Raw genomic sequence first — 72,089 nt, 5'->3', positions numbered from 1 at the left:
CCGTAGTTCCGAATTTAGTAATTCTTGTTCCCATGATCTCGTAGCGACGCGTAGATTATTAATACGCAGTTTATTCTTATGTTTGGTGTAATGTTAATTTTGCCTATACATGTATTGCTACGTTTAGCAGTGAGGACACGTGTCATCTGAAGAGCAAGTTGGTACCTGGAATCTCAAGTCCCAGGCAAGTTGTGCCCTTGATCACTTCTTTTTACCCACTCATGTTCTAATTAATCATAATGATCTGCATAGGTTAATTTTGATGGGACCCAATAGGTTACCCTAGTTTGATTATCTTTATACCTTGTTTACCACTGAACTTTTTGGGTAGTACTTGCTAGTGCTTTATGTGGTTTTGGGTATAAAGATACATTATTCATGATCACACTTTTATTATCTATTTATTATTACTGTTCATGATAAGATCATTATGTTAATTGGAACATGGAGCGACCACCCGGGAAAACAGTGCTACCACAAGGGTTTAATGGGACGCCCTTGGCTGATTAATTAGGAAAGCTAGTGGAAGACTACCTTACCCGAAAGGGGCAAGGGCAGTAGGGGAGTGGTCAGTGTAGGGAGGTCCTTGGGATGATTTTGCTGCGATGGCGATCATGCGAGGGATCCCTGCATTGGAGCTTCCTATAAACTGTAGCGGGTTTTCTGAAGCTAGTGGAACTTTGTAAAGGCCTCGTAGTGTTACCCTGCCTCGCCTCCTCGGTAGAGGTGTATGGGAAGTCGCGATCCCTTGGCAGATGGGTAACATGACTTGTGGGTAAAGATGCGCAACCTCTGCAGAGTGTAAAACTGGTATACTAGCCGTGCTCACGGTCATGAGCAGCTCGGACCCTCACATGATTAATTTATGGAACCAAATTCAATTTGTCATATGCATTGCATCGCAGGTGATGTTATTACTTTTCTTAATTGGGTTGGTATTTACTTATACTTAGTAATTGCTAATAAAATTTTGACCAACTTTAAAAGCAACGCTCAGCTCTAACCATCCTCTTTGGTAAGCCTTACACTTCACATGAACTCCCACCTTTGGCGAGTTCATTCACATTATTCCCCACAACTTGTTGAGCGATGAACGTATGTGAGCTCACTCTTGCTGTCTCACACCCCCCACAGGTCAAGAACAGGTACCGCAGGATGAGGCGCATGGAGGATGTTGTGCGAGTTCGTGAGAGGTCTAGGCCGTCGTCTCCCAGTCAACTTTGGGTTGCTGGACTGTTGTCTCCTTATAATGTATTTATTTATTTATTTTGTATAAAATTCCTATTATGTAGTAAAGATGTGACATTCGATCCTATGCCATGATTCATCATATGTGTGATACTTGGTCCCAGCACACCTGGTGATTATGTTCGCGCCCGGGCTTTGGACCCCTAAAACCCGGGTGTGACATTGATGACCATCACAACCTTATGGACTAACTAGTTTTCCTAGTTGATTGATTCACATGTGCATAAGTCCATCCATCTCAATTCTAAGCCAACTATTCAGAATAACATAGATTATTTTGGATAACAAAGCTTTTTGGAACAATCACCTGTGCTCAGACCATCTGGACCATTTTGACAGACTGTCTGCGACACCTCGTACAGGAACTGTGTAAATCTCAACACTTCTACTACGGACTGTCCGAAGGAGAGAAGAGAAACTTCAGTTCATCCATACTTAGCATCAAAGTCCTCTCCAAGTGCCATAATTGTGTTTCAAGATCATTAGTGATTAGTGCTTTGGAGAGACTTAAGAGACTATGACATTGCAATTTTGTTGTTGCTCTTTTGGCTTGGTTTCTTGATTGTGCTTTCTTCATCTCCTTCTAAATTCTCATTGTCTTGTAAAGCTAGCACGAGACACCAAATTGTGTGGTGATCCTTGTGGGGTCTAAGTGACCCTCGAGATGAAGAAGAGGTACTCAACCCGTCTACATGACAATTTGAAAGAGGAAAAGGGTTGAAAGAGACCTGGCCTACGTGGCCTCCTCAATGGGGAGTAGGTTCTTCAAAACCGAACCTTGGGAAACAAATCGCCGTGTTCATTTGTGTTGATCATTACTTTACAATTTGATTCTTCCTCTCCCCTCTCTCTAAAGTTCTCTTGCTTATCATTTTGAGTTAGCTCCCAAAGTTATCATCATTGACTGAACAACTCATGGAAAGAAGAACTCTCTTCCGCACTGCGATTATATTCATACTTGTTCTAATGCTAACCTCGGGTGAAGAATGTATTCAAAGTTAATATTTTTTAGGTTTCACCTATTCACCCTCCTCTAGGTGACTTTCAATTGGTATCGGAGTCCGACACTTCAATAGAGTCTAACAACTCGAAGTAATGTTGGGTGAACATGCCAAGAAAGAGATACCCACCGAGGATAAGCCTGAGACTTTGAGAATGAAGCATGAGGACAAGACTCCATCAAGGGAGATCAAGAAATCTGGCGACAAGCATAAGCATAAGGAAGAGTTCGCTGGTTCCTCGAAGTCATACAAGGAGAAAGGTGACAAGAAGAAGAGCATGAATAAAGTGGTCTACTATGAGACCGACTCCTCTCTGCCATTGACATCAGACGCCGAATCAACATCCTCCATCAACATCCCCCAAGCACCAAGAATGTGAAAAGAGTAGCAAAATTCTTTTTCGTTATCCTCGCATTTCTAGACACACTAATCTCATTTTGGTTCCTTTAGGCAAACCACCACATTTTGATGGTGAAGACTATTCTATATGGAGTGATAAAATGAGGAACCATCTAACCTCATTCCATGAAAATATTTGGGATATTGTTGAGTTTGGTGCACAGGGTCCACAGGTTGGAGAAGAAGACTATGATTCGGATGAAGTTGCCCAAATCCAGTGCTTCAACTCACAAGCAACCACCAACTTCTCGCTTCATTGTGTCGAGAAGAATTGAAAGGGAAATGTGCCCTTGGGCCATTTCTATAGTGATTTGGTGATTAGATGCACAACACATTATGTTTGAACTAACATGATGTTGAGCAAAAGCGTTTGAGGCAAAATGAGCTCGGAAGAGGACTTAGTGCAAATCTAGATGGATCAAGCAGAAAGGTATGCTCTAGACATTGAGTCAATTGATTTGTGTGCTAATCATGTTTGTCTAAGTGGCAGGGACTTAGCTAAGTCAAGCCCAAAAGAAGCAAAAGAAGACAAAGGAAGAAACATAAAAAGGTACTGGACTGCGCAACACCGGACGGTCCGGTGCACTGTCTGCCCAACTTGCTGCTCTCGGGGTTTTCAGCCTACATCGGCTAAAATTCACCGGACAGTCTGCACGAGGCGCCGGACAGTCCGGTGTACCAGCCGCGCAACGGCTAGCTGCCACGTCGGCCCCGGGCCAACGGTCATATGGTGCACCGGACGATCCGGTGCCCCACAGAAGAGGAAACCAATCAGGAGATTCTCTGTCGCGTCAAGTGCGCGTACTATTCGCTGTTCGGTGTGCACTGGACAGTCCGGTGCGCCAGCGCACAGAAGGCAACAATAGCCTTCCAAATGGAGCTCCAACGACTCCTAGCTCCCTTGGGGCTATAAAAGGGACCCTAGGCGCATGGAGCAGTACACCAAGCCTTCATTGAACATCCTAAGACTCCTAGACTCTACAATCACGCATTTGGTTCATTGCGATTGAGATTTGAGCACTTCTTTGAGCTGCGACTCCGCTGCGTTGTTTTGTGTGCTCAATTCTTGACTTGTGTGCGTGTTGTTGCTGCGACTCTAGCTCGTGTGTGTGTTTCTATTCTCTCCCTTACTCTTGTGGTTCTTGTGATCAACTTGTAAGGGTGAGAGGCTCCAACTTGTGGAGATTCCTCACAAAGGGAATACTTGATAAAAGGAAGAAAACCGTGGTACTCAAGATTGATCGTTGGAACTTGAGAGGGATTGAGTGCAATCCTTAACCGAAGCAGGTCACCACGACGTGGAGTAGGCATTGGCTGAACCACGGGATAAAATCACCGTGTCACTTGTGCATCTTTCTTTGTGATTGTTTTGTTCCATTGAGTTCTCATATATTCACTTGCACTATTGTTCCTAAGTTCAATACATATTCTAAAGGAACAATCAAGTGAAGAGTTCTCTACTCCTTATTCACATCACCTTGGTTTTGATCTCACTAACATTTATTATAGACCAAGTTTGTGTTGTCTAGACTTGATTTTTACAGGATCACCTATTCACCCTCCCCCTCTAGGTGCTCTCAATTGGTATCAGAACTGTACTCTTCATTCAGGGACTAACCGCCCGAAGAGATGGATCCTAAAGGCAAGGGGATGGTGATCAACGACAAGGAGAAGGAGACTCTATATGTTGATGAGCCAAAAGGTGACAAGCCCACTGACTCAGGATCAAACAACAAGAGAAAGGATGGAAAGAAGAAGAGACACATTAAGAAGATCATCTATTACGACAATGACGCCTCCTCTTCTTCACCAAGGGATGACAACGACGAAGACTCTTCGTCGAAAAAGAAAACGGTTAATCAGAACTACTCTTTTGATTATTCTCGCATCCCTTATAATTCGAATGCTCATTTATTATCTATTCCACTCTGTAAACCCCCTCACTTTGATGGAGAAGACTATTCTTTTTGGAGCCATAAAAATGCTAGGTTACAATCTGCTTTTTGTATCCCAATTATGTAAAATGGGCAACAACTATTTATTTACTAATGTTGATGTTACCGTCTTTAGAAGAAGTGATGATTCACTAGCTTTTAGGGGAGTGTTACATGGATTACTGTATTTTGTTGATTTCTCTGATGACAAAGTCGAGCTAGATAGCTGTCTGATTTCTAAGACTAATATGGGTTGGCTCTGGCACCGCCGACTTGCCCATATTTGGATGAAGAATCTTGACAAGCTTCTAAAGGGGAACATGTTTTAGGACTAACCAATGTTCATTATTGTGAAAGATAGGATTTGTAGAGCATGCCAAGCAGGGAAGCGGGTTGGAGTTCATCATCCACACGAGAACATCATGACAACCGAGAGGCCTCTTGAGTTACTACACATGGATCTATTCGACCCGATTACTCTTGTGGGATGACTATTCTCGCTTCACTTGGGTGTTCTTTTTGCAGGAAAAATCACAAACCTAAGAGATTCTGAAGAAGTTCTTGAGAATGGCTCAAAATGAGTTTGGATTGAGAATAATAAGATTATGAGCGATAATGGGACGAAGTTCAAGAAATCTCAGGTTGAAGGATTTCTTGAGGAGGAGGGCATCAAGCATGAGTTAGTTCTCTTCTCCATACACACCTTAGCAAAATGGTGTTGTAGAGAGAAAGAATAGAACTCTTATGGATATGGCGAGGACCATCAACCGACTTTACCTTCACCGAATCCTCTAGAAAACATCATATGAAGTCCTCACTAGTAAAAAGCCCAATGTTTCTTATTTTCGTGTTTTTCGAAGCAAATGCTTTATTTTTAAATTAGTAGAAGGCTTTTTACTTGGTTATGACTCAAACACAAGGGTGTATAGAGTCTTCAACAAGTCCATTGGATTAGTTGAAGTTTCTTGCGACGTTGTGTTTGATGAGACTAATGGCTCTCAAGTAGAGCATGCTGATCTTGATGAGTTAGATGACGAGGAGGCTCCGTGCATAGCGCTAAGGAACATGTCCATTGAAGATGTGTGTCCTCAAGTACCTGGGGAGCCTACACCAACACAAGATCAACCTTCATCCCCCATTCAAGCCTCTCCACCAACACAAGATGAGGAACAAGCTGAAGAAGTTGAAGACCAAGTTCAAGACAATGATCCACCTCAAGACGATGACTTTGGTCAAGGGGGAGATGAAGATGAACAAGACAAGGAGATGATCAAGAGATTCAGGATCAAAGACCACCACACCCAAGAGTCCATCAAGCAATTCAACGAGATCACCCCATCGACTCCATTCTCGGTGATATACAAAAGGGGATAACTACTCGCTCTCGAGCTGCTCATTTCTATGAACATTACTCTTTCGTGTCTTCTGTTCAGCCTCTCACTCTCAAGTTGTTCATTTCTATGAACATTACTGAAAGTCGCCTAGAGGGGGGTGAATAGGGCGAATCTGAAATTTAACAACTTAATCACAACTACAAGCCAGGTTAGCGTTAGAAATAATAATGAGTCCGAGAGAGAGGGCGCAAAACAAATCACACGTGAATAAAGAGTGTGACACGCGGATTTGTTTTACCGAGGTTCGGTTCTTGCAAACCTACTCCCCGTTGAGGTGGTCACAAAGATCGGGTCTCTTTCAACCCTTTCCCTCTCTCAAACGGTCCCTCGGACCGAGTGAGCTTCTCTTCTCAAATCAATTGGGAATCAAACTTCCCGCAAGGACCACCACACAATTGGTGTCTCTTGCCTTGCTTACAAATGAGATGATCGCAAGAAAGAACGAAAGAAAGAAGCAATCCAAGCGCAAGAGCTCAAAAGAACACAACTAATCTCTCTCACTTAACACTAAAGCTTTTGTGAAATTGGGAGAGGATTTGATCTCTTTGGTGTGTCTTGTATTGAATGCTTAGCTCTTGTAAGTGGTTGGAAGTTGGAAAACTTGGATGACTTGAATGTGGGGTGGTTGGGGGTATTTATAGCCCCAACCACCAAACTAGCCGTTTGGTGGAGGCTGCTGTCGCATGGCGCACCGGACAGTCCGGTGCGCCACCGGACACAGTCCGGTGCGCCAGCCACGTCACCAGGCCGTTGGGTTCCGACCGTTGGAGTTCTAACTTGTGGGCCCGCCTGGCTGTCCGGTGGTGCACCGGACAAGTCTTGTAGACTGTCCGGTGTGCCACCCGCGCGTGCTCTGCTCCTCTGTGCGCGCTGGCGCGCATTTAATGCGTTGCAGTCGACCGTTGGCGCGAAGTAGCCGTTGCTCCGCTGGCTCACCGGACAGTCCGGTGTGCACCGGACATGTCCGGTGAATTATAGCGGAGCGGAAATCCGAAGCTGGCGAGTTCAAAGCCGCTCTCCTCTGGAGCACCGGACACTGTCCGGTGGTACACCGGACAGTCCGGTGAATTATAGCGAAGCGCCTCTGAAAATTCCCGAAGGTGCGAAGTTTGGCTTGGAGTTCCCTGGTGCACTGGACACTGTCCGGTGGCACACCGGACAGTCTGGTGCGCCAGACCAGGGCAGCCTTCGGTTATCCCTTGCTCTCTTTGTTGAACCCATTTCTTGGTCTTTTTATTGGCTAAGTGTGAACCTTTGGCACCTGTATAACTTATAGACTAGAGCAAACTAGTTAGTCCAATTATTTGCGTTGGGCAATTCAACCACCAAAATCATTTAGGAAATAGGTGTAAGCCTAATTCCCTTTCAATCTCCCCCTTTTTGGTGATTGATGCCAACACAAACCAAAGCAAGTATGGAAGTGCATAATTGAACTAGTTTGCATAATGTAAGTGCAAAGGTTACTTAGAATTGAGCCAATATAAATACTTATAAAATATGCATGGATTGTTTCTTTAGTTTTTGACATTTTGGACCACGCTTGCACCACATGTTTTGTTTTTGCAAATTCTTTTGTAAATTCTTTTCAAAGTCCTTTTGCAAATAGTCAAAGGTAAATGAATAAGAGTTTTGAGAAGCATTTTCAAGATTTGAAATTTTCTCCCCCTATTTCAAATGCTTTTCCTTTGACTAAACAAAACTCCCCCTAAATGAAATCCTCCTCTTAGTGTTCAAGAGGGTTTTAAGATATCGATTTTGAAAATACTACTTTCTCTCCCTTTTGAACACAATAGGATACCAATTTGAAATTGACCAATTGAAAATCATTAGTTTTTAAAATTAGGTGGTGGTGCGGTCCTTTTGCTTTGGGCTAATACTTTCTCCCCCTTTGGCATGAATCGCCAAAAACGGATATTTGAGTGAGATATAAGCCCTTTTTATTACTTTCTCCCCCTTTGGTAAAAGACATAAGAGTGAAGATTATACCAAAGTCGGAGAGATGCTCGGAGCGACGGCGAAGGATGAGTTATGGAGCGGAGTGGAAGCCTTTGTCTTCGCCGAAGACTCCAATTCCCTTTCAATACACCTATGACTTGGTTTGAAATTCACTTGAAGATACATTAGTCATAGCACATGAAAGAGACATGATCAAGGGCATATGAATGAGCTATGTGTGCAAGTCAACAAAAGAAGTTCCTAGAATCAAGAATATTTAGCTCATGCCTAAGTTTGTTAAAAGTTTGTTCATCAAGTGGCTTGGTAAAGATATCAGCTAATTGATCTTTAGTATTAATGTATGCAATCTCGATATCTCCCTTTTGTTGGTGATCCCTTAAGAAGTGATACCGAATGACTATGTGTTTAGTGCGACTATGCTCAACGGGATTATCCGCCATGCGGATTGCACTTTCATTATCACATAGAAGAGGAACTTTGGTTAATTTGTAACCATAGTCCCTAAGGGTTTGCCTCATCCAAAGTAGTTGCGCGCAACAATGGCCTGCGGCAATATACTCGGCTTCGGCGGTAGAAAGAGTTACGGAATTTTGCTTCTTTGAAGCCCAAGACACCAAGGATCTTCCCAAGAACTGGTAAGTCCCGGATGTGCTCTTTCTATTAATCTTACACCCTGCCCAATCGGCATCCGAATAACCAATTAAATCAAATGTGGATCCCCTAGGATACCAAAGCCCAAACTTAGGAGTATAAGCCAAATATCTCAAGATTCATTTTACGACCGTAAGGTGAGCTTCCTTAGGGTCGGCTTGGAATCTTGCACACATGCATACGGAAAGCATAATATCCGGTCGAGATGCACATAAATAGAGTAAAGAGCCAATCATCGACCGGTATACCTTTTGATCGACGGATTTACCTTCCGTGTCGAGGTCGAGATGCCCATTGGTTCCCATGGGTGTCTTGATGGGTTTGGCATCCTTCATCCCAAATTTGCTTAGAATATCTTGAGTATACTTCGTTTGGCTTAGGAAGGTGCCCTCTTGGAGTTGCTTCACTTGAAATCCTAAGAAGTACTTCAACTCCCCCATCATAGACATCTCGAATTTTTGTGTCATGATCCTACTAAATTCTTCACATGTGGACTCGTTAGTAGACCCAAATATGATATCATCAACATAAATTTGGCATACAAACAAGTCATTTTCAAGAGTTTTAGTGAATAAAGTAGGATCGACCTTTCCGACTTTGAAGCCATTATCTATAAGGAAATCTCTAAGGCATTCATACCATGCTCTTGGGGCTTGCTTGAGCCCATAAAGCGCCTTAGAGAGTTTATAAACATGGTTAGGGTACTCACTATCTTCAAAGCCGGGAGGTTGCTCAACATAGACCTCTTCCTTGATTGGTCCATTGAGGAAGGCACTCTTCACGTCCATTTGATAAAGCATGAAGCCATGGTAAGTAGCATAGGCCAATAATATACGAATTGATTCAAGCCTAGCTACGGGTGCAAAGGTTTCACCGAAATCCAAACCTTCGACTTGGGAGTATCCCTTGGCCACAAGTCGGGCTTTGTTCCTTGTCACCACACCATGCTCATCTTGCTTGTTTCGGAAAACCCACTTGGTTCCTACAACATTTTGATTAGGACGTGGAACTAAATGCCATACCTCATTCCTAGTGAAGTTGTTGAGCTCCTCTTGCATCGCCACCACCCAATCCGAATCTTGTAGTGCTTCCTCTACCCTGTGTGGCTCAATAGAGGAAACAAAAGAGTAATGCTCACAAAAATGTGCAACACGAGATCTAGTGGTTACCCCCTTATGAATGTCGCCGAGGATGGTGTCGACGGGGTGATCTCGTTGGATTGCTTGGTGGACTCTTGGGTGTGGCGGCCTTGGCTCTTCATCCTCCTTGTCTTGATCATTTGCATCTCCCCCTTGATCATTGCCGTCATCTTGAGGTGGCTCATTTTCTTGATCTTCTCCTTCATCAACTTGAGCCTCATCCTCATTTTGAGTTGGTGGAGATGCTTGCATGGAGGAGGATGGTTGATCTTGTGCATTTGGAGGCTCTTCGGATTCCTTAGGACACACATCCCCAATGGACATGTTCCTTAGAGCGATGCACGGAGCCTCTTCATCACCTATCTCATCAAGATCAACTTGCTCTACTTGAGAGTCGTTAGTCTCATCAAACACAACATCACAAGAAACTTCAACTTGTCCAGTGGACTTGTTAAAGACTCTATATGCCCTTGTGTTTGAATCATATCCTAGTAAAAAGCCTTCTACAATCTTAGGAGCAAATTTAGATTTTCTACCTCTTTTAACAAGAATAAAGCATTTGCTACCAAAGACTCTAAAATATGAAATATTGGGCTTTTTACCGGTTAGGAGTTCATATGATGTCTTCTTGAGGATTCGGTGTAGATATAACCGGTTGATGGCGTAGCAAGCGGTGTTGACCGCCTCGGCCCAAAACCGATCTGAAGTCTTGTACTCATCAAGCATGGTTCTTGCCATGTCCAATAGAGTTCTATTCTTCCTCTCCACTACACCATCTTGTTGTGGGGTGTAGGGAGAAGAGAACTCATGCTTGATGCCCTCCTCCTCAAGGAAGCCTTCAATTTGAGAGTTCTTGAACTCCGTCCCGTTGTCGCTTCTAATCTTTTTGATCCTCAAGTCGAACTCATTTTGAGCCCGTATCAAGAATCCCTTTAAGGTCTCTTGGGTATGAGATTTTTCCTGCAAAAAGAATACCCAAGTGAAGCGGGAATAATCATCCACAATAACTAGACAGTACTTACTCCCGCCAAAGCTTATGTAAGCTATCGGGCCGAATAGGTCCATGTGTAGGAGCTCCAATGGCCTGTCAGTCGTCATGATGTTCTTGTGTGGATGATGAGCACCAACTTGCTTCCCTGCTTGGCATGCGCTACAAATCCTGTCTTTCTCAAAATGAATATTTGTTAATCCTAAAATGTGCTCTCCCTTTAGAAGCTTATGAAGATTCTTCATCCCAACATGGGCTAGTCGGCGGTGCCAGAGCCAACCCATGTTAGTCTTAGCAACTAAGCAAGTGTCGAGTTCAGCTCTATCAAAATCTACCAAGTATAGCTGACCCTCTAACACTCCCTTAAATTCTATTGAATCATCACTTCTTCTAAAGAAAATGACACCTACATCAGTAAATAGACAGTTGTAGCCCATTTGACATAATTGAGAAACGGAAAGCAAATTGTAATCTAAGGAATCTACAAGAAAAACATTGGAAATTGAATGGTCAGGTGATATAGCAATTTTACCCAATCCTTTGACCAAACCTTGATTTTCATCCCCGAATGTGATAGCTCGTTGGGGATCTTGATTTTTCTCATAGGAGGAGAACATCTTCTTCTCCCCTGTCATGTGGTTTGTGCACCCGCTATCAATGATCCAACTTGAGCCCCCGGATGCATAAACCTGCAAAACAAGTTTAGTTCTTGACTTTAGGTACCCAAATGGTTTTGGGTCCTTTGGCATTAGACACAAGAACTTTGGGTACCCAAACACAAGTTTTTGACCCCTTGTGCTTGCCCCCAACATACTTGGCAACTACCTTGCCGGATTTGTTAGTTAAAACATATGATGCATCAAAAGTTTTAAATGAAATATCATGATCATTTGATGCACTAGGAGTTTTCTTCTTAGGCAACTTAGCACGGGTTGGTTGCCTAGAACTAGATGCCTCACCCTTATATATAAAAGCATGGTTAGGGCCAGAGTGAGACTTCCTAGAATGAATTCTCCTAATTTTGTTCTCGGGATAACTGGCAGGGTATAAAATGTAACCCTCGTTATCCTGAGGCATGGGAGCCTTGCCCTTAACAAAGTTGGACAATTTCTTAGGAGGGGCATTAAGTTTGACGTTGCCTCCCTGTTAGAAGCCAATGCCATCCTTAATGCCAGGGCGTCTCCCTCTATAGAGCATGCTTCTAGCAAATTTAAATTTTTCGTTTTCTAAGTCATGCTCGACAATTTTAGCATCTAATTTTGCTATATGATAATTTTGTTGCTTAATTAATACCATATGATCATGAATAGCATCAATATCAACATCTCTACATCTAGTGCAAATAGTGACATGCTCAGTGGTGGATGTAGAGGGTTTGCAAGAATTAAGTTCAACAATCTTAGCACGTAATATATCATTTTTATCTCTAAGATTGGAAATTGTAACATTGCAAACATCTAGTTCTTTAGCCTTAGCAAGCAATTTTTCATTCTCAATCCTAAGGCTAGCAAGAGACATGTTCAATTCTTCAATCTTAGCAAGCAAATCAACATTATCATTTCTAGGATTGGGAATTGAAACATTACAAGCATTTGAATCAACCTTAGCAATTAAACTAGCATTTTCATTTCTAAGGTTGTCAATAGTTTCATGGCAAGTGCTTAGCTCACTAGATAGTTTTTCACATTTTTCTACTTCTAGAGCGTAAGCATTTTTAACCTTAACATGCTTCTTATTTTCTTTAATAAGGAAGTCCTCTTGGGTGTCCAAGAGATCATCCTTCTCATGGATAGCACTAATCAATTCATTTAACTTCTCCTTTTGTTGCATGTTTAAGTTGGCAAAAAGGGTACGCAAATTATCCTCCTCATCACTAGCAATATCATCACTAGAGGACTCATATTTAGTGGAGGATTTGGATTTAACCTTCTTATTTTTGCCGTCCTTTGCCATGAGGCACTTGTGGCCGACGTTGGGGAAGAGAAGTCCCTTGGTGACGGCGATGTTGGCGGCGTCCTCGTCGTCGGAGGAGTCACTAGAGCTTTCGTCGGAGTCCCACTTGCGACAAACATGGGCATCGCCGCCCTTCTTCTTGTAGTACCTCTTCTTCTCCTTTCTTCTTCCCTTCTTGTCGTCGCCCCTGTCACTGTCACTAGAAATAGGACATTTTGCTATAAAGTGACCGGGCTTACCACACTTGTAGCAAACCTTCTTGGAGCGGGGCTTGTAATCTTTCCCCTCCTTTGCTTGAGGATTTGGCGGAACCTCTTGATGACGAGCGCCATTTCCTCATTGTCGAGCTTTGAGGCGTCGATTGGTTGTCTATTTGATGTAGACTCCTCCTTCTTCTCCTCTGTTGCCTTGAATGCAACCGGTTGTGCTTCGGATGAGGAGGGACCATCTAGCTCATTGATTTTCTTTGAGCCCTTGATCATATACTCAAAGCTCACAAAATTCCCGATTACTTCATCGGGAGTCATTAGTGTATATCTAGGATTACCACGAATTAGTTGAACTTGAGTAGGGTTAAGAAAAATAAGTGATCTAAGAATAACCTTAACCATCTCGTGGTCATCCCACTTTTTGCTCCCAAGGTTGCGCACTTGGTTCACCAAGGTTTTGAGCCGGTTGTACATGTCTTGTGGCTTTCCCCTTTGCGAAGCCGGAAGCGACCGAGCTCCCCCTCGATCGTCTCCCGCTTGGTGATCTTGGTTAGCTCATCTCCCTCGTGCGCGGTCTTGAGCACGTCCCAAACTTCCTTGGCGCTTTTTAATCCTTGCACCTTGTTATACTCCTCTCGACTTAGAGAGGCGAGGAGTATAGTTGTGGCTTGGGAGTTGAAGTGCTCGATTTGGGCCACCTCGTCCTCATCATAATCCTAATCCCCTACGGATGGTACTTGTGCTCCAAACTCAACAACATTCCATATACTTTTGTGGAGTGAGGTTAGGTGAAATTTCATCATATCACTCCACCTAGCATAATCTTCACCGTCAAAGGTTGGCGGTTTGCCTAATGGAACGGAAAGTAATGGAGTATGTTTAGGAATGCGAGGGTAGCGTAGGGGGATCTTACTAAACTTCTTGCGCTCATGGCGCTTAGAAGTTACGGAGGGTGCGTCGGAGCCGGAGGTGGAAGGTGATGAAGTATCGGTCTCGTAGTAGACCACCTTCCTCATCTTCTTTTTCTTGTCGCCACTCCGATGCGACTTGTGGGAAGAGGCTTTCTTCTCCTTCCCTTTCCCTTTGTTGCGGGACTCTCCCGATGAGGCTTTCCCGTGGCTTGTAGTGGGCTTGTCGCCGGTCTCCATCTCCTTTTTGGCGTGATCTCCCGACATCACTTCGAGCGGTTAAGCTCTAATGAAGCACCGGGTTCTGATACCAATTGAAAGTCGCCTAGAGGGGGGGGTGAATAGGGCGAATCTGAAATTTAACAACTTAATCACAACTACAAGTCGGGTTAGCGTTAGAAATAATAATGAGTCCGAGAGAGAGGGCGCAAAACAAATCACAAGCGAATAAAGAGTGTGACACGCGGATTTGTTTTACCGAGGTTCGGTTCTTGCAAACCTACTCCCCGTTGAGGTGGTCACAAAGACCGGGTCTCTTTCAACCCTTTCCCTCTCTCAAACGGTCCCTCGGACCGAGTGAGCTTCTCTTCTCAAATCAATTGGGAATCAAACTTCCCGCAAGGACCACCACACAATTGGTGTCTCTTGCCTTGCTTACAAATGAGATGATTGCAAGAAAGAACGAAAGAAAGAAGCAATCCAAGCGCAAGAGCTCAAAAGAACACAACTAATCTCTCTCACTTAACACTAAAGCTTTTGTGAAATTGGGAGAGGATTTGATCTCTTTGGTGTGTCTTGTATTGAATGCTTAGCTCTTGTAAGTGGTTGGAAGTTGGAAAACTTGGATGACTTGAATGTGGGGTGGTTGGGAGTATTTATAGCCCCAACCACCAAACTAGTCGTTTGGTGGAGGCTGCTGTCGCATGGCGTTCCGACCGTTGGAGTTCTGACTTGTGGGCTCGCCTGGCTGTCCGGTGGTGCACCGGACAAGTCCTGTAGACTGTCCGGTGTGCCACCCGCGCGTGCTCTGCTCCTCTGCGCACGCTGGCGCGCATTTAATGCGTTGCAGTCGACCGTTGGCGCGAAGTAGCCGTTGCTCCGCTGGCTCACCGGACAGTCCGGTGTGCACCATACATGTCCGGTGAATTATAGTGAAGCGGAAATCCGAAGTTGGCGAGTTCAGAGCCGCTCTCCTCTGGAGCACCAGACACTGTCCGGTGGTACACCAGACAGTCCGGTGAATTATAGCGAAGCACCTCTGAAAATTCCCGAAGGTGCGAAGTTTGGCTTGGAGTTCCCTGGTGCACCGGACACTGTCCGGTGGCACACCGGACAGTCCGGTGCGCCAGACCAGGGCAGCCTTCGGTTATCCATTGCTCTCTTTGTTGAACCCATTTTTTGGTCTTTTTATTGGCTAAGTGTGAACCTTTGGCACCTGTATAACTTATAGACTAGAGCAAACTAGTTAGTCCAATTATTTGTGTTGGGCAATTCAACTACCAAAATCATTTAGGAAATAGGTGTAAGCCTAATTCCCTTTCAATTACTCTTTCGTGTCTTCTGTTTAGCCTTATAGAATTGAAGACGCACTTAGAGATCCGGACTGGGTGATGGCAACGCAGAGGAGCTCAATAACTTCACGAGGAATGAGGTCTGGCATTTTGTTCCATGTCCTAACCAAAATGTTGTAGGTACTAAGTGGGTATTCCACAACAAATAGGATGATCATGGTGCGATGACTAGGAACAAAGCTCGACTCATGGCCAAGGGGTATTCACAAGTCGAAATTTTGGATTTCGATGAAACTTATGCCCCCATAGCTAGACTTGAGTCAATTCACATATTACTTGCCTATGCTACTTACCATGGCTTTAAGTTATATCAAATGGATGTGAAAAGTTCCTTCTTCGATGGTCTTATCAAGGAATAGGTGTATGTTGAGCAACCTCTTGGCTTTGAATACTGTGAGTATCCTTCACGTGTTTATAAGCTCACAAAGGCGCTTTATTGGCTCAAACGAGCCCTAAGAGCATGGTATGAATGCTTGAGATACTTTCTTATTGCTAATGGTTTCTGTTGGGGGCCTACCTTGTCGAAGTTCCTCAAGACACCTCTTCTTCGGTGTAAAACTAATGTGTTTCAGGCATAAAGTGAAGAACAGGCGAAGCTGGCCTTCGGCCGAAGGAACGAAGGTAATGCTTCTTTCACATGCATACAAGCAGCGAAGGCACCATCCAAATCCATTAGCTTCGGTATGGAGAAGACTTTGGGCGAAAAGCGACAAAGGAAAAGGAGTCCAAGGCTTGTGTGCCGAGAGAGAATGAGAAAAGATAGTAATGCCCCTATATTACTTGTAAAGCATGTGTGTAAACTTTATGGGCATGATTGTAATTGCCTATGAAGTTGTTCAACTTCCCTATAAATAGGTGAACAATGCCCTGCATAAAGTATCTTTTTGAAGGGACCAAGCTTCATCTCGTTTAGCCTTCAAAGTACCTTCGAGCTATCTTATGTCAAGAAGCCAAAGGTATGTTTGCAAATTGTTGTAATATGATAAATGATGAAATGGATATGCTAAGGCGTATGAGATGAGTTCCATGCTTTGCTATTCATTGTCATTTTATTGAATATTATTTCATATAGAAACCTTCGTCCTTCAAGCTATCACTTCAGATAAGTGATAACTTAAGGATGAAGGTCCATATCCTTAACTTGTGTTGCCTTGATTCTCAATATCTTCAGGGGATTGAAATCAAGTATTCAACATTGGCGCCCACCTCAGGTGATTCCACGACCACATCAACCTACATCATGCCGCCAAAGAAGGCAACGACAACCAGTTTCGTCCCCAGGACCTTGGACACCAACCAAGGGTACGGAGCTCTCCTCAGGGAAGCAAGGAACCAAAAGAGGAAGGCTGTAAGAAAAATGGATCTCGACCCATTTGACTAAATGATTTTGGTGTTTGATGATCAACATAATCTGTGGACTAATGTGTTTGCTAGTATTTGTATTTATAGTTCACATGATGCAAAAATGACTTGGACTAAGGCATTGAGGAAGCAACACCTCAAAAGATGATATTATGAAGACTATAAGAGAAGGTCAACAAGTATCAAACAAAGTCCAAGGCATGAAGAAAATATAGCCACACATGGATCGTCTACCTGTGAGCAGCGGACTATCCAGTGCAACCCGGGAGACTGTCCGATGCGCCAGAGAACTGTAGCCCAATGGCTAGTTCTGGTGGCTTCACAGAGGAGAGCCATCGGACTATCCAGTGATCCAACAGACTGTCTGGTGTGATGCTGCACAGTGCCAATGGTCGAATCCAACGGTCAGATCTACAACAGCTAGTAGCACCGGACTGTTCAGTGCCTACCACCGGACTGGCCGGTGTATCATAGAGAGCAACAAATTTTCTCGAATGGCTATATTTGAGTTGGGACCTATATATACTTCACCCAACTGACCATTTTAGGGTGTGAGAGATCAAGCAACATACCAACACATGCTATACACATCTCCAAGTGCTCAAACACCCAAGTGCTTAATAGAATCACTCAGTGATTAGCGTAGGTGCTTTGCGAAGTGATTAAGTTAGTTAGATCGCTATTGTGCTTGCTCTAGGTGATCCCTAGTAATTTGAGTGAGTTTGGAAAAACCCACATAACCCCTCAGCTCTTGCGTGAGTTGTTGTAATTGTACCGAGTGGGGTGAGAGTCTTGCGAGACCGTATCAACCACATTTATGATATGGTCGCCACCATGTACTGAAGGGAACGAGGTTCGTGGCGTTTTGGTTGAAAGCTCGATAGTGAAGATGGCAGGGAGCGTCCGAGAGGAGCCAGAAGCGGAGCATCACTTGCACATGGAGAAGGATTGCGACTCTCTAGGGAGTTACTCATCCGTGGTGCTTGGCCCTCGCGTGGGCTACCCTTTTAGTAGGGGCACTAACGAGGATTAGTTAGGACCTTGCGTGGTTCTGGATACCTCGGTAAACATTTCGGCGTCATCCACGTGAGTTTGCATCTCTACCTTTGCTCTTTATCTTCCGCATTTACATTAAGTACTTAAGTGTCAATCTCTCCTTTCTAGTTAGAATTTTTAGGATTGGAACTTAGGTTGCAAAACTTTTTTGCGGTAGAGATAGCAACACTTAGTCAAAACCTAGTTTGCACAATATTATTTACATTTTTGGATAGGTTTTGTTCTAGGGATTTATTTGTGGCCTAGTTTAGAGCAAAGTTTTAGAAGTCCTAATTCACCCCCTCTTAGGTGTCACTACTTCCTACAAGTGGTATCTAAGCCTGGTTTGGCTCATTTGAAACGTTTTAGCTTCACCACTAATAGAGACGACGCTTTTTAGAGTAAGGGGCACCGGACCGGTCCATTCCACACGCAGACAAAAAATCTCCATCTTTTCTCCAACGGCTAGAATTGAGTTGGGGCACTATCAATACACACCTAGCTAGAATTTGAAGATGTGGGAGCTCAAGCAACATACCAAGGAAGGTAATACACATCTCCAAGTGCTCAAACACCCCAGTTGCTTAATAGAATCACTCTGTGATTAGCGTAGATGCTTTGCGAAGTGTTTAGGTTAGTTACACAGCTATTGCGCTTGCTCTAGGTGATCCCTAGTTAATTGAGTGAGTTTAGAAAAACCCACAAATCCCTCGGCTCTTGCGCAAGCCGTTGTAATTGTACTGAGTGGGGCAAGAGTCTTGCGAGACCATATCAACTACGTTTGTGGTACGTCCACCACCATGTACCAGAGGGAACAAGACCCACGGTGTTTCGGCCAGAAGCTCGATAGTGAAGATGGTGGAGAGCATCCCAAAGGAGCTAGAAGTGGAGCACCACTTGCGTGTGGAGACAACCCATAGCTCTCTACATAGTTACTCGTCAGTGGTGATTGGCCCTCGCATGAGCTACCCTTTGCGTAGGGGCACCAACGAGGATTAGTGGGGACCTTGCGCAGTTCTAGATACCTTGGTAAAAACACCTGTGTCGTCCACGAATGTTTGCATTCTACCTTTGCTCTTTAGCTTCCGCATTTACTTTAAGTACTTAAGTTTCAATCTCTATTCCTAGTTAGAATATTTAGGATTGGAACTTAAGTTGCACAACTCTTTTTGCGATAGAGATAGCAACACTTAGACAAAACCTAGCTTGCACATTTTAGTTTACTTATCTACATAGGTTTTGTTCTAGGGATTTATTTGTGGACAAGATTATCAAAGTTTTTAGAAGTCCTAATTCACCCCCTCTTAGGCGTCCATGTTCCTTTCAACATGGTTTAGGTGATTCTCTTTTGTGAAGCCTCAGAAGATGCAAATAACCATCTCCAACAGTTCATGGAGATTTGTACCATGTTCATCATCAAGGGTGACACAACAGTTGGAGTCCATCTGCAAAGAAAACATTGAAGCCCACCACTTCGCCCTATGGCACTGGTGTGGTCTCTGACCTGGGGGCATGTCTAGCCCTCCACCAAAACAACCCAATTCCTCCATCTTAACACGGCCCACCCCCGTCCGAGAACACCTGAATACATATGACTCCCTTCCCATGTCAGTGTGTCTCCCTAAAGAATCCCCACCTAGCGATACCATGGCAGACAACACTTCCTTTGAGGACGGCAACCCAATAGCCAAAACAGTGTCCACCAGCAGTGGAGCTACTATGTCACTACTGGTACTTGATGAGTAAGACGATGGCATTACATACCAGCAACGTGAATGAGTCGTCTGCTTAATACGCGCTAGTGTGGGCAACCCTTCAATCACAACTCAACAGTAACAATGCCGGTTGGCTCAAGAGGCGTGGGCAAGGAAGGCAATACTAGTGAAAGCGAAACACACGAATGAAACCCTAGTTGTTTGATACCCGTTTTATAAGCCTCAAAATAAAAATAAAATAATAATAAATGCAGTGATGATGAAATCCAATGAATTGAATCAATCATTCAGCCAACGGCCACAAAATATGTTGCCCCCCAAAATCGCTCAGTCGTCGATCAAGGGGAGCATTCGAACCATTCCCTAGACTTCGGGATCGGCTTATCATGTTGAGCCTTGCACTCGAGGGGGCTACTGTTGAGGAGAAGGCCAAATAGAGCCTCGACTATTGGACTAGTGGATTTCACTCCCATACACACATGATTTATCAAAGGTTGTATAGAATGTCAAAGAGACTTCGCTTCTCGAGAGCCAGACCCTTCAACATGGAAATACGTCTATGACTGCCATCGTCCCATGGAAGGCTATAAAGGCCTCAATGAGGGCCCCGCTAAGGACTACAGGAATAAACTTCGCCCCTCGCGAAGCCAAGGCCTTCGATTTAGGACCATCACCTCTATGACGAAGGCAGTAAATGCCATAGTGAATACTTTTCTATAGGCATAGTCTGCTCACCTATCAAGTAGGCATGGGCCCAAGCAAGGATCACAAGAGCACTACCGAAGACCACGTGTTGAGGGTGTCCGCCACTTAGGAATGAGGGGCAGTATCAATGTAGTATGGACATGATGGGCCCCCTATTGGCTACAGTCGTCCTAGTTGTCTGTATTTAGCATGTCGTTATTGTGGTGCAGGTACATAGTTAGGTGTGTGTAATACTGGGGTTGTAACATGTCCCATTTATATTGTTGTACAGTATATCCTTAGGATATAGCAAGTAACTAAAGGTAGAACTGTATTTTGGGGACTGTCCCTTGAATACCCTAATACCCCGAGCCAAGACAGGGTAACAAGACGGTTGATAAGACATTTGTAAGCCACTTTTTACATTTGTCTTAGTGTTGTGCCCTTATTGTTCCCTTTTTTGGGTCCCACCTGTCCAGACCAATAGACACAATATTAGTTCCTAAGTAAAAAACCAAACCAGGAAAGGGAAGTAATTCGGATGTAGCTTAGATCAATTGATCTCATCAGGATGTAGATATTGTTCTTGATAGAGACTAATGCTAGCTACAAACTAAGAGTAACTCCACTAGCTTGACTAAAGTCATTCCATTTCCCTATAACAAGCCACAAAAGAGATTTCAGCCAAAACTCTAGCTCCAACATATCTCTTTTTTTTAAAAAAAATGGTTCCTCAAAATCACCGCTATCTTAGAACAAACACTAGTTTTTTCAATCCCCATTCTTTCTTCCTCATTCACACATGTTCGAGCCTAATGGCACAAGCGTTGCGCTACCGGCATTAGGCTGTGCGCCACCATGCCTCGCCTGTGAGCCCCTCACCACCACGACCCTCTAGCATAGAGATGGTGGTTACCCAAAACCCGCTACCGGCATTAGGACACGAGTATGACGGATTTTGATGCCCACGTGTATTTTATTGCGCACTTTACTATACCCATCGAGTATGGTGGGCATGATATGTTCTATTTTGTCACATACGAGCAACCCGATAGGAAACTTATTAATCTAATATATGTCACGATTATTGGAAATGCTATATATAAAATTGGAAGAGAAAGAATGAAGGATGTCCTTAAACTCCGACAGCTTATATGCCTTTAATATTTAACTATTAAGTATTGTGTACTGGACAATTAAATAATTATCTTAATGTTGTATGGGATCGTTGAGAACTCTATTTTAGGTTGTGTGCTATATTTTGTGTGGTTTGACAACATATGCTATCATTTAATATTGAATGTTGTTGAACTCATGATAAAATTATACTGGCTTCAATAAATTTTTTTATATCTTTCATTATTGGTGAGATATGTGACTTCAATTTTTATATTTATAATTAGTTTTATAATTAAAATAATCATGTCTACTATAACATTGGTGGGTATAGATATTCGATACCCATGGTGGATATAAGTATTTGATAATTTTATACCAATGATGAATAATGGGTATAGATAGTGGGATATTTTTTTCTCTGGTAGGTATGGTATGGCTGTGTGCTCACCATTATTGTACCCACTGCCATCTCTACTCCAGCATCAAGAGCAGAGGAACTCTACTCCAGCATCAAGAGCAGAGGAAGAACAATGGGAGAAGAGAGATTTCTCTCACTGGTGCGTCCCAAATTAAAATTAGTTTTAGCCTTTTAGTAGATTCATATTAACTAATGTATATATTCTATATATGTGTCTAGATTCGTTATCATCCATATGAATATAAAAATAAAAATCTAGAGCTAAAATGATTACTATTTTGGAAGGGAGAGAGTGCTAAGGAAACGGAGTTTACTCAATCCGTTGGGACTTTTGCCCCATTTTCTTACCAAACGATGTTGTTCTGTTAGCGAGCAAAATTGAAAACGACAGTTACTTGGAAACAAATTGGCAACGATGACAATAGGAAAAAGAAAATAGAAAGAAACATACTTTCCTTTGAGGATTGTATACAGTTGAAATGGTTCTACTATTATACTTACAGTGATGTACATCTAGAGCGACAATCACAATAGTTTCTTGCTGTACACTCGAATCAACGGTTTAATTTGAACCAAAGAAAATGCACAAATCTAATCCCCACCGAGCGACAGACCTATTCTAGGCACACGACCAAGACGGGAAAAAAACTGAGAAAAAGAAAATGAACATATCTGCACTAGTGCACTACGCAGGAGCGCTTCCCATAAATAGAAGGAAGTTCCAGCCAGCGTGTTAGACCCCTTCAGATTCAGAGATTGTATTGGGCTGATGACGTTGCAAGGGACAAAACGCAAATATTCAGCATCCAATAATTAATACTTGCCATTCTTGCGATCACTAAACCATGCTTTCTGCAATTCTTAGCTTGCTGCAGGCGACTACATTGCCCAGAATCTATCTGGGTCCGGGCTAAATAACGAGTAGTCCTGGATTTCCAAATTGGCAACGTGCCAGTTAACTAGTCCAGCTTGCAGTGATTTGATGAGAAAAAGGATAGTAGGCAGTATCCACCATTCATTGTCTTCTCTACTCTTGAAGCTGCACAGGTGATGTAAAACAAAGATATCAATTGCACATCCCTGAAATAAAAAATCTATAACTTACAATGTGCCCCACTAAAAATTGTATCTTGAAAGCTGCATTTATCCTGCGAGTTTTTCTAAAGCACTCACTTTTGAACATAACAATAAGCCAGTCTGGACGATTTCATTTTTTGGATCCACAGCAAAAACATCACTACAAGTAGTAGATTTATTTAACTCTAGATTCCATATTGTAGCATAGAAAGTACAAGCACAGCATGACCCTACTTTTCTTTTATTTTAAAAGGTGAAAACTGGGATCCTGTTCCAATATCACCATGCAGGAATTGAAAGAATCAAACCTTTTTGTGTTGTATACTTGATGAACTGAGGACACCGCCAAAGAAGAGAGCCAAAAATACAAAGAGCCGTATATGATTGCTACAATCTGCATAAAATTGTCATGGTTAAAACTTAAAACTACCATGGTTTGTGATTCTGTAAGATATGTGAATGCCCTATTTACAAAAAAAAAAGAGTTGAATAGCCAGACTTTTTGTTTCAGAATGCAGGTCGGACTCATGCATGTATAACAAGATTCAAGATCTACTCTCATGTAGCACGAGCCACAATATTTACCATCAGATGCACCCCGCATGTAGTACCAAACAGGAATTTACTTCCCAGGGAGCTATGCCAAGCCAACAAGAACACTATGTGCTGACTGAGAGACTTGCAACAACATGCAGTAATAATTTCTCTTATATAATGCAACATAATTCTGACTGATTGCAACAGGAACTAACAGAAATATGAACATGTTACTAAACAAGATAGTTCGTGGACAAACAAGTCAGAAAGACTTACAATGTTTACAACAGAAGTAATGTTCCAAAGTGCAAAAATGCGGGTCACTGAAGATCGTTTTAGTCCTCGGCTAAAAAGTGCATTGAGACCAGCAAGAAAAGGTGAAAGCAAAGCAAGAGGGGGGATGAGCAGTATGGCAAGAAAAGCTCCGACAGATATCCAATAGTACTGTACAAGCATAAGCAGGGTGATGGAGAAATCACCCAGAAGTACAATACAAATGAGCAATTGCAATGTTTCCTGCAATATTATAGCATGGTTCCAGTCAAGGTTATCATCATATTCAGCATGTGCATGTATTGCGCTTAAAATATGGGTCCAGTATTTACCGCATAGCCTAGAGGCCTGGAATTACGCAATAACAATGAGAATGGAAAGAGATAGTCTCTTTTATAGTGCAGTGACTTGAGCGTTCCCTCATTTATGATCCCACCATTGACTCCACCTGTCAATCGCTTTCTAGAAACAGCATAGCTTGTGCAAGGCTGATCCAGATTTGCCTGATTGAAATCCTGAAGTGGAACTGCAACGTTCTTCCTGTAGAATTAAAAGCATTCCAGTTATATAAAGACTAATCAGCAAGTAATACATTCTATAGGAATTAGAAAATGATACTGTAGCTGGTATTTCCTTTTCAAACCTTGAGCGTTCACAAAATTCTGTGGCATGCTCATGGTGGCGGAGATTCTTGTAGAAGTTCTCATTCACAGCTACGATAATACCAAGCTGGTAATATGCAGAAGCAGTGGACTGGAACCACCCTAACTCCACTCGAACACCATGTCTCTCAAGTTGGGGATTCCCATGACTGTTGATCCAAGAAACAACAGGGCCCAAAGTAGAACGGACACTTCCTTGTCTTACTGTCCTTAATTGAGCATTCAAACCAGCGACTAATCTATTCCAGATCGCAGTAGATACATACTATAAAAAGATGACAAAATCAAAGTCATTCCACATTTTTTAGCAGAACACCAGAACATATAATGATATCAGCATCATACAAGCTCAAGAAGGAATATGTGATCCAAGCCAATTAAATTTTCTAAAAAGGCTGCAAGGCTTTTTAACCCTTAGTTCCCACCCTCTATCCACCAAAAAAATCTCATTTTGATCAGTCACATTCTCCACCTAGATTATATTGTTAAGAGTAAACAGAAATAGTACCACATTATCTACCCATGTGGAGTGTTAGTCCTATGTACTTTATATGATCAGTTCATGAGGGCCAATGCAATACAACAATTATTCCACCAAGTATATTTTCCTACAAGGTATCGCGGGTCTAGGTTTAGATCCTAACTCTAGCCGCTGCTAACCTCCGCGTAGCGAGCCCTCGAAGAGAGCAATCTCCACTAGATCCTATTGATCCTGCTGCCATCCTTGTTGTCGTCAAGGAGCATATTAGGCCTTCTCGCGATGCCGCACCACCTTGTCGCCCTCTCCACGCTCACCAGGAAGGACATTGGGCGTTGCCCCATCCCACACAATCATGGTGGAGGCCCACGCCAGGTCAACCCCAACACCATGCTGCCATGGCGGCAGAGGCCACTCTATGTCCTTCTCGCATGACCCCGACCCGCACCGTCATTGCTCCATCCTCCGTCGTATAGACCGCAACCCAACCCTCCGCCACCCCAACATCCACAGTCGAAGACGCCACCTCATGTCCCCGTTTGTGCACCCGACGCTGCCCTACATCGTTCGACTCCGGCAGCTCGCGCCACCGCTCGAGACGAGCCACACCGGGCCGCACTATAGTCGGTCCTGCCTGCCTGGTCGCCTCCAGGTCTTCCCCACACCACCCTCCACCTCTTTTGTTCCAATATGTTGGGCTTGAGTCCTCGCTTCTCGCTCGGTGTGACAGCCCCGAGCCCCTCTACACGCTTCGCCTGCGATCAAAGCGAGGATGGGGCCACGCGATCGAAGTGAGGACTCAAGCCGCGGAGGAGGTTGAGCACGAGGCTCTCATCGGTGATGGGGGCCCTGAGGGTGCGGAGAGTGTCCTCCATCGTCTTCATCTAACGGCAGTACTCGTCCACAGAGAGATTGCCCTGAGCATTCTGGCGGAAGGCGGTCTCTAGGTACAGAATCCGAGTTTGGCGGTTGCCGAGGAACTGAGCCTCAAGGGCACCCCAGATCCGGTGAGTAGTATCGTCCGACACTCGAACGATGTCCTGAAGCTCGACCGTGAGGGTGCCATGGATCCAAGAAAGCATCACATCATCCAGCAGGAGCCAATCCTCCATCGGTTCGGCGACCGTGGAGAGGACGTGGTCGGCGAGGGCGTAGCAGCGGAGGGTCTGCAGGACCTGGTCACGCCACCAAGGGTACTGAGTGGAGTACGGCGCGAGAACGTCGGTCACGGTTGCCCGGATGCTAGTGAGGGCCGCCACCTGGGCATGAAGAGAGGCGCGAAGAGTCGAGACTAGCGCGGGCTCGAATATGTCGCGCTGTGACGAGCGAACGTGGGGGAGCCATCCAACACGCTCTTGCCAGCGAGACGACAGTAGGTCTCGGCGTACTGGCGCTCGATGGCATCAACAACCGCCTGCTCCTTCTCAAGAGCACGGGTGACATCCTGGGCCCGCTGGCGAGTCGCCACAACGGCGGCCTGGGTGGCGGCGAGGATGGCTGCAGCGTCATCCGAAGGGGCACGCAGTGTAGAGGTGAGGGTGGACGACTGGATGTAGACGATCGTCTGCGGTGTCACACCGAGCAAGCCACCGAGAAAACCCGGTGGCAGCAACGTGGCGTCAGGGAGGGAGACGTCAGGGGCAGGCCGAGCGCCGTCGGGGCCGGACACGGCCGCCTGGGACATAGGCAGAGGAAGAGCGGCCGGCGCGGGTCGGGCGCCAGCGAGGCCGGAGCCGGCGACGGCGCGTGCGGTGGAGGCGCGGTCGTCGCGGGTCGGTCGCCAGCGAGGCCGAAGCCGGCAGCGGTGGCGGCGCGGGGTCGACGGCCATGAGGACAAGCCCCGACAGCGCGCCGGCGGCCGTAGGGGCGCGCCCGGAGGGAGGGGGCACGGCCAGCGCCGCCCGGTAGGAGAGAGGGAGAGGGGGGAAGGGCTCGCCGGAGGAGGGAAGGGGCGGCGACCGGCCAGCCATTGTGGCGGTGACGACTGTAGGGAGAAGGGAGAAGGGAGAAGGGAAAGAAAAAAAACTAAGGCTGAGATACCATGTTGGATAGAATAGTGTGCAACAATAGCTACAACCAAACAGTACAAATATGGAACCCTAATGGGCCAGCAAACATAAGGCCACTCTAACACAATATGGTCTCTCTTTGTGCACAAGAGAGGCCAAAGACCAGAGTCTGCAAACTATTGTTGGGTACACCTGATCACCTGCTGCTTGTATTCTTTTTTTTGTTTGCCCAATCACTGATGGGGTTGAGTCCCCCACCGCATGTCACCTCATTTATCTACTCCGGCATTGGCATTGATTTACCGATATTTGCTTCTTCGATTGTGCGGCCTGGTGGCGCATGCAAGGTCGAGGGGGTGCCTTCCCGCGTCACTTCTTGGTCATCTTGTTCACATGTCTCCATAGCTGGCTCACACCACCACCACAGATCAACAGGCCTCCGCCAACTTCTTCCGCCTTCGCTCAGCCTCGACGTACTCAGATAGTACAACCGACTACGTGCGATCCACTCAGCTCATGTGACACCTGTCACCAAGCACTACACACATCTTTGAGACACTGGATTGTTGCTCCCATGTGTCCCCATCTTTGTTGCGCCATATGTCGACACAAGGTCTTCATCCTCTTGATCGAGTCTTCGTCGTCAACTTGGAGCTCTACCCGACGCTCATGGTGCCTCTGTCTGAACTACTCACTCCGAGCAAGTCTACTACCTTCAAGTTAGAAGTGTCTGCCTCCGTACAACTTTTTTTACTAACAAAACCATGTCATTAGCGTGCCACCTCAACTCCACCTACTTCGTCTACTCCGACAATAGTGTGTTGCATCGGCATCTTCTAATCTCTCGCTATGTGCAATGCAATTTATCGAAGTGGCCATCTCTCCTAGTCCCTCATACGTTGATGCATAGTTGGGGCCCCTCTATTTATACATCTAGTATTGACAACACTAGTGTGTGTATTGTGCATTTGTCCACGACAAGTTGTCGGGTATGGCAACCCCAACACACGGTTCATCCTTGGAGGCTTTGATTGTATCATCTCTCCACCGACTATGTCATCGTATTCATCTACGTCTTTGACGGCCCTGGCTGTCTTCCACAACAACCGCCTTGATGTGTCTTCGTTAATCCCATGGCTCATCGTTGTGCCCACATCATCTGTGCAACCGTCTCGACATTGGCTACATCTAGCGCCTTGCATGAGGACTCATTGACATCTTCTCGAGTCACAACATACACGACGCATCAACCGTTATGACTAGGGTGATCCTAACTTGTCAGCTTCTTATCCAATCGCACCATCTACAATACTCCCCATGTGACTACAGAAGATGTTAAGAGTAAATAAGAATAGTATCACATTGTCTACCCATGTAGGGTGTTAGTCCTGTGTACTCTATATAATTAGCTCATGAGGCCCAATGCAATATAAGAATTATTCCACCAATTCTATTCTCCTACAGATATAAGACATGATGTTGTGTCTCATGCAATAATAGACTAGGAAATGTAATGTACATCAATGGCTAACAAAAAACATTAGAACCACACACTGTGCATCAGGTTATGTTTTGGTTTGCTTGGGAACTAGGTTATGCTTTGGGCAATACAATCATCATTATCACAAACCAGAGGTCTATATATATTGTATATGACAAGAGAATGGAAACAAAAATGGAATGTGGATCTAAGAATCTAATTATGATAAACAATAAGGGGGTGTTTGGGACTGCTCTAGGTTGTAGCTCGAGCGTGAAGCTGTAGTTTATAATATAAACTAAAATATTTAAATATATATATATATATATATATATTTATTTAATCTAAATAATAAATGAAATGACTTATCTAAATGTCCACCAAAAGTTCAAAACTCCATCTGTATGATTTTTTGGAGCACCTAATGACCTGCTCCACCAACACCAAATTTTCTGGAGCTGGAGCAGTCCCAAACATAAATGGTATTATCATCAGCAAAATCTGAATTTACCTGGCCAAGAAGATTTGATAGCAATGTATCACTATGTAGATAGTATGGGGACATATAGCTTCCATCACCACCAAAAATTAGACACATGGGAAACCTCTTCTGAATGGTGGATGCTACATCAAGTCGTTTCTCATCACCCCCGAGAAAGAAATCTATGTACGCAACCATCAAGTCTGGAGTTGAACCAACCTGCCAAAGTTCAAACAATTAGTTGTGCACTACATGTACCTTTGTTCATATACATCCAATAAAATGTCAATATTGTGTTCTAACTCGGCTCACAATACAATAGTGATCATAGTACAGGTTAACAAGCAAACCAAAAAATATACAAAATAGTGATAGTAATACTTTAATACATTAAATTCCAGAAGTATGTGAACAGGTTCACCATTCAGTCTTTAAGCTAGATGAGTTATCAAAATTCATTAAAAATGAAACTCAGCAGATATCCACCCAACTCCAAGCTCTTCCTTTAATGACTAATGAGTTCTGGCAACAATGTTCCTTTGTCCAGGGGTCCACCTTGGGGTTTAATCAAAGAGATACACCACAAGAACTGGTTAAATAGTGAGCCAATTCATGTAGGTAATGGCCTGACTAGGGTGAGGTGAGGATAATCTGGTCATATGCAGGGACTTCTTTTTTCTCGAACACGCAAGAGAGCTGCATATCATTTCATTAAAGAGAGAAAAGAAAAAAAACAACACATTACATAGTAGGCCAACACAGCCTTCCCCCGCCACATACACAAAAACTCAAAACACGGCACTACACAGCACCCAGGCCACACCCACACAGCCCCAAGAACTTCACGTTGCATTAACTTTTGCATTTGGTTAACTCTCTTGTGATCTTCAGAGCTTGGACCTTGTGGAATCATCACAATAGTTGTGTTTTTGATAAATATGCTCCCAGCTTGGCTGGTGCTTTGGGTTTTGCTATGGAGGAGCATCAGTTGTGGGCTATGGCAGGGGATCGGAGGCTATCCCTCTTACTGCCCCCTCCCAGAATGTTTAGTCTAGTAGTAGTCTAGTAAGTTTTTGTTGCCTTCCTTTGTTTCCACAGGCACGTATGTAAAGACTTTTAAGGGTGGCATGGTGTGTGTTGTACAGGGTCTCGTTTTCCCACCTTCATAATAATTAATATAATGAAGAACAGTTCTCCTGCGTTTTCAAGAAAAAAAACTTTTGTATTTTCTTTTCTGATTGATCTCAACCAAATTATAATGAATGCCTTTATAGCTTAGGAAACTAATTAAACAAGACTAATTATCATAACTAAACCAACTCTTTCAACTCGCCTAGCTAACCGACTACTAGATAACTTGCTTAAGGATAATACTAGAGATTACATGCTCATAACACTAGGACTCCTTAAAGACCTTGACTAATTTGTCAATAAGTTAGCAACTGTTCAATTGATTAGTGCTCCATATACATCTGGGTTCTGTCTTGTGGCAGGACTGCTGCATGCAAACCTTCATGCTACATGCACCTGCACTCCATCGTACAGTTGCTACTCTTTTGATTTTTCAGGAGATTGGGAGCGATGCTGCTGATTCTTATATAAAATGGCATTTCTTTTTTATAGCTGATAGCACATAAAATTTATGTACCATGACTACTCACCTTCAAGCCTTTATAGAGAGCCCGTGACCTGCAGGAGCGGAGACATGAATGATCATATTCAGATTTAACATACTCTTGAAGACGATGGTTTTTTTTCCTTCTGCGCCATTGCTTCCAAGACCAGGCACAAGGATACGCAAGAACAGAAAGTATACTATGTATAGATCCTTCCCACCACTCATATGCAGCCACCAAATTGATCTCATCAATAAAACGGTTGAAAGCATCTTCATAACTGAAAGGAAAAAAACAGAGCTTAGTTCTGATGTTTCTGTATTTCTCACAAGTCATTCTGTACTTGGGAAAATAAATCATTTCCTCAAGTTAGAATAGATCAATCCTCTAGAACAATGTAACAACTCTGCTGGAATGATGGTAGAATAGAACTCACCCAAGGGGGAAAACATCCTACACAAAGGATGGTTCTAAAAGAACATCCAAACCTACCTAAAAAACAGCAACTAGTTCGATCGACCTTCATGCAAATAGTTAGTCTCTTTCTAAACATTAGCAACAAGGATCGGTGGAAAGCAGCCTGAGTATGTAAAGAGAAGAAAAGAGGCTTTAACTCGCTGGTGGCGCTTTCTTCTTGGTGGATTTGGAAGCATAGAAATGTTTGTGTGTTTGATGGCGTGCCCCCAAGTGTCCCTAGAGTCATTCACGACATCAAGGAGGATGCCAGGCTCTGGTGCTTGGCGGGTGCTGCTGGGCTTAGAGATATCTGGCCTGTGGGTATACCCTGAGCGTGTAGTGTGTAGATGGATTATTTCTTGTAATTTCGGTTTTAATCACTGCAAGATGGTGTCTGTTGTTTGGTCTATTTTGGACATTGTTCTATTTTTCTTCTTAGGGGTGTTTGAATGCACTAGAACAAATAGTTAGTTGGCTAAAAATTGTTAGTGAAATTAGCTAACTAACTATTAATTAATTTGGTTAACGGTGAACCAGGAGAGTTGATTTATCATCAAAGGGGCTCCGTCAGGGAGACCCTTTATCTCCTATGCTCTTTGTGTGTGTTATGGACGTTCTAAATTCAATAATCTTGAAGGCTGAGAGCTATGGTTTGTTACAGCCGCTGCTTCGTCGGGGAATTGGACAGAGAATTTCCTTATACGCCGATGATGTGGTTCTGTTTATGCATCCGGTGAGGTGTGACTTGGAGACAGTCAAACAAGTTTTGAAGGTGTTCGGTGAAGCCTCAGGACTTGTTACTAATTTAGCAAAGAGCTCGTTTACTCCGATTTGCTGCAATGACCAGGAGGTTTTGGCAATCCAAGAGACGCTATCTTGTAATTTGGTGAATTTTCCTTGCAAGTACTTGGGCCTGCCTTTGTCTATTAGAAAGCTCTCCAGGAGGGACCTTCTCCCTCTAGTTGAGAAGGTTGCAGATAGATTGCCTGGTTGGAAAGCTGCTCTTATTCACCCGGCGGGTAGGGCTACTCTTGTCAAATCTGTCCTCTCAGCTATTCCAGTTTACCACCTTATTGCACTTCAATGCCCCAAATGGGTCATCAAAGCCATTGACAAGATTAGGAGAGGTTTCCTCTGGAAAGGCCGCAAAAATATCAATGGTGGGCACTGTTTAGTGGGTTGGCAGAAGGTGTGTGTACCATTGACTTTGGGTGGTTTAGGTGTTCCAAATCTTGAAGTTATGGGCTGGTCCCTCAATTTGAGATGGTTATGGTTGAAGAAAACACAACCTGAGCGGCCGTGGGCTTTCTTGGATGTCCAAGTTCATCCCAATGCTGCTGCACTTTTTGCTGCATCGGTTCAGTCAGTTGTGGGCAGTGGAACTGACACCAAATTTTGGACTGATCGCTGGCTGCACGGTAAAAGAATTGCAGATTGGGCTCCTTCGCTGTTTGCTGCTGTTAACAAGAAGGCTGTGAGGTCAAGAACAGTCCAGGAAGCAATTAATGGTAGCAGTTGGGTTCTTGACATTAGGGGCAATTTCTCCTCTATGGCTTTCTCCGAATTCTTCCAGATCTGGGATCTTGTTCGGGAGGTTCAACTGTTATCAGATGTTCCAGATCAGCACATATGGACACCTTCCCCCTCAGGCTCTTACTCGTCCAAATCGGCGTATGATCTTTTTATGATGGGAAGGGTGGGTTTTGCGCCTGCTGAGCTTATTTGGAGAAACTGGGCCCCTCCAAGATGCAAGTTCTTTCTTTGGCTCGCGACTCGAGATAGGTGCTGGACTGCAGATCGCTTGGCAAAGAGGGGTTTGGACCATCCTGTTCAATGCCCCCTTTGTGATCAAGAGGATGAAACGGTGCATCATCTTTTAATCTCTTGTGTCTTCTCTAGGGAAGTGTGGTTTAGGATTTTCTCCCTGGTTATGGGTGGGGCAGGGGTTCGGGGGTTTTCTCGACCTGCGTGAGAAGGTCTTCTTCTTAATACAATGCCCGGGGGCTGTCTTACCCCTTGCAGGTCGAGTTTTTTTTAATCTGCGGCAGTTCTCCCCCGCGAGGGATGATTTGGTTTTCCAAGATTGGTGGGCTAATTTGGAGGCCAAGGTCCCTTATGCGCTGCGCAAAGAGATTAACTCCCTTGTGATGTTGGTGGCATGGTGGCTTTGGAAGCAGCGGAATAATTGTGTGTTTGAGGGGGATGCTCCTAGTGGCAACCAGATTATTCAGAATATCAAAGACGACGCTCAGAGGTGGTGTCTCGCGGGTGCCAAAGATCTGGGCACCATCTGGCCTTAGTTTAGGAGCAGTTTTGGCTGTTTTTATTTTTATTTTTATTTTCTTATATTTTTTTTGTTGTTTCTCTGTACTATGGTCTTCTTTAGACCATTGGTATTTCTTCTATCTTAATATATTCTCACATGGGCTTCGATGCCGCTGTGTATGGGTGGGGCAGGGGTTCGGGGGTTTTCTCGACCTGCGTGAGAAGGTCTTCTTCTTAATACAATGCCCGGGGGCTGTCTTACCCCTTGCAGGTCGAGTTTTTTTTAATCTGCGGCAGTTCTCCCCCGCGAGGGATGATTTGGTTTTCCAAGATTGGTGGGCTAATTTGGAGGCCAAGGTCCCTTATGCGCTGCGCAAAGAGATTAACTCCCTTGTGATGTTGGTGGCATGGTGGCTTTGGAAGCAGCGGAATAATTGTGTGTTTGAGGGGGATGCTCCTAGTGGCAACCAGATTATTCAGAATATCAAAGACGACGCTCAGAGGTGGTGTCTCGCGGGTGCCAAAGATCTGGGCACCATCTGGCCTTAGTTTAGGAGCAGTTTTGGCTGTTTTTATTTTTATTTTTATTTTCTTATATTTTTTTTTGTTGTTTCTCTGTACTATGGTCTTCTTTAGACCATTGGTATTTCTTCTATCTTAATATATCTAATGCGCAGTTCTCCTGCGCGTTTTAGAAAAAAAAATAATTTACCAAAAATAGCTAATAGCTAAACTATTAGCTAGGGTGTTTGGATGTCTCAACTAATTTTAGCCACTAACTATTAGCTCTAGTGCATTCAAACACCCCCTTAATATAAAGATGTGCAGTTCTCTTGCACATTCGAGAATAAAAATTTGATATAATCCTTTTACTGCAAATTAACTTTTCTTGCATCATGTCAAGTGAATAACAGTAATACAAATCTCGAATGGCACTTAGCTACTCTATATTTCTAATATTATTAATCTTACACAATTCCAATTATCGCATCAGGAGGTGAGTAGGGGAGATGCCAGGGCTCTCGGAAAGTATTAGGTCCCATGAAGTACATTCTGTGGACATGGCTCTGAGTTTCTTCTGCCCTGCTTGCCCCTGGTACCTACAAAGGAAGAGGAACACACCATTTATCAGTACAAACACAACATGCAAGAGTTTATCAAGAAAAGGGCTATAAATTCGTCTTCTTTCTAGGTACATTTTAGTTTTTAGTAGTCAATTAGGAAATTTTACTTTTTTCAGAAACACAATCCACCTCTTCTAGAAAACCCTCCAAGCGCGGCCAAAAACATTCAAAGTGAAATCGTCTCCTCCCTTGGGAGAACACATGCAAACCCAGCAGAAGGGGGCAGTGGTCTAAAATCGTGGACGTAGAGCTCTGGAGGATGCAATTAGGAAATAAATTCTCCCAATGAGAGGAGAAAACCCCTGTCTAGTCGTACTAGCGTAGGGGCTTCACACTCATTCGACCAGGTAAACCTTCTACCACTTAGGGCAAGCTCTTGCAGCTCAAGATCATTGAAGAAGCGTCGAAATTGACCCATCATAGACCTATCAAGGTTGGTATTGCTCTGATCCTCGGCCTTGTATATAAGATTAAAGTCACCACCCACCGCCCAAGCACCATGGCAGACCGACCGGACAGAACGCAGTTCATGCAGGAATTGAATTTTGAGCTCATCTGCCTGAGGACCATAGACTCCTGTGAACCACCACCCAATACCATTGTCTTGAGCAAACTGAACAGAAACTGAGGAAGTGTCGACCCTACTATTAAGTACTGTGCAACTGCTACTCTTCCAAGCCAACAGGATGCCACCCCTGGTGCCCAGAGCCAGAAGGAAAATAAATTCATCAAAATCAGATCCCAACATCGACATTACCATCCGTCTCGAAATAGCTGCCTTTAGTCTCCTGGAGACAGACCAAATCAGGTTTAGTAGAGTTAACCATGACCCTGACTGCATCTCTCCAGCACGTGCGATTGAGGCCTCCCACATTGCAAACTAGAATTTTTTTATGGATCTATTGAGAAACAAGGAAAAGAACCACCCGATCAAACAAGGGAGGCTTCAAACAGCAGCCCTTAACAAGAGTTGGAGACGACAACTACCACACTCAATACAAAAACAACCCCTAGGCAATGATATGATTTATGTCTGCCGCCTTAGCAAAACCCCAAAAATGAAGCTCCTCACTAGCAAGCAATAGGCTAGGAGGTTCACCATCAAACACATTGATTAAAAGATTCCACGACATCCAAGCCCCGAAGATGATGGAATTGAATCCCTTATATGATCGGGCACCCTTGTTGAGCTTTTGTCCCACAAATCATCAAAGATCTCGTCTGACAGGGGAGCGAGACTGTGTGGTCCAACTCGGCGCAGAAAGAGAAAACAAAATTCTCATGGAAAGACATGATGACAGCAGGTGGTTAATATTTTCCTCTTCTTAGTCACAAAGGGGGCAACAAGAAGGGTGAGAAAGCCCCTTTTGTGCTAACCGATCACCTGTCCAACACCTTTTATGAGTCACTAACCACATAAAAAATGACATTTCCCATGTGCCCAAGTTTTCCAAATCCTCTCCGAAGATCTGAAAATTATTGTACCAAGAAACAGGCTTTCATAAGCAGATTTTGCTGAACGCTCCCCATCACAAGAGAACCTCCAAACATGAGTGTCTTCCACCTCTGGTTGTAGTACCACTTCTGAGATTATATCTCTAATGGCAAAATACTCTATGAAAAATGCAGCAGATAAGGCGCCCTGAATATCCCTAAGGTCTTGTTCGGTTTGAGGTGGATTGAGGGGGATTGGAGGGGATTAAATCCCATTGTGAAAACCCAGCGGCGTCCGTGGCCCGGGAGGTGGCCTGGCCCGCACGGGCAGGGCCGCGGCGGTGGTGGTCGCGCCAGGGCTGGGTGGTGCGGCGGCCAGGCCCACGGCAATAGCCGGGGCGGCGGTGCCTGGGCTATCTGCGCCGGTGGTAGCTGGGGGAGGGCCGCCATGGGGAGGCGGCTACTAAAGCACAGGGGTCCAGCGGCGGCCGGAGCTGAGGGAGTCGTCGGTGGCCGGAGCAGAGGGGCCGACGGCGGGGGGAGAGGTCCGGCGGTGGCCGGAGCTGAGGGAGTCGGCGGTGACCGGAGTAGAGGGGGCCGGCGACGGCTGTGGAGGGGGGCGGTGGCTGTGGAGGGCAGCCGTCACCTGGGTGGGAGAGAGAGAAGTGGGAAAAGAAGAATTAACATAGTGTTGATACCATGTGGGAAACCATAACCATGTGTGTATATATATATAAGTTGAGTAATTGGGCCAAGCCCATTACATTGAGGGTATGCAAGTAATTATACAGGGACTAGCCCCGAAACCTTAACGGCTGATTTAGTGATCATGGATCACCAGAGGATCCATGAGGGAGTGATCCCCTTGTTATTCAAATTTGAATAGCAAGGGGATTCCTCCCCCATATATCCCCTCAGGATCCCTGATCACCAAATCAGCCCTGACAGTACTCTAACACCCCTCCTATTCAAATTTGAATAGGAGGGGAATTAATTCCCTCCAATCCCTTTCAATCCACCCCTAAGTCCCTAACCAAACAAGCCCTAACCCTGGTAAGGTTAGTTAATGTTTCCAGAACTGTTCTCTTGTTCCTTTTCTTTATGGAAAGTAATACCAAGACTTGAGTAGCAAGATCAGCTATACTCTGGTCATAAATCACCATGTCAGTCCAAAACAAAGTTGCAGCCCCATTACCAATCTCTGAAACCACTGCAATAGAGAAGAAAGCTTAAACACACTCATGGTCACGGACTCGAACATGAAAATCTATCCAAGGACGATTAGGATCTATTTTCTTCAATCACAACCATCTCCTTTGAAGATTGGTGGGAAGGAGTTGTCACGGTCCCGGGTGATCCAACGCATAAGGGGCTGTCTAAGGGCCTCAATTCTTTGATCATACTTGGAGCTTGGGCCATCTGGAATCACCGCAACCGTTGTGTTTTCAATGGTGTGCAGCCTTGTTCTAGCATGGTCATCAAGTGGGTCAAGGAGGAGTCTCACCTCTGGTGTAGGGCTGGAGCCAGTGGATTAGATAGCATCCTTTCCGCTCCAGCGCACTAATCGGCGACCTTCTGTTTTGGGTTTCCATGGTCATGAGTATAGTTGTTCATACTATCGTTGTATTTCCAGCTATCCTTTAGTGTGTGTGGGTTCGTGTGGCATTGTAAGAGGTTTTTATCCTCACCTTTTCTTCTTAATATAATGATACGCAGCTCTCCTGCGTTTTCGAAAAAAAAAGTTTGAGGTTGGAAATTCCAAGACCACGAAGCTCTTTGGGATGGCACACTTAGGTCCATGCAACTAAACAATGGCCACATTTGGCCACTTTCCTTCGTCTCCATAAAAAACCTATTTTGAGGCCCCCTTTGGAATGTGCGAATTTTTCTGTTTCCTGTGTTTCTCCTGTGATAATGAAATAATTCCTGTGAATTCATGTATGATTCCTCTGAAATCCCCATGCTCCAAAGGGACCCTTAATCTGTCAATAGCCTTGATGGCCCAGGGAGGACACAAACAGATTTGTTGGAGCGTTTGCTTGATTCTTGAGTCAGATGCTCAATCAAGGATAGTGGAGCTCGATTTGGGGACAAGAACTCAATTTGGCTGCAACCAAATTGAACCAAGCTCGATTCAATGGCACTTAGTTGTTGGCTGGGAGTTCACACAAGTGGAAGAGCAAATCTTGCCCAAGCAGCAGAGACAAATCAGCTCTCCTGGGTGGGCAAGGATATATTTGCTAGGGTGGGTAAGCTTGCTTGGCAAGTCTCTTCGGAGACATCCGATAAAAAAAAGCTTGATTTGTAAAGCAAGGAATTCTAGCCCTACCAAACTGCAATTCTTGCTGAGTGAGATGAGGCAATCTAGAATGGAAACCAAGCACCCTCAAAGTTATATTTATTGACAGATTCGTTTCATTCTCTGCAACAAGGATCAACTTTGGAGTTTGAAGGCATGTGGTCCTCATGAATTTTTCGAAGAGTAAAATACAATACCGGTCCCTAAAAACATGCAGAGGTATGTCATCTCGATCCCTAGACTCCCAAAGTGCACATCTAGACCTCTAAACTTATGAAGTTGTATCGTCTTGATCCCTAAACTCTCAACATGCACACTCTGGTCCTTATACTTCTATGATTATGTCATCTAGGTTCATAAACTTATTTTTGGTGTCATCACAGGTCCAAATAGTTTAAACCTTTGATGACCAATCAAAAAAGTATAAGGTCTCAAAATGTGCATGTTGAAAGTTCAGAGACCAAGATGATACAATTTTACAAGTTTAGGGACCTGGATGTGCACTTTGAAAGTTTAGGGACCAGGATGATACAACGCTACAAGTTTAGGGACCGACAGTGTATTTTACTCTTTTTTAAATATGACAGTGGTAGTCAATAGCTATTCTTAAAATAAAGAATGTATAGAAATGTCTATGGAGTAATTTGCTCGATGCACTAGATTCAGTTCTTCTGCAATAGTTTTTAATAAATAAAATATGATGAATGAAAATAAAAACTATACCTCGGCCAAAGAAAGCAAAAAGGGGAAAGAACAACCATCATTGTGGATTGCATTAGTTGCCCGGTAGGTGATATCACTCTCACCAATCTTAATTCTTAGAGCACTTAAGACAAGTGCCAAAAGAATAACTGTTAAAGAAAGGATGATTGAAAAAGACCAAGGACCACCAAAAGTATACATAAGTTCCTCAAGTGGTGTGTAACAGTTTGGCATCTTGTACTTATCAGATATGCACCTATACGGGCATGGCAGCTCGGTAACACCACCTAGCAAGAGTCAAAATTAATGATGGTTTCTAGCAGTCAACATTAAGGATATTGAAGGAAACAACAATGATATACTATAAATCACTAGGCAAGTTAAGGACCTACCTCTTATATATATGAATTCAGCACGGTTTGGAAGACTATCCACAGAACACGGGATGCACAGAGATGAATTGGACCCAACAACGTTTTTATATGTACCAACTGGGCATTCCTGAAATAGACTATGATCAGCTCTTTTTCAAAAAGTGATGCTAGGCTGAGCAGCATCACCTTGCCTAGCACATAGGTGTTTTGGGGCTTAGAAGTGGTTTAGGACTTCATCTATGAATAAAAATGGGGAAAATGGAGGCAGAGGAAGATGAGCTAGTGCCGTGGAACACACATATGTGTGATAATGTCAAGTTCTTTCTCTTACTATGTCATATCCCCTGTATTGAACAAGGAACTAGAACCCATCACGAAAAAGTATAACTGTCCAAGCAACACTAGCTCTAGGCTGAGCCAGACTAACTGACTAGTGTCTAGCCCTTTTTGGCACAATTGATGATCAGCAATGTTTTCAAGCATCCAAATTAAAATAAATCTACCAATTCACAGAAACGAGCAAAAAGATGGCAGTGCTAACCAAAACATAATTATACTCTAGGACATCAGTTCTGAACATTTACTATATGCACTTCCTCTATTTACAAGCATGGTTCTAACTAACAAATTTCAACAGGACATAGAAAATCTCACAACTGTTCCACATGCCATACTTTACACAACTTCAATGAAAGGAACAGACAACTGAATATATGCACTTAAAAATATCCCTGTCTCATATCGTTTTGTTACTGAAACAACAGAATATGTCACATGTTAAATTAAGTGTTTAGTGTCCATACAGTGCAAAATGTTCCATATAGGCCCTTGGGGCATTTCTTTCCTGTTACTGTTCCATCTTCTCCACAATGTCCATCATTCTTACCAGATCCACCACTATAAAAAGAAAAGGCAATATGAATTGTCAGAAACATACTTCTGTCATGAAGCACAAAGATGGTAGATGGCAAAAGTTGCACTGCTACATACATCTTGGAATTTGTTGCCACAAATTGTCTGCAATTTATCTTGTACTAAGCATAAAGAGAGAATATTTTTTTATTTTATCATAAACATCACCGATCAAGCAAGCGAAAGGTAATATCATTATAATTCACTCTGCCAGTCAGTTCCTCAGCTACAATTTGGATAATTGTTTTCCAATATTATGTTGGGATTTGGGTGTGATTAATATATAATATAACTCATTAATTTATATTAGTATTGAGTTACATGCACCGACTAGTTCAACCCAAAAACTTAAGCTGATCAAGGGAGGTGGATAATCTTCTCGAACCCACAAGAAAATTGTGCATTATATTAATACGAAAAGAGAGGAAGTACACAAGGGGATACACTCCCCGGCCCACCAAAAACCTAGCTCATATAAGAAACTATCAACTAAAGGTTTTAAACCTGTAACAACTCCTTGAGCGCACTTGCTCCTGCAGCACTCCAAAAAAAAACTCGGCCGGGGAGGGAAAGACCGCCCTCCCGGTATTATATTAAGAAGAGACCGAAACATGGTCCCGGCCGAGAAAATCCCCGAATAGAATTCACTCCTTTCCTTTTAGCCTTGGAAATCTCCTTGATCGTCATGCTCCACCTCCAACAGGAAGAGAAACAGTGGGTTGTGGGCTAGGGTGCCAAAGATAAACCCAGATGTTGAATTTTTTTTTGAACGTAATGGCAGAAGCTTTGCCTCTCCATTAAGAAGAAAGGAATTGACCCAGTTTTAAGAGAAATCGGGCCCAAAACCTACACAGGGGCGCACAAACAAACCAAAGAACAGCAACCCCACACACAATGTCCATCCCGAGTCATCGTTGCCGAGCTCAACACAAGTGACGAGCAGCTCCGCTCCGACTCCCCAAGACGGGCAGCACAAGGCCAAAGGAAACTCGACGACGACTACAAACACCGGCACAAGAGGAGGAACAAGGTGCGATCATTGCCAAGCCACGAGACACCCCACTCCAAACAGCTCCGAATCTTCACAAGCGAGACTTTTCTGAGGGCTGAGGCACAGTTGCTTTTGCGTTGACCGACACTCCCTGCCTCCCGTTCAGACTCCAGCAGGCTGGCAGGTGATCTGTTGATTGTTGATGATTATTGTAATTTTGTTTAGATTTGCATTTTTGCAGCAATAGGTAGTTGATTTGTTCATGATTATCGCTACTCTTTGTTTGGATAAATGAGGAGATTTTTTCAGCCGCTTTCAAGGGGTTCCGCAACCGGTAGTCAGGGTAATACTAATGTGAACAATACGCCAATCGTGCAATGTTAAGAGAGCAACTCGAGACATATATTGTTCATGTGAGAAGGCATGCTGCTTTTAGTACTCGCTCGGCAAGGCCCGCCTGCCCTCCTCTCTCCCAAAGCCTAGCGCCCTCATTTCTCCTCTGCACTTTCTCTCCTAGGTGAGTGGCGGCTGCCCCCAAGTCCAGGTCAGAGAGAACCGAGCGAAGTCGCGTAGCGCGTAGCACATCAATCCATGTCGCGTCGTTACCGAGCGAGCCGTGCCGTCGCGAGAGGGAGACTGGACACAAGCGCTGTCGCGCCGTGTCGTCGCATAGATCTGCCACAGCCATGCCGATCCATCTCTCTGCCGCACAGGACCACTGTCGCGCCGGCACTCCGCTGCTCTGGGCCTCTAGCTGCTGCAGTTTTCGGCTCACGCCTCCGGCTTCCCGCTCCGGCTCTCGGCATCCTACTCCAACTCCGGCATCATGAACTTGTATGCACTTCTGTGCAGTTTGTCTGAACCTGTTTATCTTGGCATGTGTACTATTCGGGTTTGGTGAAGAACCGAATAGACCGAACGTCCGAACCGAATTTTTCGGTCTATTTGGGTTCGGTTCCGTAAATTTAGGTTCGGGTTCGGTTCTTATTTTTTGAAACTCGAATTTTTTAGAACCCGAATAACCCAAATGGCCAGCCCTATTTACGGTTTGGTTGATTTTGTCATGTGATTTTTTGCCCCCCCCCCCGAATTCTTGTCCTGCGTCCGCCATTGTTGGCGGTGAAAGTAACCAACAAGGAATTTCCAAAAAAAAATGGCAGTGATTACATAAAATGCCATCAAATAGCAAAGTAGTGAAACTGTAAACTGGAATTGCAACAGAACTACAGCCCTCGGTATATGTAGCAGTTCTGCAGAAATGGGACTGGTTTTTTCACGGTACTATCCAGAAATAGTAAAAGATGGAATGCTGTTAAGTGCCACATGCGCCCTTTCTGCATGTACATGTTATACAAAGAAATCCACTGCAGATAAGCGCACAACTTAAGAAAAAATCACACCATGTAACCATAGTAAAATAGCCAATCCCACAAGTTACAGAATAGCGCAATCATGTAAAGTGCCATGAAAAACAAGCAACCACCATTAGACATGAACTGCATACCTTGATACTATTGTGCCATTGACAGAAGCAATGTGAACATATTCATCTCCAGTAGCAATATATGACCAATGGAAATGTATTCTACCACCACCACCTCCACCACCACCGTATACACCTCCATTGCCACCAGATGCCGATAATGATGAGTTTTTCTCTAGCAGAAACCATTGAAGAAATAAAAGAATTGATCCTCCAGAACCACCACCAACTCCACCTTTAAAAGTCCCATTTGAATTTCCCGATGTGCCTCTATGGCTTTCCCCGTCAGAGTTCAGCGAGCCATAAACTAGCAACCTTGAAAGTGGCCATTTCATGGATCCAATAACTGGAAGTGAAAATGTTCAGCAATTAAAGCAGTTTGATACCAAATGCACTGAATTCAGGAGAGGGAAAGATAAAAAGACAAAGGGAGCCAAATGTAATATACAAGATTCCAGAACATAGATTTATGGGATAAGATGGAACGAACCAATTAATCCCCCACCGGCAGTGTTATCTGCTGACAAAGCAGAACCGCCACTACCACTTCCTAGCTCACATGGAAGATCAGCATTGCCATATTCTAGGCCTCCTTCACTTCTCATTCCATTGTAAATCCCTGTGCCACCTCGGCCTCCATGCCCAGCACCACCACCAGCTCCATACTTGAGAAACTTTCCTTTTCCGATGCCTTCCTTGCAACCTATCAAAGAATACAAATTACATGGTTAAATAGTCATGTCACTAAGATAGCATATTTTAGCACCTTTATTAAATATTAACTATTAAATCATAACAAAGAATCACCTAACTCTGAGGCACTAATTGTGCCATCCTTTGCAATAGTCACAGTCCTTGCTCTATGAATATGAATTATACTTCCCCTAACTATGCCACTGACAGTTATGTCTTCAACACGACAAATCTGCAAAATGTGAAGAAAAAAAAATCTTAGAAAAATGGTTAGAAACAAGTTAACAGCAAAGTATCTGGACACACTTCACATATACATGATTACGATAAAAGATGAACTTAGTATCGTTTTTGCATCAGTAGGGAAAGAAATATTTTTCAAAATTCAAGTTAAGCTTCAAACTGTGCCGTGCAGGATCAGCGAACCCTGTAGGCTGACTACAGTAGACGGTCTCGCTGAGCGTCCCGTGCAGAAAAGCATTATTCGCATCAAGCTGCTGAATAGGCCAGTCATGAGCTGCAGCCAGGGCGAGCACCGTGCGGATGGCGGCCGGTTTTACAACCGGGCTAAAAGTCTTGTCGTAGTTGACCCCAAGGCGTTGAGTGAAGCCCCGGAGAACAAAACAAGCCTTGTAACGATCGAAGGACCCGTCAGATAGAAACTTATGCGTGAAGATCCATTGCCGGTGACGATGTTCAAGCGACGGGGCCGAGGAACAAGTTCCCAGGTACCATTGCTCATCAAGGCTGTATATTCTTCCTCCATTGCCAATGTGCATCAGCAAGCGAGGACCGGACCGAGGATGGAATTGGGGATGGTGTCGTAGGTGGAGCAGCGGTGATGAAGACAAGGGTGTCAGGAGGCATCCTGAACCCGGCCTTGGCACGGGTGACCATCGGATGATGGTTCACCAGGGGGTGTCACAGGGACAGCCTCGGGGGGCTGGTGTACTGGCATCACAGGCGCAGGGTCCAGTGGTGCTGGAACAGTTGCGTGTGTAGACAATCGGCGATGTCGGCCAGATGTGAGCTGCTGGGGCCACGCGTGGCGCGGTAGCCAGCGCAAGAGCCGCGCAGGGCACTATGGTGATGCCAGGAGAAGAGGTTCTGGTGCAGGCAAGGACGGAGGATCGCCAGGAGGACCAAAGGGTCCCAATGCGGCTAGAAAAGCCTGCAATGAATGTCGTATTTGTTGCTAAGTCGACCGTGCTTTGCGCCATATAGAGATAGTGTCAGTCCACAAGTTGTGGAAGCAAGGCCAACCACCCACCCACCCCCCCTCCCCTCCCTGAAACCTGAGCCGGGTGCACCACCTGTGCGTAGTGTGGAGAGTCTAAACTTTTTTTTTCTCGAACACGTGGGAGAACCACACATCAATATATTAAGAAGATAAGAAAAAAGGTCTAGAAAAGACCCAGTACAAAGGTGCCAAGAAAGCACCCCCGGAAATAAAAAAACCAAAAATCAAACTACAACCAAACCTGCCTAAGAGCAGCAGCCCCTCCAAGACCCCATAATAAAGCCTCATCATGGATGGACAGCAAAATTGCGTGAATGTTTGGGGAAGCATTGTCAAACACACACGCATTTCTATGCTTCCAAATCTGCCAAGCTACTAAAATTACAATAGAGTTGAAACCTTTTTTCTTATGCTTAGACACTAGTCTTTCTGCCTCACTCCACCAATCTTGAAACCCTGTAGCATCAGACGTGGGAGCAAGATGTTGCAAACCTAGCCTGCTTAGTGTTCTAAACCAAACTTCCCTCGTAAAAACACAATCCACCAGCAAGTGATGCACTGTCTCATCCTGCTGATCACACAAGGGACAACTATCTGGATGATCCATTCCATGACGTGCCAGTCGATCAGCCGTCCAACATCGATTGAGAGATGCAAGCCAAATGAAATACTTGCAGCGCGGGGGGGGGGGGGGGGGGGGGGGGGCAAGTCTTCCAGATTCTTTTAACAGGCTCAAAGGTTGTTGCACCACCATGGAAGCGCAAATAAGCAGAGCTGGCGGAATACAACCCCGAGGAGGATGGCAACCACCGATGTTGATCCTCCACATTAGGATAGAGCTGCACCTCTTGGAGTAAATCCCAGACCAATAAAAATTCAAACAGCACCTGCGCCGTAAGGCTTCCAGAGATATCATGCACCCATCCATTGGCTGTTAAGGCTGCTTGGACAGATCTGCGCCGCCTTATATTCGCGGGCACCCGATTTATTAGAGCGGGGGCAATCTGGAGCAAAGATTGGCCCTGAAGCCATTTATCTGTCCAGAAGAGAGTGTTTGCCCCATTACCAACCACCGAACACACAGAGGCTGCGAAGAGAGCTGAAGCAAATCTGTGCACCTTTATTTTAAAATCTGCCCAAGGCCTAGCTGGTTCAGTTTTCTGGAGCCAAAGCCAACTCAAATTTAAAGACCATCCCATTACTTCCAAATTGTGAATTCCCAACCCACCAAGAGAGAGGGGACGACAGACCTTGGACCACCCAACGACACAATGTCCTCCTCTAATGTCAGTTCTTCCTTTCCAAAGAAAACCCCTGCGAATCTTGTTTATTGCCTTGATTACCCACCTTGGACATTGCAAAGCAATTAGATGATAAATGGGAATAGCAGTGAGCACAGCTTTAACCAAAGTTGCCCTTCCGGCCAGGTTAAGATTAGCAGCTTTCCAGCCAGGAAGCTTTGCTGCCACCTTATCAATAAGCTCCAGAAAGGATCTTCTAGGGAGCTTTTTAACAGAGAGAGGAAGACCTAGATATTTACATGGAAAAGGAACAACATTGCAGAGTAACATCTGTCGATCAGCAGCAATGATATGCTCGTTGCACTGAATAGGTGTCATACTGCATAAGCCTAAACTTTTGAAAGCAGTTGGCAGTTGTGGCCCTTGCCCTTGCCCTTCCCCTTGTTTTTATTGCTGGCAACAGAAGCATATGAACGAGGGCCACAAAAGGGCGTGTAGGATGGTGGCAGCATGGAGACAGAAGGTACAGCTTGCGGCTGCTGAGGTCGCACGCCATCTATGTAGAGGGCGGTGTCCTTGCCCACTGTCTCCTCCATGTCAAGTTCCTCTAGGTTGAGGTCCATGCAGACAACCTGGAACGAGACGGATGTATGCGCTTGATTAGTGCCTTCATGTGCTCGAACTTCTTGTTCAGCATCCGAAGCATGGTGAGGACGAGATGGCAATCGGACAGCTCCTTGCCCAAGGACCAAAGCTCGCCTGCCATGGCCTTCACCTTCCAAAAGCTCACCCTATCAAAAAAAACCAAAAACGCTCGTCAAGCTCATGATGGCCCAAAATTGGGCCTCAGTGGCTAGCCACACCTGATGCGCTGTCTAGGAGGGCTCGCGGACGACGTCCAGAAGCTCACCGAAGATAGTGTCATACATCCAAGACAACATGATCCTGTCGTAGTGGTACATGGAGTATCAACGGCATCAAAGAGAATGTGATCATCAAGGGTGTAGCGACGTAGGGCAAGCACCTGATCGCGCCACCAGGAGGCCATTGGGAGTACATCAGGAGGTGAAAGGGAATGAATGTCCTAGATTACCGTAGCCTACGCGTCGAGATGTGCAATGATACCAGTGTCGCGTGGAGTATCTTTGTCGGCAGTGGAGTTGGGGTCGTCGTCACTGGGCGCTACTGCATTTTGAGCAGCAACTAGCTTGCACTCCAAGGAGCAGCAGCCTCCTTTTGCAGGGCAAACGCAACAGTCGCCTCCTTCTGGCGTTGCGTCTACATGGCAGTGCGAGCGGCATCCAAGGCGGCTAGGGCAGCAGCCACCCATTCCTCCTTCTTTGCAGCATAACAAGCTAGAGGTGGTACCCGGTGGTCCCATCGCAGGGGAGATGAGATGGCACAAGGCTGTAGTGGTAGAGACAGACCAAAGGAGGGGGAGGGCGTGACGCACACCATGGAGGTGCGGCAGCAGCCAGAGAGAGGGAGGAGAGGTGGGCAGCGTACCCTAGAAGGTTAAAGAGGCAGCGAAAGCAGAATGGATCTGTTAGGCTCAGATACTGTCAGAGGGATTGCCGCCAAGGGTTAATGATTGTATTAGATGCATATGGGGTTACATATATAGGAGGAGATGCCTTGGGAGGCAAGGTATGATTGGCCCTAATACAACAATACAAATATACTTCTAACACTAAGTGTTGAGGAAAGGTGGCAATTGGTAGCATCATAGTAAACTTGTTCATTATATGGGGAAAAACATGTGAAGCTATGAAATTTATTACATCTTTTAGAAGGGAGGAATAAGGAATTTCAGAATAAATTATCCTTACTTGTAGTGTAAATGACAAGGAGCGGTTTACATGGCAATCATCAGGTGGGGTAATAAGCTCACTAGGACATGTTTTACTTTCACAGCGTGAAAGTGCATCCCTGGTTAACACAAATCTCAATCAAACGCATTGTATAGAAGAAACTAAAGAATCTTGGATTCACTGTGAGATAAAAGAACTTACAAGTTGCTTGGAACAGCCTCGTCGAGTGGAGCCTGAACAAGGGAACCAGGGCCAACCTGCTCACATGCCCATGGTAAAGGGAGAGTCCAAAAAATTAGAACAAAACTCTTATCACATGCAATTTTGACATGACAAAACATGAACAGTCTCTTCTTAGCCATCAGCGGGATGTGTGCGCCTTGAGTGCCGGCCTCAGGCATTGTACCGGGAGGGCGGTCTTTCCCTCCCTGGCTGAGTTACAATAACAGAGTACTAGATATATTGTAGTCTTACCTCAATGTTGTAAAATAGAGACAGAAACAGTCGCTTAGCTTTGATTCCATCACCAGGGCCACTCAAGTTAAGAAGTCCTTGTCCATATACCATTAAATCAGTGTTGGAAGATATCACTGACCCATGCTGTTACAGTGATAAAAAATAAACACCACTGCTAAAATAAAGATTTTGGCAATACAGGTTTAAAACAACATACCCTGAGGACTACAAGGTTTCTTGCCTCAAGCATAGATGCAAGAACAACATCCTTAGCACCGCCATCAATCTGAATATTTGAATCCCACATCAAGAGCACTTTAACATACATTCTGAAAGCTCCATAGACCTTCCATAAGAGGAAAAATTAGGAATATAGAAAGAACAATGCAAGCACACACAAATTTGTTTCTAGCCTATACAACAATATCAAAAAGAAATTGATCAGTTCATATAATGCCTCTCATGTCCTATTCAGAGTGAATAGTGCACAGATGCAGATACAAATAGAGATTTGATCAGATGTTCGAGTTACGGAATTGGATTGGAGACAGGATAACATATCAGATAATATGTGCATGTATAGAGAGCCGCTGATTTAGAAAATCATGCACTTACACGGAAGAAATAAGATCTGTAAAAAACTATGTCCATGCGCTGTTATGAAATTAACATATACATATTTGAGTTAAATGCATGAGCAGCCCCTAAAGTTGTTAAGAGGTGCCACTTTTGTCCATGAACTTTGTGTAGAATAGTGAAGTGACTAATGTATTCCATAGAGTGGGGTACATATATATAGAGACTCAACCCTAACCCTAATGGGTCGGCAGCCCAACAGTGGTGCCGGTCCACACACACACAGTCTAACATCCCCCCGCAGTCGCAACGGGGGCACCACACACGATGAGACTGGAGTAGAGGCCGAAGGTACGAGCCAACGGGTTGAAACCCCCTCCCCCCCCGGCAGTCGCAGCGTCGTGATGGTGCGAATGTTGCGGCTGGAGTAGAGACCGGTGTGTGCTCCAAGAAGACGATAGCCCCTAGATGCCGAGGTAGCTGAAGTCGAGGTGGTCGTGGTTGGGTGACACGCAGCAGAAGCCTGATCTTCGGGAGGGGTCGACGTTCGAGCGTCAACGATCGGCAGGGCGACACAACAAAAAGGGCACCGCCAGGCCGACCCTCCTGCTTCTTCAAACGGCCGAGCGTCAAGGAGCCCCGCCAGGGAGGCCGACAACAGCACACGCGTCTACGCCGGTCATGGTGTCCGCGCCCGCGGCAGAATAGAAGGGGAGCGACAGATCCGGCCGGGAAGGCCACGGCAGCGACGGATCCGGACGGAAGACGTGATCCAGCCAAAGGGACGGCGGATCGAGCCGAGAAGGCCGCAACAACGATGAATCCGGCCGGGAAGGCCGCGGCAGCGACGGATCCAACGAAGGCGATGAGGGGGTGGGCGGCAGGGCAGTTCCAGCCGGGTAGGGACCTGCGCCGGACCTAGCAAGGGGTGTTGACGGCACCGGTGAGGGGAGAAGCATGAAGAGGAGGTGCTACTTGTTGTCGACGCGGGCAGTTAGGTGGCCAGCGCGATGAGGAGGGCGGCACGCGCAGGAAGGCCGGGCGGCTCTACGCGTGGGGGGCGTTGACACCGAGGAGGGGCGCAAACGCCACGGAGGGGCCATCGGGCGCGACCGGGAGTAGAGGGAGTGGTCGTGGCTGGGAAGAGCTCGGCCTGCCTCGGCGATTGAGCGCAACGGCGCTGGAGGGCGGACGAGGGCCACAGGCCGTTGCGGACGGCGTTGCAGAGGTCGAGCGCCTTGACGGCGCGGTCGGAGAAGCCGGCGACAAGGCGGTCGAGCGGGGGTCGCGCGGTGGGCGAGTCCCCAGAGCCGAAGAGCAGGGCGCGAAACTCCTCGAGGCAGAGGAGGAAGGATTCGAGGAGGCGGCGCGTCCAGGCGAGGGAGAGGACGTTGTCGGATGCCGGGAGGTCGGCTAGGAGTTGGGCGGCGCGGCGCTGGAAGGCGTCGATGGCGTCTGGCGGCGGCGGGAAGGAGTGGGTCTGGTTCTGGTCGCGGACGACGTTGCAGAGGCTGGCGGCCGGCTGCGAGGGAGACGGTGGACGTGAGGGCCACGGCGCGCCAGGTGCAGGTGCCGCCCCGGGAGGGAGGAGCCTCCCGGGGGCGGCGGCGGCACAGGTAGGAGTAGCGGTTGTGGGGTGAAAGCAGAGAGGTGGCGGCTGTGGGGTGGGAGGAAGAAGAAACCCTAGCCCTCTGATACCATGTAGAATAGTGAAGTGAGTAGTGACCAATGTATTCCATAGAGTGGGGTACATATATATAGTCTCAACCCTAACCCTAATGGGCCGGCAGCCCAACAGTGGTGCCGGCCCACACACACTCACACACACTGTCTAACACTTTGAAAACGCATTTTTAGGCTCCTAAACTTGTTAATTGGTGCACCACAATGCTCAGTATGGTCCAAAAATGGACCTGCAATGCAAGTTCAGGGATGTGTGGTGCACCATAAAACAAATTTAGGGACCCAAAAACACATTACAAAATTCATGGACCAAAGTGGCACCTCTTAATAATTTCAGGGGCTGCTCATGCATTATTGCATTTAACTCTACACATTTTATATTGTTGTATATGGCAACATGAGTTATCTTTCACAACAATGCAAATAAGTACAGTGCAATCAGATAATGCCATTTGTAACATCGGATAATCTGCCTAAGAAGTTCAGATAATCCATATACGACACATGATATATAATAGCAAAAATGTAACCTTAATCAGATTGAATTCAACAATTATCCATACCATTTTCATCCACATATGAAGTAACCATATATACATTAAGGATGCCAAACACAGCACACATCAAAGCACCAATGACATATATTTCAATTAGTAGAGACTTAGGGTTCAACAACTTTACATTGCCAGCATGCAACAAATAAAGGGACAACTGTGAAGCAAACATGACAAATCGATGCAGCATAGGACACATGCTGCATTGATGTAACTGGAAGAAGATATATTTTACATGTATACTGTCATGTGTCAAGTCCATAAATACATCTTACATACATATTACTGTTAGACTACTGTGGCCTAGACTCTAGAGCCCAGCCCATGTAACTCTGTTATACGTAATACTCAGCCCACTCAATGAATTAGGGTTCTCATTTCCTTCCTCTAATAATTACCATGCCTCCAAGTCCATAGTTGGAAAATTACTTTCCACCATCACATGTCATGATGTATGCATATGAAATTACTTATTTACTTATGAGAACCATCAGCAAAAGAAAAATCTGAGAGCAATGAGCTGCATCTTTATAACAGTCACTCATTAAAAGTTCTTCAGCAACCAGCTCAAATTATATTGGACTAATAACTAATTACTTATTTACTTATGAGAACCATCAACCAAAGAAGAATCTGAAAGCAATGAGCTGCACCTTTATAACAGAGTCACTCATTAAAAGTTCTTCAGCAACCAGCTCAAATTCTGATATTGGATTTTCTGATAACCCAAAGCAGATACTACCCTTGGTTAGTAATCTAATTTGACCTGTCACCTGACAATGAGAAAATAGTGATGGAAATGCTAGTATGCGACAGAAAATGGTACAAATAAATAACTGCAATCAGGTATTAAATAAGATCTCAAAAATAGCGATCAAACAACTCCGATATCGTCATACCGATAGGTTTATTTGCAAGGTCAGAACTGGTAACAATATAGTAAAACTATTCTGTATATTTAAGTGCATAATTGTTAGCTGAACCATGTAACAAAAAACCTAGGGCAGATGTGTCATGGTGCACAAGAAATATTATGAGAATTAATCAGTATCCAAATAATTAGCTAATCTAGTACAACTTTACAAGCTAATTAGCTCATTGCAATAAATTCATATCAAATTTGATGTGTCAAGTTTTAGAATCAGAAGATAGCTGCATGACTTACATCTGAATCACTTAACATTAAGAAAATTTGGATACTATTGCAGTGTATTTCAACAAAGGACCGCAGAGATTACAGATACATAGGCATAATGGGAAATCATCAGTATGATGTTAATGAGGGCTCTTGTAGCAAACCTGTACTCTGGACCACAACAAGGGAACCAGCACTTTTGCATAGCGCTCCACAAGCACATTGGACCAAAGTCTAGTCATTGGGAAACCAAGCAATGGAGTTTCTGTGCGTGTGGTGAAATTCCCATTGCTGACCTTTAGGGTCTGCAGTGAACTATCATATATTGTACCTGCTGCACCAGCATTCTGAGCACACCCAAAACTCTGGCCACCTGATGTGTTTCACAGAATGATCATTGAAGGACAAGAAAAGAGTGAGGAATTACATTGCAAAAGGCACATTTGTCAAACACAGAGAATGGATGGTGGAAGTCATAAAAGTGAGATCTTAGGATGTATTTGTATTTGAGCGGATAATCCCTTGGGATTCGAAAGAAACTGAACTAACTTCAGTCCCTAATTGACGAAATTTGACCAAATCTCTTTCAAGTCCCAATCCAAAGAAAGCAGTGACTTTAGGGTAACAACAACAACAACAACAAATAATCATGATGAATTTTACATCAGTAGCAAAAAGATTTTGATTTGTTGCAATATGTCAACAACAGAATAAGAAAAGCAACAGGAAACTAATGGTTTAGTTGAACAAAAATAAGGATTTTATAAATTGCATCATTCAAAACTTTCATCTCAATGAATTTTACTTGCAAAAGTATGTCAATAATTCAAAAAATCCTTTAAACTTATAGCATACATAACAATAATATTATACAGTATAGATATTTATGCCATATGTTCATGTATGTTAGAGGAAGGTAGTTATTCATACGTAAAACAGTCCCAAACTAGATCTGCATAAGTTAATCATCATAAATAAGGGCCTGGTTGTTTCAGCCTGTAGTTGAATTCTGGAGGCCAAAAGATGAAGCTGAAACCAACAGGCATGGCTGCCAAAAGGTACGTTTCTACTGAAGGCCAGAGGCTGATCTGGAGACCGTTTTGCTGGATTCTGGGAATGTTGTTCCAAGGGGCATTGTATTTATTATTTCAACAATAACAAAGCCTTTTAGTCCCAAGCATGTTGGGGTAGGCTAAAGTTGAAACCCAATATAAAACACAAGTCAAGGTTCAGGCACATGGATAGTTGTTTTTCATGCACCCATCCTTATTCAAGGCTAAATCTTTGGGTATATTCCATCCTTTCAAATGTCCTTTTACTGCCTCTTTTCGTGTCAACTTTGGCCTTCCTCTGCCTCCCATTGCTATCGCGCTTTAGGAGCCCACTTATGCCTTTGAAGGTCTCCGTTGGACATATCCAAACCATCCCAACCGGTGTTAAACAAGCTTTTCTTTAATTGGTGCTACCCCTAGCCTATCACGTACATAATCGTTTCGGCTTTGATCCCTCCTTTTATGTCCACAAATCCAAGGTAACATATGCACTTCTGCAACACTTATCAGTTGAACATTTCATCTTTTTGTGGACCAAAATTTTGCACTGCACCATATAACATAACAGTAACAGGTCTAATCAACATCCTATAAAATTTGTCTTTTAGCTTATGTGGCACCTTTTTGTCACATAGAACGTCAGATGCTTGATGTCACTTACTCACTTCATCCACTCTGTTTTGATTCTATGGCTAACACCATCATCAATATTCCCATCTCTCTGTAGCATCATTCAACCTAATACTGAAAGCTATCCTTCGGTCCTTCCTACGCGACTTAACCTTCTAAACTAATATTTCCTTCCTCATGTGTTGTAGTGCCTAAGTGGCATATCATATGTTAGGATATATTTGGTTTTAGTTCTACTAAGTCTAAAACCTTTGGACTCTAGAGTCTCCCACCACAACTTTAGTTCCTGATTTACTCAATGCTCGACTTCCATCAACTAGCACTACATTGTCCGCAAAAAACATACACCGACACCAAGTGATATCCCCTTGTATGTCACTTGTACCTTATCCATCGCCAAGACAAAAAGGTAAGGGCTCAAAGTTAACCCTTAATGTAGTCCTATTCTGGTCAGGAAGTCATATGTGTCTCCATCACTTATTCAAACACTAGTCACAACATTGTATTTATTATTGATCAATATATGTTTCATTCATCCAAAAGCTTATCCACAGAGACAACTTTTCAAAAGTAGGCTTTTACTAGCAATCAAAATAGCCGGTATTTTTTGAAAAAAAACACAACCCAAACAAACAGACTCTAAATAATGTGCAGTTTTGCATATTGTGACCAATAACTAAATGTAGGCAAAAAAATAATTTTATTGTAATTAATTTATAAGTTGCATTGGCGGAGTATTCTGCAAAAAAAAAGTACCACCATGCCACATTCTCAATTCCTATAGTAAATTTTAAAACTAATGATACTACCAATTGATAAATCGCTCTAAACAGTCCTTGTAGTCATTAACTAATGATGGCTACAGTTTTGGACAGTGGACACAGCAATTTGCATCAAAATTAAGGTCAGAAAAATACTAACCATGAACTGTTATTTCCAAATCTTGTTGAATGCTGTAACAGTCCAGAGATATCCTTCCACCGCCACCGCCACCCCATCCATTACCACCAGCAGCACTTATTGTGCCATTTCCAGATCTAAGAATGGCATGCCATGATGACAGTTAGATTTCACAAGTCACAACAAAAAAATGTAGCATAGGGTATGGGGTTTGTTTGTGTCTTTCCAGGGGGGGAAAGGTCTATGAATCTTAAAGTTACAGAAATTATATTTCTTTTTCCACTTCATTGACAGTGTCCTTGATGGGGACAAGCATGTCCCTAAACTAATAAATGCTGGGTTGACCATGCGCTGTAGCTAAACCAACTCTACAAGTCACATAAACTCTCATTTCCACTTCTTTTTCCTAAGGGATATACTGTTTCTAAAGAATACAAAGTTCCGACCAAATTCTGCAGAAGCATGGCTGTTTCATGTAATTCTATAAATTTCTAAGTGGGCACCTCATAATGTTTTTAAGAGAAAAAAAAATAGGTTATGAGAACACTTAACTAGATTATGCATAGCAATTCAACCATTAAGATACGCCTGATTAGTGTCATATGAGTTCCTAAGGTATGTATTAGCAATAGACCAGGCCACCAGGGTGCTCTTGGTCAACGGACTATGTAGTTCCTGGAGGAGTTGCCGCAGCCAACAAGCTTCTACAACACCATTGGCAACGGCTCTAATACCATGATAGAAAAAGCTATCGATGTATTGTATGAGATTTGGTGTTACACATATATAAGCAAGGATAGCCGAGAGTTTATAGAAACAAAACCAATCAACGGAGATCCATGCCTAATAGAAATCGATCTATCTATCCTAGCCATATAGGCAGGATTCTAACACCAATCAATGGAAATCCTACATAATAGAGATCGATCTAGCTATCAACGGAGATCCCTCCTAATAGAGATCAATCTATCTATCCTAGTCATATATAGGCAGGATCCTGACATGGGCAATTCACTTGTATTCCAACACCCCCCTCATGTTGAGGCTCTCTCAGGCCTTAGACGTGGAATAAGAGTGAGCTAACTAGGATTCGAACTCGAGACCGCTGGTTTTCATACCATGTTAAGTTACATGCACCAACCAATTCAACCTAAAAGCTTAAGTTGATGGAGAGGTAGACAATTCACTTGTATTCTAACATATGGCATGGTGCGAAATTGCTAATGTCGCTGGTATGTCCCTGCTTTTCTTATGGCCACAATGTTTTATGTTATCAATTAGTGTTCGGCTAGGCGGCAGCTAGGCGCGCCTAGGCGCTAATCGGCAGCCCACCGCGTAGCCTAGGGCGATGTGCGCTGTCTAGGCGGGCGCATCGCCTAGGTGTAGCTGGGAGCGGGGAAGGGAAGGGAGCTCGGGGCGGTGCACGTCAATGTAGGCGTCGACCTCGGGCTCGGTGGGCGGCCGTCCGTCAGGGAAGGACTCTAGCCAGGCTCGCGCGGAGATCTCCCATGGGTGCGGCGGCCGCGTCGAAGAGGAGGAAGGCGGCGCGGCGGGGGTTAACGGTTGCGGAGGGGTCGGGTTCGGGGGCGTGGCCGGGGCGGTCCCACCGGGGCCGGGGGCTTGGGGGTGGAACGGCGCGGGGACGGGGAAGGGCAGCGGCGCGTCCGACGGGAGAGCGCGCAGCGGGAGGATGGCCTGGGGCTCCGGCATTCGCGGCGGCGGCGGCGGCCGAAGTTAGAGTATCGAGGTGTGGCGGTGACCTGATGGGTTTTGCCGTTTTGGGGGTGCTTGTGGATTTGTGCTGCGGGGGCTCGACCATACCAGTAGGAAATATGTGCTCGCGTTGAAGGGGTTAGTACCTATCTATTAATCATTTCAGCAGTACTATGATTAAATTTCAGAACTGAAAATGTTTTTGTTTCTAATTTATATAGTAGTTATATACGTATATATAGTTATATACATAATATATATATAATTTATGGCTATATTGCCAAAACGCCTAGAAAAGCGCCTAGAAGCGCCTAAGACCGAGTACTCCCGACTAGGCGCTAGGCAATGGGTCACCGCCTAGATTCCGCCTAGCGCCTAGCTGAACCTTGTTATCAATTAACTGCTGGTTTTGTAGTTTTGTATTCCTCACCAAGGCACTATGTGATCAAGGCAACCAGGGTCCAACTCAACCTCTTGGCGTGATCACCTGACGAAATCATGCTCTGATCAATGACAGGGAAACAGAAGTATCTCAATGTACGGCTCTCTGAATAAAGCAAAGAACAAGCCCTTCTTCGTAGTTAACTGCAAACAGTTTCGTGCTTGTAATACCAAGCTGGAAATACTCCCAACTAAGATAAAAAACATAACGTACAGTACAGAACGAGCCAAGATGACCACAATGAAGATTTCATAACTTGCAAGAACATCAAAGGTAGGTCAAGAAAAGAAAAACAAAGCCACTTTGGCCCAAAGTTAGCTATACATCAAGGTGAGTGATATATTGGAGTTAAAGAGTCCCAAAAAATTTGGAGTGACATTGTCAGAAGCCTAACGATTGCAGTGGCTTTTCTCGCACTGGTGCTGAATGCAGAATCAGTTAGTGGAGTATTCCAATACTAAACAGAACATGGTTTCTAACTCTCCAAAGAATTTAGATTGCCCTGGTAACTCATAGTAAAAACAGATAGAAGTTTGGGTGACATGGATCTTACAGCTTGAAAGCATGTATTATAATGCTTCCCCCAGAGCCGCCGCCACCCTTGAGACTGCCAACACCACCTTCAGCAAGCACCTGTCCATCAACATTCAGAAAGCCGGATGTCCTAAGCATGACACGGCCTCCACCGTACCCTCCAAACTGACCGGCGGACATGCTGCCACCCATGCTGCCATAGCTCCAAGGCCAATCCAATGTCGACCACGCGTACACATCACCTCCCCAGTTGGTGTCATTTGACACTTTACATGATGCACCCCTCCCACCATGTCCACCACCTGCCCCTTCCAGGCTGTGCGGCGTCCCACTCGTCTGAGGAGGAGGCTCACCGGCGAGTGCAGTGGTGTTGATGGTGGAGTGGTGATCCAACGACACATTGGCCGCGTACAGGCTTACCGACCCTGCAATCACCTCAACATGCTCACCAATCCTGACGCTCCCTGAGACATTGACGGTGATGTAGCACCCCCTGAAGGGGCAGATGATCTTGACATGGGGCCGAATCTCCACACTCCCGTCGCCATATACGCACAGATCACCGTCCAGCGAAGAGCTGGAACTTATGACGCAGGTGGTGTTGAACGACCCGGAGCCGTTCAATTCCTCGCAGGACCTCGAGTTCGCGGAGTATGTCTGGCACGGGAGCTCACTGCGAAGCCCCGCGGCATCCTCGCCGTCACCGCCGCCAAACTCAACAGGAACCAGCGCCAAGCGGTCATCGTACCACGTCTCCGATACCAACGTGAGCGCCGATACAGTGTGGTTCCCCCAAGCGCCAACCAACGAGGCGGCCGCGAGAAGGACCGCCCACCACGCGACGCACCTCATCGTCGCTGCCGCCGGTCACTCCGAACCATTGCTCTGCTCCACGAGCGCGGAAGCGAGCAGAGAAACCGGAACGCCCCGCTCGCTGGCAGCGTCCCCCGATTCAGCGCCGGAAGGAAACGGATCGTGCGGCGGCGGCGCACGCAACCGCCACGCCCGAGGAGAATGCGGCGGCGGGCGGATCGGCGCGGATCTCGGAAGCCAAGCGAGAGATCTCCAAAGCCTAGCGCCCGCGCGCGCACGGCGAGGGTGATGGATGATGGGCGAGTCACACAGTGGAGGGAGCGGAAGAGGAAGCGCAGTGTGCTTGCTGCCGCTGGCGAGGACTTGTGAGTGGCGAGGACAGAGAAAGTAGAGAGAGAAGGCGAAGAGACGCTCCAGCCTCTCCAGCAGGGGCGATTTGCCCCGGTGGAGCCCGCGGAGGCAGTGGCAGCTCCGCAGCTGCAGCAGCGGCCAGCGAGAGATGAGTCCACGGCACGCTGTGTTTCCTCTTCTGCTCCTCATCCCTATCTTCCATTTTGACTGCCGTGACCTTGAGCCCGTGACCGTGAGCGAGAATTTATTTTCTTCCTTCCCGCGAGAAAAATAAAATTGGCCGCGGTGGGGTCTCCGTCGCGATCCCGGGTACGGGTGAGCTCGGCGGGCGTGGCCGTGGCGTGTGGTTCTAGACTACGGGCTGCATCGCTGGAGAGTGGTCGGGAGCTTTCTTTTAGTTTTGATTATCTTTTCCAGATAAGTCAAAATATCAATCTTAAAACAATGCAACCGGCTACCGGCTACGACTGGGACACAGATCTCTTATATCCTAAAGCCTGTTTGTTTCGGCTTCTGGCAGCTTCTGGCCACCAAAAACTGTTGTGGACTGTCAAACGCTCAACTTTTTAGCCAGCTTCTATAAAATTCGTTGGAACAAAAACCATCCAAAATCAATATAAACATATAATCGGTTTAGTCGTTGTAATAGTAGGAATCCGTCATTTTCTAGATCCTGATCCCTATGAACAACTTTATCTTCCTTCACACATAATCGTAATGATACTCAGATTCTCCCCACAGCCAGATTTTCAGAAAAGCTGGTCAGAAAAAAGTTGAACCAAACATGCCCGTAGTCCCCTATTTCGTATTGGATTTTATGATGTTTTTTGTGGGTAAAATATATTTGTGATATATATGATTGTGTTGTTTGAGTCGTTGTTTGTTTGTGTCTAGGACTATATAAACTAGCTTATAGATTATATAAGATCAGCTTATGAATTATCATAATTTAGACATCTAGATTTGTGTTGTTCGTTTACCGTTTAACTTATTTAAGCTGGATTATATAATATAGAGGGTAAACAAACAAGGTCTGAGCCCTAAACTTTTGATTGGTGGGGTTGTTCGTTTTGGATAAAAGTCAGTTGTTCGGACTGATACAGTTGTGATTCATAAAGACAAAAACATTGTAGAAACAGTAGAAGCCAGTACGGATTAAAGCCAAGCGAACAGGCTCGGTGCGACGACTCGACCAGATTTATAAGAGATCAAGTATGAAAACCACCCGGCTGGCAGTGATTTAGCACACTTGAGCCCATATATAACTGAGAGCACCTAGAGGGGGGTGAATAGGTGATCCTGTAAAACTTGAACTTAATGCCACAAAAACTTGGTTAAGCGTTAGCACAGTATTGCCAAGTGGCTAGAGAAGAGTCTTAGCGAAACACAATAACCACAAGAGAATCAACACAGGTAGACACAGTGGTTTATCCCGTGGTTCGGCCAAGTACAACACTTGCCTACTTCCACGTTGTGGCGTCCCAACGGTCGAGGGTTGCAATCAACCCCTCTCAAGCGGTCCAAAGACCCACTTGAATACCACGGTGTTTGTTTTTCTTTTCTATATCCCGTTCGCGAGGAATCTCCACAACTTGGAGTCTCTCACCCTTACAAAGATGTTCACAAAGAAGCACGGAGTAAGGGAGGGATTAGCAACTCACACAAGACACAAAGATCACAGCAAATACGCACACACAAGACCCAGACTTAAGCTCAAAAGACTAGCACACTAGAACGGAGCTCAAATCACTAGAATGTCGAACAAGTGCGCAAGAATGGAGTGTGAGTGATCAAGAGTGCTCAAGGAATGCTTGGTCTTCTCCTCCATGCGCCTAGGGGTCCCTTTTATAGCCCCAAGGCAGCTAGGAGCCGTTGAGAGCAATCAGGGAAGGCAATTCTTGCCTTCTGTCGCCTGGCGCACCGGACAGTCCAGTGCACCACCGGACACTGTCCGGTGCGGATTTCCTTCCTTATTTGGTGAAGCCGATCGTTGGCAGCCTTGGAGCCGTTGGCGCACCGGACACTGTCCGGTGCACACCGGACAGTCCGGTGCACCCTCCCGGCCGTTGGCTCGGCCACGTGTCTCGCGCGGATCGCGCAGCCGACCGTTGGCCCGGCCGACCGTTGGCTCACCGGACAGTCCGGTGTACACCAGACAGTCCGGTGAATTATAGTCGTACGCCGTTAATTTATTCCCGAGAGCGGCAAGTTCACCTGAGCCTGCCTGGCGCACCGGACACTGTCCGGTGCACCACCGGACAGTCCAGTGCACCCAGACCGAGCTGACTTTGGCTGAACAAAGCCATCTTATTTCCAATTCAATCTTTCCTGTTTCCAGCACTTAGACACAATACATTAGTCCATAAAACAATGTACTAAGTCTAGAAACATACCTTTTGACATGATTTGCACTTTGTCCACCACATTGCATAGATCAACACAAAAGCACTTGCGTTGGCACTCAATCACCAAAATACTTAGAAATGGCCCAAGGGCACATTTCCCTTTCAATCTCCACCTTTTTGGTGATTTATGCCAACACAACATAAAGCAACTAGAACAAGTGCAATATCAATGCAAATGAAACCTCGATATAGTTTTGATTCATATTTGGCATATATGGATCACTCTTTGCCACCACTTGGTTTGTTTTTGCAAATCAAACTCAATTTCCTATCTCTAAGTCAAATTCACTTGTAGAGTCATAAAGAGAGGTATTCCAAAAGAAATTGATCAAGGATTTCAAAAACTCCCCCTTTTCCCATAATCAACACTTCTCCCCACAGGAGGCCAACTTTTGACAAAAGAGACAAGATAAAAGAGTTTTGACAACCCAAAAGCTATATTCTACTATTTTCAAAATTTCTCAAGTGGTAGCTGATCCATTTATTGCTTTGGCCTTTATTTTCTCCCCCTTTGGCATCAAGCACCAAAACGGGATCAATCTTGGCCCCAGAACCCCATTGCCTCACCAAAATCTTCAATAAGGATACAAAGGCAATAAGAGTACGTGAGATGAACTTGGAATAAGTTACCCTCTCATCGGAGTGCAGTGGAAGTCTTTCATGGTCCAAGTCCACCTTTTCCCTTTCAATCCTCCTTCGAGACTAAATCAAGCAAACTCAAGCACATGGTTAGTCTCAAAGGGTCAAGTTGTAACACATCTCCCCCTAAATATGTGCATCACTTTGCAACAGACTTGTGAGGTCCGGGGAGTGCTTGTACAACTTGAACACCATAAATAAACAACAAAATGCATAAGGAACATGATCAAGGGCATAAACACATGTATGCTATAAATCAATCCAAGTTCCGTGAATCTAAGACATTTAGCTCACTACGCAACTTGCAAAAGGTCTGCTCATCTAAAGGCTTGGTAAAGATATCGGCTAGCTGGTTCTCGGAGCTAACATGAAACACTTCGATATCTCCCTTTTGCTGGTGGTCTCACAAAAAGTGATGCCGGATGTCTATGTGCTTTGTGCGGCTGTGTTCAACAGGATTATCCGTCATGCGGATAGCACTCTCATTATCACATAGGAGTGGGACTTTGCTCAGATTGTAGCCAAAGTCCCTGAGGGTTTGCCTCATCCAAAGTAGTTGTGCGCAACACTGTCCTGCGGCAACGTACTCGGCCTCAGCGGTGGATAGGGCAACGGAAGTTTGTTTCTTAGAACTCCACGACACCAGGGACCTTCCTAAGAATTGGCACGTCCCCGATGTACTCTTCCTATCGACCTTACATCCAGCATAGTCAGAGTCTGAATATCCAATCAAGTCAAAGGTAGACCCCTTTGGATACCAGATCCCGAAACAAGGCGTAGCGACTAAATATCTAAGAATTCGCTTCACAGCCACTAAGTGACACTCCTTAGGATCGGATTGAAATCTAGCACACATGCATACGCTAAGCATGATATCCGATCTACTAGCACATAAATAAAGTAAAGACCCTATCATAGACCGGTATGCTTTTTGATCAATAGACTTACCTCCTTTGTTGAGGTCGGTGTGTCTGTCGGTTCCCATCGGAGTCTTTGCGCGCTTGGCATCCTTCATCCCAAACCTCTTGATCAAATCTTGTGTGTACTTCGTTTGGGAGATGAAGGTTCCATCCTTGAGTTGCCTCACTTGGAATCCAAGGAAGTAGCTTAACTCGCCCATCATCGACATCTCGAATTTCTGAGTCATCACCCTGCTAAACTCTTCACAAGACTTTTGGTTAGTAGAACCAAATATTATGTCATCAACATAAATTTGGCACACAAAAAGATCACCATCACAAGTCTTAGTAAAAAGAGTTGGATCGGCTTTCCCAACCTTGAAAGCATTAGCAATTAAAAAGTCTCTAAGGCATTCATACCATGCTCTTGGGGCTTGCTTAAGTCCATAGAGCGCCTTAGAGAGCTTACACACGTGGTCGGGGTACCGTTCATCCTCGAAGCCAGGGGGTTGCTCCACGTACACCTCCTCCTTGATTGGCCCGTTGAGGAAAGCGCTCTTCACATCCATTTGGAACAACCTGAAGGAATGGTGAGCGGCATATGCTAGCAAGATACGAATGGACTCTAGCCTAGCCACAGGAGCAAAAGTCTCCTCAAAGTCCAAACCTGCGACTTGGGCATAACCTTTTGCCACAAGTCGTGCCTTGTTCCTTGTCACCACCCCGTGCTCGTCTTGTTTGTTGCGGAACACCCACTTGGTTCCCACAACATTTTGCTTGGGACGAGGCACCAATGTCCAAACTTCATTTCTTTTGAAGTTGTTGAGCTCCTCCTGCATGGCCAACACCCAGTCCGGATCTAGCAAGGCCTCTTCTACCCTAAAAGGCTCAATAGAAGAGACAAAGGAGTAATGCTCACAAAAATTAACTAATCGAGATCGAGTAGTTACTCCCTTGCTAATATCACCCAAAATTTGGTCGACGGGATGATCCCTTTGAATCATTGCTCGAACTTGGGTTGGAGGTGCCGGTTGTGCTTCTTCCTCCATTACATGATCATCTTGTGCTCCCCCTTGATCACACGCCTCCTGTTCATCATCTTGAGTTGGGGGTTGCACCATTGTTGATGAAGAAGGTTGATCTTGCTCATCTTGTTCCTGTGGCCGCACATCTCCAATCGCCATGGTGCGTATTGCGGTCGTTGGAACTTCTTCTTCATCTACATCATCAAAATCAACAACTTGCTCTCTTGGAGAGCCATTAGTCTCATCAAATACAACGTCGCTAGAGACTTCAACCAAACCCGATGATTTGTTGAAGACTCTATACGCCTTTGTATTTGAGTCATAACCTAACAAAAACCCTTCTACGGTTTTGGGAGCAAATTTGGAATTCCTACCCTTCTTCACTAGAATGTAGCATTTACTTCTAAAGACTTGAAAATACGAAACATTGGGTTTGTTACCGGTTAGTAGCTCATACGACGTCTTCTTGAGGAGGCGATGAAGGTAGACCCTGTTGATGGCGTGGCAAGCCGTGTTCACGGCTTCCGACCAAAAGCGCTCGGGGGTCTTGAACTCTCCAAGCATCGTCCTCGCCATGTTTATAAGCGTCATGTTCTTCCTCTCTACCACACCATTTTGCTGTGGTGTGTAGGGAGCGGAGAACTCGTGCTTGATCCCTTCCTCCTCAAGGTACTCCTCCACTTGAAGGTTCTTGAACTCGGACCCATTGTCGCTCCTTATCTTTTTCACCTTGATCTCAAACTCGTTTTGAGCTCTCCTTAGGAAGCGCTTGAGGGTCCCTTGGGTTTCAGATTTATCCTGCAAAAAGAATACCCAAGTGAAGCGGGAAAAGTCATCAACTATAACAAGACCATACTTACTTCCTCCTATACTTAGATAGGCGACGGGTCCGAATAGGTCCATGTGAAGCATCTCCAAAGGTCTTGATGTGGTCATCACATTTTTGGTGTGATGAGAGCTTCCCACCTGTTTGCCTGCTTGACAAGCTGCACAAGGTCTATCTTTTTCGAATTGCACATTAGTTAAACCTATCACGTGTTCTCCCTTTAGAAGCTTGTGAAGGTTCTTCATCCCCACATGTGCTAAGCGGCGATGCCACAGCCAGCCCATGCCAGTCTTAGCAATTAAGCATGCATCTAGACCGGCCTCCTCTTTTGCAAAATCAACTAAGTAAAGTTTGTCGTCTAGTACACCCTTAAAAGCTAGTGAACCATCACTTCTTCTAACGACAAACACATCTACATTTGTGAATAGACAATTATATCCCATATTGCATAATTGACTAACAGATAACAAATTATATCCAAGAGACTCAACTAAAAACACATTAGATATAGAGTGCTCTGATGAAATAGCAATTTTACCTAACCCTTTTACCTTGCATTGATTCCCATCATCGAATATTATTGAATCTTGGGAATCCTTGTTTTTGACGTAGGAGGTGAACATCTTCTTCTCCCCCGTCATATGGTTTGTGCATCCGCTGTCGATAATCTAGCTTGATCCCCCGGATGCATAAACCTGCAAGGCAAATTTAGGCTTGGGTCTTAGGTACCCAACTCTTGTTGGGTCCTACAAGGTTAGTCACAATTGTCTTAGGGACCCAAATGCAAGTTTTGTCTCCCTTGCATTTTGCCCCTAATTTTCTAGCAACTATCTTCCTATCCTTTCTACAAATGGCAAAGGAAGCATTTAAAGCATGATATATGGTAGAAGGTTCATTAATTTTCCTAGGAACATTAACACCATTTCTCCTAGGCACATTTCTACCATGCATACAGGAAGAACTAGAAGCAAACATAGCATATGAATCATAAACATGTGAATCAAAAGCATCATAACTTCTATTTGCATTTCTAGCATGTCTCCTATCGTGATACATAAAAGCATGGTTCTTTTTAGCACTACTAGCCATAGGGGCCTTCCCTTTCTCCTTGGCGGGGATGGGAGCCTTATGGCTTGATAAGTTCTTGGCTTCCCTCTTGAAACCAAGTCCATCCTTAATTGAGGGGTGTCTACCAATCGTGTAGACATCCCTTGCAAATTTTAACTTATCAAATTCACTTTTGCTAGTCTTAAGTTGAGCATTAAGACTAGCTACTTCATCATTCAATTTAGAAATTGACACTAGGTGTTCACTACAAGCATCAACATTAAGATCTTTACACCTAGTGCAAACCACAACATGTTCTACACAAGATGTTGATTTATTAGCTATTTCTAACTTAGCATTTAAGTCATCGTTTATGCTTTTTAAACTAGAAATAGAGTCATGGCATGTAGACAATTCACAAGAAAGCATTTCATTCCTCTTTATTTCTAAAGCAAGGGATTTTTGAGCTTCTACAAACTTATCATGTTCATCATATAAGAGATCCTCTTGCTTTTCTAGCAATCTATTCTTATCATTCAAGGCATCAATCAATTCATTTATTTTATCCACCTTGGTTCTATCTAGACCCTTGAATAAACATGAATAATCTATTTCATCATCATCACTAGACTCATCCTCACTTGAAGAAGCATAAGTACTAGTGTTACGAGCGCTTACCTTCTTTTCCCTTGCCATGAGGCAAGTGTGATGCTCGTTGGGGAAGAGGGATGACTTGTTGAAGGCAGTGGCGGCGAGTCCTTCGTTGTCGGAGTCGGACGACGAACAATCCGAGTCCCACTCCTTGCCAAGATGTGCCTCGCCTTTTGTCTTCTTATAGTTCTTCTTCTTCTCCCTCTTGTTCCCTTGTTCCTGGTCACCATTATTGTCGGGACAGTTAGCAATAAAATGACCAACCTTACCACATTTGAAGCATGAGCGCTTCCCCTTTGTCTTGGTCTTGTTTGGCTGCCCCTTGTGACCCTTTAGCGCCGTCTTGAAGCGCTTGATGATGAGGGCCATCTCTTCATCATTGAGCCCGGCCGCCTCGACTTGTGCCACCTTGCTAGGTAGCGCCTCCTTGCTCCTCGTTGCCTTGAGAGCAATGGGTTGAGGCTCATGGATTGGACCGTTCAACGCGTCGTCGACATATCTCGCCTCCTTGATCATCATTCGCCCGCTTACAAATTTCCCAAGAACTTCTTCGGGCGACATCTTGGTGTACCTAGGATTTTCACGGATATTGTTCACCAAATGTGGATCAAGTACAGTAAAGGACCTTAGCATTAGACGAACGACGTCGTGGTCCGTCCATCGTGTGCTTCCGTAGCTCCTTATCTTGTTGATGAGGGTCTTGAGCCGGTTGTATATTTGGGTTGGCTCCTCTCCCCTGATCATTGCGAATCTTCCAAGCTCGCCCTCCACCAACTCCATTTTGGTGAGTAAGGTGACGTCGTTCCCCTCATGTGAGATCCTGAGGGTGTCCCAGATTTGCTTGGCATTGTCTAAGCCGCTTACTTTATGATACTCGTCCCTGCACAAAGAGGCTAACAACACAGTAGTAGCTTGTGCATTTCTATGAATCTGTTCATTGATAAACATAGGACTATCCGAGCTATCAAATTTCATTCCACTTTCCACAATCTCCCATATGCTCGGATGGAGAGAGAACAGGTGACTACGCATTTTGTGGCTCCAAAATACGTAGTCCTCTCCATCAAAGTGAGGAGGTTTGCCAAGTGGAATGGAGAGCAAATGAGCATTGTACTTTGCGGAATACGAGAGTAGTCAAAAGAAAAGTTCGAATTAACCGGTTTCCTTCTCTCGTAGTCGTTGTCATCGTTGTCCTTTTGGGAAGAAGTGGACTCATCGCTGTCGTCGTAGTAGACGATCTCCTTGATGCGTCTTGTCTTCTTATTCTTCCCATCTTTGCGTTTGTGGCCCGAGCCCGAGTCGGTAGGCTTGTCATCCTTGGGCTCGTTGACGAATGACTCCTTCTCCTTGTCATTGATCACAATCCCCTTGCCCTTAGGATCCATCTCTTCGGGCGGTTAGTCCCTTTCTTGAAGAGAACGGCTCCGATACCAATTGAGAGCACCTAGAGGGGGGGTGAATAGGTGATCCTGTAAAACTTGAACTTAATGCCACAAAAACTTGGTTAACGTTAGCACAGTATTGCCAAGTGGCTAGAGAAGAGTCTTAGCAAAACACAATAACCACAAGAGAATCAACACAGGTAGACACAGTGGTTTATCCCGTGGTTCGGCCAAGTACAACACTTGCCTACTTCCACGTTGTGGCGTCCCAACAGACGAGGGTTGCAATCAACCCCTCTCAAGCGGTCCAAAGACCCACTTGAATACCACGGTGTTTGCTTTTCTTTTCTATATCCCGTTCGCGAGGAATCTCCACAACTTGGAGTCTCTCGCACTTACAAAGATGTTCACAAAGAAGCACAGAGTAAGGGAGGGATTAGCAACTCACACAAGACACAAAGATCACAGCAAATACGCACACACAAGACCCAGACTTAAGCTCAAAAGACTAGCACACTAGAACAGAGCTCAAATCACTAGAATGTCGAACAAGTGCGCAAGAATGGAGTGTGAGTGATCAAGAGTGCTCAAGGAATGCTTGGTCTTCTCCTCCATGCGCCTAGGGGTCCCTTTTATAGCCCCAAGGTAGCTAGGAGCCGTTGAGAGCAATCAGGGAAGGCAATTCTTGCCTTTTGTCGCCTGGCGCACCGGACAGTCCGGTGCACCACCGGACACTGTCCGGTGCACCACCGGACACTGTCCGGTGCGGATTTCCTTTCTTATTTGGCGAAGCCGACCGTTGGCAGCCTTGGAGCCGTTGGCGCACTGGACACTGTCCGGTGCACACCGGACAGTCCGGTGCCCCCTCCCGACCATTGGCTCGGCCACGTGTCTCGCGCGGATCGCGCAGCCGACCGTTGGCCCGGCCGACCGTTGGCTCACCGGACAGTCCGGTGTACACCAGACAGTCCGGTGAATTATAGTCATACGCTGTTAATTTATTCCCGAGAGCGGCAAGTTCGCCTGAGCCTGCCTGGCGCACCGGACACTGTTCGGTGCACCCAGACCGAGCTGACTTTGGCTGAACAGAGCCATCTTATTTCCAATTCAATCTTTCCTGTTTCCAGCACTTAGACACAATACATTAGTCCATAAAATAATGTGCTAAGTCTAGAAACATACCTTTTGACATGATTTGCACTTTGTCCACCACATTGCATAGATCAACACAAAAGCACTTGCGTTGGCACTCAATCACCAAAATACTTAGAAATGGCCCAAGGGCACATTTCCCTTTCAATAACCAGGGTCTAGTGAAAATCGTGAAGGATCTCAAACTTTTCCTTCGCACCAAGTTCGTAATAACTTTGCATTCACTGAATCGATTGATACAACATTTCACGGAAATAAAGTAGATCGAGTAAATTAGAGTTATTACAACTAAGTTGGCACGAAGACCCAAATGTAGAATGATAAGTAGCATCACCATAGTGATAAATCTTAGCGGAAATATTTGATTAAGTAGTGCCCACAATACATGTAGGGTTTTCAAAATACAGTGCCTACATTAGGGTTGTCAACCCACCAAAAACATGAGTGAAGAACAGAGAAGCCATGCTCATTGCCTAATCCTCTCTCGTAGTCGGGTACAGCCGTTGTCAGACCCGAATTTAGGGATCCAAACCTGGGCGCGATTCACATGTGTGCCGGGATCAAGTCTCACACATATGATGATTCATGTTACAGAAACGAATGTCATATCATTAATATATAACAGAATTCTATACAAAAATAAATAAATAATTACATCATACGTAGACAACGATCCAGAAACCAAAGTTGAATGGGAGACGACAGACTAGACCTCTCACAAACTCATCACAGCATCCTCCATGTGCCTCATCCTGTGGTACTTGTTCTTGACCTGGGGGTATAAGTACAGCAAGCGTGAGCTCACATACGTTCATCGCTCAACAAGTTGTGGGAAATAATGTGCATGAACTCACCAAAGGTGGGAGCTCATGTGAAGTGTAAGGCTTACCAAAGGAGATGGCTAAAGCTGAGCATTGCGTTTAGAGTTGGTCAAAATTTTATTAGTAGTTACTAAATATGAGTAGATACCGACCCAATTAAATTAGAGATCACAATTGATAATAACATCCACAATGCAATGCAAATGACAGATTAAATTTAATTCCATAATTTAATCGTGTGAGTGTTCGAGCCGCTTGTTGGAACTTGCTCTCCTGGGCAAGTTGATCCAACGGGGGAGTGGAGAGAGTACAAGCAAGGTTTAGTGCGGGATGTCGATTGCTCTGTTAATCTGGCCTCTCAAGGGCACTATACGGGGGTATTTATAGGTACCCGAGTGACTAACGTCCCAAGACAAGGACAGTTGTGCCCTCGGGTACCCGGATTATCCCCGGAATATTCCCATAAAGGAGGGTTATAGACCGTCATTATAGAAAAGCTATTACAGATGAGGCTCGTAACCTGCATGTCCATGCGGGGCCCGTTACAGTGGGCCGAATTCCTCGTGGGCCTCCAGGCGAGATGAGGGACGCGTGACCAGCAGACTTCGTCGGGGTCTAGCCTTCGTCTTGCAATGGAGAGTTCGAAGGGCAACCGCGCCAGTTCAACTCAGTCATCTGGTGCCGAAGACGTCGCTAGATGGTGGAGATGTTGCCCTCGCTCGAAGTGGTCCCGTGGGGGGTTTTGAGGTGACCGTTGATGGGACGTGACACTGTTTGACTGCGGGTTTTTCGAAGCATCGCGCCGTGTGTATAAAAGGGGCGGTGTGGCGCGGGCTGACTCTCACCCTTGTGTGCGCCGGAAAACCCTAAACTTCTGAAACCGCTCGCCCGTTCGCCTGCCCTCCTGGTTCCTTCTGCATCGGAGATCTGGCCCGCGTCAAGCAAACCGCACGCCGCCGCCGACGGTACGTAGCGATGTCGTCTTCTTCCTCATCTGCTGCGAATGCACCGCCAGCCGATTCGTCATCCGAAGATACCTTGAGCGATTTGGCGGCGGCGGAATTACAGCTGGGCCACACGGTGGAGTTCGGCGTTTCGAGGATTTCCTCGGTTCGCGTGTAGGATATGCAGCAGTTGGGGTATTTTGGGAACGACGTTGGGCGGAGGAGGTTCCTGAGCCCAAGGGCGAGTTAGTCGTGTTTGAGGCGTTCTTCATCGCCGGCCTACGCCTGCCCGCGCATCGTTTTGTGGCGGAGGTCCTGCAGAGATTTGAGGTCCAGGTCCACCAGTTGACGCCTAACGCCGTGGTGGCCCTGGCGAAGTATGTCTGGGCGGCGACTTCGTACGGCGGTCAGCCTTCCGTAGAGGTCTTCGCTAAGAATTACTGTCTGCATTGGCAAAAGAAAAAGATTGGAAACAAGATTGCACAGTTTGGATCGTGCACCTTCACGCCGAGGACCAGAAAGACTTCGGCGGAAGTCGTGGAGTTAGTTCCCTATGCTCGCAATAAGTGGGGCAACTAGTGGGATTATTGGTTTTATGTCTCGGGAAGCGAAGTCGAAGACCTCCCAGGGCTCCCCGCGACCGTGATGTGCTCCCATTGTTATGTGGCATTCCCACAATTTGAGGTGGCGGAGGATGATGAAGACGAAGGGGCCCTTCGGTGCGCTGCCCGCATGAGCAGTGGGCGTGATTTGGTTGAAGAGTTCATTGGTTATGGAGTGTAGCCCCTGGCGCATGGCTGGGTGCTGGGCGAAGTATGCCCTCGCTAGATGCCCACTTTGGGCCAGCAGCTGGTGAGAAGTTCGGCCTTCTCCTTGGATCTGCGCGGCCGAGACCCCGCCGCGTTCGTTCGTGAAGTGGAGGACGGGGCAGTGAGGATTGTGGGGCGGTATGCGCCGAGGACGGAGAGTCTGCGGAGTTGGGATATCCGAGGGTCCAATGTTCGCTTGAATCGGGTCTTCGAATTAAACTGTTTGCCATACGGTGGTTACCCTGGAGATGACGCTGCTGCGGCTGCTGACCGACGCGGGAAAAAACCAGTGGCCGTGGTTGAGGAAGGCCCTTCGCGGGAGGCTGCCCCAGCCACTAAGAAGAGAAAAATAGGTACTGCAGTGGGGGGTTGGGGGTCTCTGAACATTTTGCTGTGGAGTTGATGGGGACTTGTGCGGCTCTCAGGGGAAGGATGTCTTCGTCCGAGCTCCGGGAGTCTTCGCGCGAATGCTGAAGGTTACCGGGGGTCGATGGCCAAGGAACGTTCTGATTCCTCGTGTGGCCGGCGAGGACATATTTACGTCTCGTATGGCCCGTGAGTTGAAGATTTTTCCTTACGGATGGAATATTGCTGCTGTTGTATCGGCAGTGATGGACAAGGATCATCAAGATGCGGCGCGGAAGCGCCGGGCGGTTACTAGGGTCGGGGACCCTATGCGCGAGGTGAAGTGGGCGCGGGGAGGCGTGAAGTCCACCGCCCTTGGCAGCAGCAAACCACCGGCGGCGGCGAAGCCTGCTGTCCACGGGCCCAGCAAGTCTTTGGCGGGTCCGAGGGCTGTCGCTTCTGGCGTGGGCAAGCCGCCCTCGGCTGAGCCTGCGAAGGAGCGAAGGCCGCCGTCACTGGTGCGCACCGACGAAGCGGTGGCAGGTGGTACCGATTTTGACACGGACATCTGCGTGGATGATTGCCTCGTTGGTGAGTTTTTTTTGGGATAACAATGATGGACAAGGTTATGGTGCAGGGTCGGGTGCGGGGCAACTGGCTGTTGTCCCAGGTTCGGTGGCGGCCACTTCGCCTACTGCGACGGGTGGGGCGAATGGTACTTCGCAGGACCCATGGTCCAAATTCTGCGCCAGCGACGAGATTTCGTCGGCCGCCATCGCTAGGGACGTGGCGGGATTTGTGTCCCAGCAGCTGAAGCATGTAAGTCGTCTTAGAATTCTTTGGTTCGTTGTTTTGATGTGGTTGCGAATCTGATGATTTTTTTGTGGCAGGCGACCGCCTTCGCCGACCATGTTGCGTCGGGTGCCTTGACTTCGGAGTTCGCTGCCGAGAGGCAACGACTCGAGGGCAAGATCGAGCGCCTC

At 45.4% G+C, this 72,089-nt stretch overlaps 1 protein-coding gene and 1 pseudogene across 2 annotated transcripts; both read right to left on the bottom strand.

Annotated features, from left to right (window-relative positions):
- Nucleotides 1-22,206: 22,206 nt before the first annotated feature.
- On the bottom strand, nucleotides 22,207-58,253 carry LOC103641500 (uncharacterized). The gene is made up of 22 exons (NM_001365042.1): nucleotides 57,017-58,253; nucleotides 54,330-54,445; nucleotides 51,891-52,099; nucleotides 51,245-51,364; nucleotides 47,996-48,124; nucleotides 47,797-47,922; nucleotides 47,524-47,579; nucleotides 47,341-47,440; nucleotides 43,145-43,262; nucleotides 42,828-43,040; nucleotides 42,359-42,683; nucleotides 39,755-39,848; nucleotides 38,970-39,078; nucleotides 38,599-38,864; nucleotides 33,991-34,118; nucleotides 30,343-30,577; nucleotides 28,712-28,900; nucleotides 24,215-24,498; nucleotides 23,904-24,111; nucleotides 23,575-23,814; nucleotides 23,070-23,155; nucleotides 22,207-22,723 (listed from the first exon to the last, which is right to left on the bottom strand). Exons 1-22 carry the CDS (start codon nucleotides 57,847-57,849, stop codon nucleotides 22,564-22,566), a joined length of 4,344 nt encoding a protein of 1,447 aa, NP_001351971.1. The 5' UTR covers nucleotides 57,850-58,253; the 3' UTR covers nucleotides 22,207-22,563.
- LOC100383533 (LOC109940016-like pseudogene) lies at nucleotides 33,625-37,434 on the bottom strand (annotated as a pseudogene). The gene has a single exon (NR_151633.1). The product of NR_151633.1 is annotated as a protein-like pseudogene (transcript).
- Nucleotides 58,254-72,089: the final 13,836 nt, after the last annotated feature.

Source organism: Zea mays, chromosome 10 (assembly GCF_902167145.1).
Source record: "Zea mays cultivar B73 chromosome 10, Zm-B73-REFERENCE-NAM-5.0, whole genome shotgun sequence".
NCBI classification, from domain to species: Eukaryota; Viridiplantae; Streptophyta; class Magnoliopsida; order Poales; family Poaceae; genus Zea; species Zea mays.
The sequence above is the reverse complement of the archived record's forward strand: the minus strand, read 5'-3'. Positions and strand labels throughout refer to the sequence as shown.

What these genes read in the sequence shown, in the direction of transcription:
- LOC103641500 (NM_001365042.1), bottom strand. Translation starts at nt 57,849, where the DNA reads ATGAGGTGCGTCGCGTGGTGGGCGGTCCTTCTCGCGGCCGCCTCGTTG. An exon ending in TGTTGTGGTCCAGAGTACAG is followed by an intron (nt 51,365 to 51,890) that starts GTTTGCTACAAG and finishes TCTCATTGTCAG; the next exon opens with GTGACAGGTCAAATTAGATT. An exon ending in AATGGCACAATAGTATCAAG is followed by an intron (nt 39,849 to 42,358) that starts GTATGCAGTTCA and finishes TTCTTTTTATAG; the next exon opens with TGGTGGATCTGGTAAGAATG.